Source organism: Amblyomma maculatum, chromosome 3 (assembly GCF_055883805.1).
Source record: "Amblyomma maculatum isolate TAMU_Amacu chromosome 3, ASM5588380v1, whole genome shotgun sequence".
NCBI classification, from domain to species: Eukaryota; Metazoa; Arthropoda; class Arachnida; order Ixodida; family Ixodidae; genus Amblyomma; species Amblyomma maculatum.
Genome location: NC_139346.1, coordinates 36,847,288 through 36,919,376, shown reverse-complemented (window position 1 = coordinate 36,919,376; position 72,089 = coordinate 36,847,288). Strand labels below are relative to the sequence as shown.

The window sequence follows — 72,089 nt, the reverse complement described above, 5'->3', positions numbered from 1 at the left end:
ATGATAGGCTAGTCAGGGGCACATTTACTCAGCATTGGACAGGGCGCGTTTACTCAGCATTGGACAGGATTGGATTGAACTACATTAAAATGGACTGGATTGGATAGGACGCAACTGGACTGGTTTGCACGTACAGCGAGCTCACTAAGCACTTTTATCTAGGCAGACGAGCATTTCCCCTCCCGGATAAGAAATTAACGCTTGCTCCAAACGAACTCATACCCCAACCCCTGGCGCATGAAGCACATCGTCCCAGACTACGACGGACACATGTGTGTGAGCGGTGCAGTGACCGTGTAGACTTAAGCCATATGCTGTGTGGTTGTGCATCGAGCGACGCCTACGCCAAGAACAAGGAACGTTGGGACAAAGTGCTAAAAAGGGCTTCACTACATGATCAGCTTCGGGCTGTCCAGGAGGCCAGCGCGGCGGCAGAGAGCTTCGCGCTCTCTGTGCCGACGTGGGAGCTGCCGTTTACACCTGGCGCCTAGCCGAGTGTCCTCCAGGACCCCTACTGTGGGAAATAAAGTTTTACCAAACCAAACCAAACTGGTTTGAATTGGACAGGATTGGTCGGATTGTATTTCACAGGAATGAACTCTGCTTTAGTGGACTGGAGTCGATTAGACTGGATTGGTTTGGATTGAATTAGATTAGACTGAATTCGATTGGATTACATTGGATGGGATTGAATTAGATTGGAATAGAGAGGAGTGGACAGACCAGCGCCAGGCACACATGCATTCGGTACGTATATCCTGGCCTAGCTGAACTAAGCCATAGCCAATTTTGTTTTTGGTTGCGTGGTGTAAAATATAAAATGCGACAATTATATGGGACAGAAGGTTTTATGGGGTATAACGTCCCAAAACGGATAAGGCTGTGAGTCACCGTAGTGGAGGGCTCCGGAAGTTTCGATCACCTAAGGGTTCATTAAGGTGTACTGACATCGCATAGCACATGGGCGCCTTGCTTGCATGGGTGAAACAAATCCACAAAGCGCGAAGCATTCTGGCAAGCATAAAGGCACACATTTTAAGGTCCTTAAGCACACGTTATTAAAGGTTCTTATAATAGATACCAGCGCAATTATACTTTCCTCAACCATAAAACACAATCCTCGGGGCTAATTTTTACTATCAACCAACTCGCCCAACAAAGTATGTCGGTAAGTCCTCCGGGTGGAGAGCATGCAATTTTGAGAATGCTAGATACACATTAGAGATTGTTACAGCAAACTCTAAAATGTTCGAACAGGCTGGACTAATACTGGAAAGTAGCATGCATGCAGTTTGCGAAAAAAAAAAAGGAGGATCGGCAGCTGCGTTCACTGTGTACTGACGTAACTGTGAAACTCTGACTTCAGCTGCTTCATGGTGCACGAGTCCCGCACTGAACCTGCACTCGCATGGGTTTTGAAAAACAACCCTTCAATTGGCCGCATGGTCTCAATTGATGTTGAAGACTTATTGTATTCTATCCCCCATCAAGGAACGCTTCCCTTGGTTCTTCAATGTATAGAACAGAACAATGTTATTTCTTTTCAAAATGCAGCTGGCATAACTTCATGTCTCTCATATAATTTTCTCGGGGTGCCACCGTTGTTTGTTTTGAGGACAGTTTATTTGCGCAAAAGAGTGTTACATGCATTGGGGCTTGTGTGGAGCCGGTTTTGTGCAAGATTTTCCTGTCTTCTATTGACTGAGTTTTAGACGAAGCTTCAAAAAAAAAGAACACAGAAATGAAATGTTTACGTACGTTGATGATTTTAGTCCTGAATAGTTTCAGAACAGCTGAGAAGGGGCTAAACTTCACACATGAAGTTCCGAAAAATTACACCCTGCAGTTTTTAGAGCTTCAAATTTCAATTTTAGAGCGGCGTGTTGCTGGTGTTATAAGCTGCGCGCAAACAAAAGTAGCGCTGTATGATTCGGCACAGTCCGAGACGGTTAAAAGGGTTGTTGCAACCATGCGCATGAGAGAAGCCATCAGTAGGTCTTGTTATCATGCTGTTCAGCGGAATTTTGATTTCCCCCTTTCGCTTCCTTCAATAGTTACAGAAACTTTGGTGTAAAATCAAGCGCAACAGTTCTGTAAATCAGGCAGCAAGAAACGAGAAAAAGAAATAGAATTCAACAAATGGCGACAGGTTATTCCATACTCGCAACGTGTGGTCACAATATGAAGAAAATAGCGAACAGGTAAAAGGTTCCTGTTATTTTTTTTGGCAGCATGCAAGTTGAAAAGCTTTTTTACAAAGGTAAATGATGAAAAAAGAACAAACCGTTGCGTAACCAAACATATGGACAGATATATTGAGTGCAATGCAGGCATTGGAGTATCAGATACCACTCTCTTATGGGAGGGTCTATATTCGGCAATCCGGGCGCTGCCTGAATAAGCGGCTTCACGAACACGGAAACGGCGTTGAGAATGGGAGCGGCACGAACCTTGGTGCTCACTGCAAATCTTGCAATAAGCCGGAGAAGTGATCGGCATACCTAAGAATGAAAACGGTTTTAGGAAGGAGCAGCAACGTGCTACCACGATAAATTATTTAAGCTTTTTACATTCGCTAGAAAGGGGCGGAATGCGTTATTAGCACTTCAGTCACGCTCTCCTCCACTGAATACAGTTATTTAGATAGACGTATCTAATGGAAGTGTTTTGCTTTTTTAATGTCATTTGCACGAGTATCCGCTTTTGGGATTTAGCACATGAGGAGAATTATATATATGTGTGTATTTCTTCGGTGAAGAATACCACTTGAGAGTAGCGCTTGTCCCATTTTGCCTATTCCTTGTGTTTCTTTGTCGCGCTGTAAATATGTTTAATAAACCTGCAGATCGGTTCCTATTGACTGAATTTATCCTGCAGTTTCTTAGCAGATGTCCTGCAACTATTTGCAACAATAATGTGGAAATGTTGTATGGGAACTTGCTCGTTTTGTTCGAAAAGAAGCCTTGGGAAGAACCTGACTTACAGGTGTCCAAAAATGGTGAACTGCTAGATTGATGAGGATCGGTGGCCGGTGTGGCAAAGCCTCGAGTGTCTGCACCCTTGGACTGGTGTCTTGAGTGCCTGCTGGCCTATTTCTTTACTGCAAGGCCAAGGAAATACCAAGCTTTAGTGCAGAATGGGGTCTTTGTCTACCATGAATATGCAAAAAATGGACGTTTTGCTGCTTTACCCGATTCCTGAAGTTTTCGTTAAAACCGGAACGTATACGGTATAATTAGGGTAATACCATGCGCTGTTCTCATTTCCCGTAGCCTAGGATCCAGTGGAGCATTACTTGAATCAAGGAATAAAAAAGAAGAACCGAACAAGGGTAAATAGGGTACGCCTCAGGTCGCAGATGAGCCAACGTTTCGACAAGTGGACTTGTCTTCGTCTGGGCATAGCGATCATCACTGGCAGGGGTTTAAGTACGCTTTTGCTTCCGAAGAAGAAAAGCTGGGGAGGGGAGAAAGTGGGTGCGAAAGAGTGGGGAGGAGAGGATGGGTGAGAAGAATGTGGGTCATGAAGTAGAAAAAAAAAAATCTTGAGTATGTAGTACTTATCAGCCATGGAACCAGGGATTCTGTAGCCTGCAAAAGAAGTAACAGCGGCAGTACCAGGAAAAAAAAAAAAAAGACTACTATGCTGGTTAGGTGATTAGTCTCCACTAAAGACGGTTTGGTGAAGATATACCTTACAAAGGGAGGCTATGCAAAGGGCCCTGATAAGGCATATATCTAGGGGGACAATTCTTAAAAGGAGGGGGTAGGGCGGGGAGTACATGGTCCCAGGAATAATCGCATAGTAAAAAATAATAATAACCTTAAGTGTTTAGCTCAACCTAGAACCAGAGATCCCGTGGCCTACAAAAGAAGTAAAAGCGGCAGTACCAGGAAAAAAAAAATCATAGTACAGGATAGATGATTAGTCACCACTTAGGAGGGTTTGGTGCAGATACACCTTACAAAGGGAGGGTTTGAAAAGGGCCCTGATAAGGCATATATCTAAGGATGACAATTCTTAAAACTTTCTGCAAAGGGGGGGGGGATACAGTCACAGGATAATAAGCGCACAGGGAACCAACACTGACATGAAAAAAAAGAGAAAAATTATAATGATAATAATAAAAAAAAGGAAAAAAAGAAAAAAATATGTGAGGACAAATTCAAGCAACAAGTGATAAGGAGGAAATGTGTTTAGAGGAACGTGTAGGGTTATGCTATTGCGGAAGGGAATAGGGTGTACGTGCGTTGTGAATAAACTGTACAATTAAGGCTATGTGAGATCGTTTTTCCGAATAGTTATAATGGAGAGGGAATATACCTAAGGGATTCTAACGTTCCCTTAGATATATTTATTCCTGCAGGAATAAATATATCTAAGGTTATACACTAAACTAAACACTAAGCTAAACACTTAAGGTTATTATTATTTGTTACTATGCGATTATTCATGGGACCATGTACTCCCCGCCCTACCCCCTCCTTTTAAGAATTGTCCCCCTAGATATATGCCTTATCAGGGCCCGTTGCATAGCCTCCCTTTGTAAGGTATATCTTCAACAAACCGTCTTTAGTGGAGACTAATCACCTAACCAGCATAGTAGTCCTTTTTTTTCTTTTTTTTTTCCTGGTACTGCCGCTGTTACTTCTTTTCCAGGCTACAGAATCCCTGGTTCCATGGCTGATAAGTACTACATACTCAAGATTTTTTTTTTCTACTTCATGACCCACTTTCTTCCCACCCATCTTCTCCTCCCCACTCTTTTGCACCCACTTTCCCCCCTCCCCAGCTTTTCTTCTTCGGAAGCAAAAGCGTATTTAAACCCCTGCCAGTGATGATCGCTATGCCCAGACGAAGACAAGTCCACTTGTCGAAACGTTGGCTCATCTGCGACCTGAGGCGTACCCTATTTACCCTTGTTCGGTTCTTCTTTTTTTATACCGTGCAAACCATCTTCTTCCTTTCGTTCTACTTGAATCAAGGAAGTAAAACAACTTCTCACGGATGAGCAGAAGACTAAATATTCATTCCAAATATCTCAACTTCTTGCATAACAAAGCCTCTTACGTTCAGGTATTGAATATGGTCAATCATTCGGTACAGAGAACATCTTTTTTTCAATCGACTTCGACATGTCTGCTACAAAGGAGCTTCGCTTCACCCATATGCAATCAACGAACCCGGTCGACTATTTTATGTTGGTCCCACAAAACTACTTTATTTTTATCCTGAAATATTGACTAACAGCAATACTGAATTCCAATGAGAACAGCACCTTGACCACATCCTCTCAATCTGGTACAGTAGAATAAGGAATGGGTGTTATAATTATTCTTAAACATAAATGGCTCGTGTCTGGGGTTCCGGCTCGGTTCTGATTAAGGAGCATTGTTATGTACGCCATCTTTCCTCTCAAATATATACAGCTCAGTAATATCGATGAGGGGTTCCCTTTCTATAGCAACATTCAAATAATGCTTTCACAATATGCAGAAAATTGAAGTTTAGAAGCCGTTTTGTTTATTTTTATATGCCCCTTGTTCTTGCCGCACTAATATTATTGTGTTTTTGATCTAGTGTCAAGATGAAAGGTTTTATAAGATGAAGGCAGCTATGGGTTACACGGGTTATAGGTCACCTCCATTCATAGATATCTGTCACACAAGCAGCCTAAAAGATGGGTTGAGAAATGATGGCAGGTACTTGGGTATATTCGCATGGAGAGGTATATGGGTATATGGGATTCTAGCCTTCCGAAGTGATATCAGCTATGAGGCACAGCGCAGGAAAGGCCTCCGGGAGTTTCGGACACCTGGGGTTGTTTAACCTGCAAACATACCGCACAGTGCATGTGTTCCTCGCTCTTCGCATCAAACGAAGTAAAACCGCCGAAGCAAGAATTCAACACGGTCCTTCAGCTCAGCAGTCAAGAACCGTTCCCCCTAAGCAAGGGTAGCTGGTGGCGAAGAGAAATTAGGGGGCTGCATAAGATGCAAATATCACTGAGGGAAAACATCAGTCGCCGAAGGCAATGAATTCAAGAAAACGTCTAACGGGTGGTGACCCGCAGTGATGAATTAGCAGTGTAATAACCTTATAAATGAAAAATAACTGATTAGAAAAAAATAACAAAATTCTTGACACCAACAGGATTCAAGCCCAGAATCTCCGCACCTATCTACAATGAAGTGCGCGCGCTGTACAGAGGCAAGAGTTGTTCGTGTGAGCAAGCTCATAGAGCAAAGCAATGGGTTCGAAAAGATAACTCAAGATATCAGACTTTATACTTGACATAATTAGGCTATACGAAACACAGCAGCCCTATCACACCAATGGTCCTTACGCGCAGCCTTGGATGCCACTATGGTAAAATATTACTCAAACAGCGGACAGTCGGCACGCCATATCTGATACAGCGGACCCTGCTCACAAAGCAGGATGGCCACCTCGATCTCTCAAATGAACATTTTATTGCGAAAGCAATACTACTTTCACTTTCAGCTCCTAGCGTGACATGGCGGTGCATACCATTTGACCTTTAGCTTGACCATTGTGTGACGTCATCACAGCTGCCGCAAAAACCAGGCGCCCAACTCTTGCGGTCGCCTTGCATGGCGGTGCGCCAACCGGGCCTAGTTCCTGCTCCTGCCGCGCGTGGTGCGCCTAGCGGTATGACGTCACAGCAGCAAGAGTGGGCGCCCAACTCATGCCATCGCCTTGCATGGCGGTGCGCTCCAACCCATGGCCTCCGAGATCACCTCCGCACGCACGTTTCTTTCCGGCCGTTCCAATCGGCCGGAGAGAGCGTAAGTTGGAAAAGGGGGCGTGGCAGCATCTTTTGCCGCACCGCGGCGCTCGCCACCTATGCATCAGACAGAGTTGACAGTTTACAGCCGTGGGGGGCGGACGCGTGTTCCATCGCTCCTCCGATTGCACATGGCTACCGGAAACGAACGGACTGGCGACAGCGGGAGTTTCCGAAGCGTCAAATAGATAAGGTCTTTCTTTTATTAACTTTATTTCGTTTTCAGCTAGTTAGGTTAGGCACAGCCTAAAGAATAGATTTTAGCTCTTGGTCCTAGCGGCCAGGTTTTTCGCGCCGGCAGCTAGGTTTTCTTGGCGTTCATTCCTTATCTAACTTGTTGAGATAAATACCTTTTTTTGTAGGCTATTGGAATTCGCAGAATTGGTTTTTAACGCGTGTTTGCTAGTAGTTTCTTGTGTCTTCTTTTGGCAATTTGTATATTCTGAGAATTCGTAATAGACATAGTTCAGTCGATGAGCGCTTAAGATATGCAATTAAAAGAAGGTAAAGTGTACTCAGTGTGAGGCGCAGGTTAATCTCAAGGAAACGAGTTTTGACTCTGTAGGTGAAGCGGAAGGCAGCGACTTTTTGTGTCGGTGTTGCGCACTGAGTGCGCGTCTAGATAGATTTGATCAAGAAAGGGGCAGTTTAGTGTCTCGTGTGGATGATTTAGAAAATGAAGTACGTTTATTGAGAGCGGAAAATCAGAAACTGCTTGGACAGCTTCCTCCAATTGAAAAAAAAAGGGGCCGACTTTGTCCTTGGAACCAACGAGGACGAACATTCCAGTGCGGGCCACGTGGCTGTGGCCAGCACTGGCATGGAAGGCATAAGCAAAGTAGGTCAGGCGGATCCGAACCGTCAGAGTTATTTGGAAGCAGCTAAGAAGCCGAAAAAAAAGGAAGAATGAAAATCCCGGAGATAAGGACACAGATAACTGAAAGAAGAGTCAACAGTTGAGAGAGGGAGAGAGAAGGCCCAGGTACTTATCGCCGGAGATTCTAACATGAACAGGTGCAAGCGAGATATCTTGGAATGTGTAAAGGGTGATAAGAAAGTGTTAGTTGGAGCCTTCCCAGGGAGAACAATGAGGGCAGTGCTGAAAGAGAGTAAAAATGGACTGTTGAAGAATTCCGCAGAGCGCAGTACGGTAAAGTAGCCGCGGTGCTAAACGATGTCCTAAATTTTGACGCTGCAGGAGTGGTGGAAAGTTTAGTTAAGGGAGTTGACGAGATCAGGGAGATAGCACAGCAAACGCAGAAAGTTGTATGCACAGTACTAGAGGTGCTAGGATTGAACGGAAAGCTGGAAACGGACGTGGGGACAGTTAATCAAGACATAAGAAAGTTAAGCCTGGAGAACCGTTTCGAAGTAGTTGAGGTAAACAGGGAGGTACATAAAACAGGTTTTGGTAGGGCTTTTCAGCGAGATGGCATTCATTTTAACAGAAGGGTGGGAGCAGAGATCGGCTGGCGCCTGGCAGGCAGGGCTGTAGCTTTTTTAGGGGGTCCGCGAGGACTCCGTGCACAGAAGTAGTTAGACGCAAAGCAGAAGAAAGTGTAGTAATGGAGGCTTAGCCTCCAAAAATGGCACAGAATAGGTCCAGAAAGAAAAGTACAAAAAAGAAATTTAACACTAGGATCTGCTACATAAACATGCAAGCAGGTACAAAAAGAGCGAGATGGCTAGAGATAGAACAGCAGTTGAAGGATGACAAAATAGGTGTGTACGCTCTTTGCGAGACTCATCTCAGGGATCTAGAAGATCCGCCGTTTATAGAAGGCTACGTCTGGGAAGGGTGGAGGGGTAGGTATGTTGATACACCAGGGAACAAAATGGCAAAGAATCAAATCATCTTGTAAAGAACATATCTGGGTTTCAGGAACAATTACCGGCATAAGGACATGGCTAGGGGTAGTTTATTTAGGAACAGGACATCAATGCAGGCAAGAAAACAAGGATCTTGTTGAATGTCTCAGTGACGATAGAAGCCAATTTCGAAACAGGGCCAATATTATTCTACTGGGGGACATGAACGGCCACATCGACGATCTGGATGGATTCACGGATTGTAACGGGAAGCTAATACCAGATTTCTGTGAACGACGCGATTTATTATAGTAAATAGAGAAACAAAATGTTAAGTCCAAATCACGTGGGAATTCCGCAACAGGGAGACGACCATTGACTATTGTCTAATGTCGCAGGAAATTTACAGCAAGGTCAGAAAAATGGAAATAGACGAAGAAGGGAAGTGTAGTCTGGGAAGTGATCATAAACGTATTATTCTGCAGATGGGGCCCTTGATGAAAAGAGAAGTGGAACTTAGAGAAAACGTAAACGCAAAATTAAACGACGATCAAATAGCGCAGATAGCAGCAGACATAGAGGAAGCAATAGAGAAAAGCCCCTAGGAAGACTGGGATTATGAACAGGTAGAACAACTCATAAGGAGGAAAATTCAGGAGGTTAAAGTAGCAAACCGCTGGAATGGAAAGAGGAATCCACGGAGCTGGTGGAATAAGGAAATCAGGGAAGCTATTGAACAACGACGGGCTGCTTCAAGGGAACACCGAATGGCAAAGAAAGAACAGGTATCTCAGGAGGAAATCGACCAAAAATGGGAATCATATCGACAAAAGAAACTTCAGGTGCAGGCCCTCGTCCAAAGTGAAATAAGGCAATCCACCGATCGCTGGATGGCTGACATACACGATGCCTCTAGAGGTGGAGCAAGAAAATTCTGGAACCATATAGGCTGGCTAGGGAAGAAGAATCAATGAAGGCAGGATCGGATTCAAGATAGCGAGGGAAATTGTATAAAGGGAGACAACGCAGTGAACTACATTACATCAGTTATAGCCGAGTCATTTAAGAGGGACGATAGAGTAATCTCCGCCAATCAGGAAGCAACACAAGGTACCAGAATACAAAGCAGCTTAGAACTGACCAATCTAAACTGGAAAAAGGCAGAAAAATATTCCTAAAAACACATCTACAGGAATAGATGGAATTCCAATCAAGCTGATTAAAGAACTCGGCACAAAAAGTAAGGAAACGTTGTTAAAAGCTCTGGAAACAGTCATAACGAATAAGCAAATTCCGGACAGCCGGCGGCAGAGTAAAATGAATTTAATTTATAAAGGGAAAGGAGACAGGATGCACATAAAATTCTACAGTCCGATTACCATAACATCTGGTATGTACAGGTTAGCCATGCAGGCGGTGAAATTAAAGGTGCAAGCATGGGTAGAAAGTAACAAGGTACTCGGAGAACTTCAGAACGGCTTTAGAAATGGTAGGCGCTTCGATGACAGCCTGTTCCTGCTTACCCAATGCATCGAAATATCTAGAATGGAAAATAGACCTTAGTATTTGGCCTTCCTGGAAATAAACGGGGCGTACGACAACGTAAGCAGGGAACTCCTGTGGAACATATTAAAAGAAGAAGGTATCGGTTATGAGATAATAGTGTTCCTACAGGAAATATACCGGGATAACAAAGTAGAAATTACGTGGGAAGGGATAAGAAGTACGGTAGATGTCAAAGTATGCAAAGGATTAAGACAAGGCTGTCTTCTATCACCGGTGCTGTTCATGCTTTATATGATAAACCTGGAACGGAGGATACAAGAGAGTAACCTATGTTTTAACCTGTCATATAGATTAGATGGAAAGGCGGTAGAGCAGCGCCTCCCCGGTTTGATATATGCAGACGATATTGTGCTGCTAGCTGAGAGTCTGGAAGATTCTAGTTAAGTATTGCGGAGACGAAGGGGACGCTCTAGGCTTCAGTTTCAGCGCAGTTAAGTCGGGTCTGATTATTTTCAACTGCTAAACTGATCAGGGTCTTAAAAAACAAGGCCATGAAATACCTAGAGTAGCAGAATATGAATATCTCAGGGTATGGGTAAACAAAGGATTGGCATACATTGGAAAGCATGAGCAATGACTTAAGGCCAAAGAGCGATGGAATGCCGGGATAATGAAGCATAAGGCATTGTGGGGATACAGTAGGTATGAGGTTTTGAGGGGTATTTGGAAAGGAAATATGGTGCCCGGACTTACTTTCGGAAATGCGGTTTTGTGCTTAAAATCAGAGGTACAGTCGACATTAGAAATAAATCAGAGATCCGTTGGACGATTAGCACTAGGTGCCCACGGCAAAAGTACAAATGAGGCGGTACAGGGAGATATAGGCTGGGCATCTTTCGAGGTACGGCAAGCTCAGAGTAAAATATTACATGAGGAACGCCTGAGGAAATTGCACAGTAACAGATGGGCAGCTAAAGTATTTAAATACCTGTATTTAAAAAGTTAAAAAGCGTTCACTCTAATGGAGGAAAAGAACTAGGAAACTAACTAGTAAGCATGCTAGTCACAAGGACGGAGAAATAAAGAGCATTAAGCAACAGGTGAAAGACTCAGAAGGTAAAAATTGGATAAATTCGATGGAAAAGAAACAGAGTGGGGAATTATACCGAAAGTGGGAAATACAGATCAGGAGGGAAGATTTCTTTAATAACTCAAGAGGCAGTGCCCTACTTTTTGAAGCTAGATCAGGGTGCCTTAGGACACGCAGCTACAAAACAAACTTTAACAATGGAGATGACGCATGTGCTGTATGTGGTAACTCCAGTGAAACAATTGATCATATTATACTCGAATGTAATGGTATTCATCCGGAAGTTGATGCAGGCGCAATCGCTGTTCCTGAAGCTTTGGGGTTTAGAGATACCAGTGGCCGGGTGAATAAACCGGCGGTGGAAACTAGCAAAAAACGACTGGAAGATTGGTGGCTTAAATGCAGAGAAGTGACATAATGTTAGTAGTGTAGAAACAAAAAAATTAAGAAATAGAATGATGGTTTAATTAGCCAAACTAAATCAATAATTGGGACGAAGGGGGAAAAATGAGCCTGATAGCTAATGCTACCAACCCGTTTCAAAGGGGACGCTGCTATATTCCATCCATCCATCCATCCATCCATCCATCCATCCATCCATCCATCCATCCATCCATCCATCCATCATAATGCATCAAGTGTTTCTCTCCGGCCGTTCCAATCGGCCGGAGAGAAACGTGCGCGGAGGTGATCTCGGAGGACATGGCCAACCGGGCCTAGTTCCTGCTCCTGCGGCGCGCCTAGCGGTATGGCGTCATGCCATCTGCGTAAAGCGGGCGCGCGGCGCGCCTTAGCCACACGTTTCAATGCCGCCTACCGTGAAGGCCGCTCGCCGAAATAAGCGGATGAAGCAACGGCGAGCTTCGGAGACCCATGAAGAGCGTGAAGACTGGCTAAGGTTCAGTATGCGGCTCGGTGACAACGTGCAGCCTCTACTGCCAAAGCTACTGAAGAAACTATAGACGTACGGCCTGACTTGATGACTATGCTTAACGTTATGGATAGTGATGCTGAAATGAGTAGTGTATCTGTGTCTAGTTCTGAAAGTTGGAATGCGACTAAACGTAATGTGTCTTTCGTTTGTAAAATGAGTGTAACCAAGCACCACCTCCACTCACACCACCAGCTGAACCAGGGCGTAGCCACATGGTATTGCTTTCGCAACTAACAGGCGTAACCAAGCTAATCCCCAGCTAATGTTTTAACGGATGAAGCGAGCTCTGGAGGATTGGGTTAAGAACGTCGACGGTGCCATGCCGCCTTGCTGAATTTTGGCGGACTGGTGTCTTGGTACCGCGACGAGGTCACGGGGGCAGCAAAAGCAGTTGACGTTGGCGTTGGCACAAAGCCCGGATTGCGAACCCAAGGGAGGACCTCAACTGCTCGGAAAGCCTCAAGATCGAACACCGGCTGTGTCCGACAGCCGCTAACCGGTGTGTATACATAGAAAGTCTCTCGTTGGTCCGCGTCGGCCTTCGTGATGTTACTGTTTGTGTGCCCTGCGTCCATATGTAAGCGCCAAAATTACATATTATACTGCGTGACACACACCTATATATATATATATATATATATATATATATATATATATATATATATATATATATATATATATATATATATATATATATATTGTTACGACGGGGGTTTGACGTTTGACAGGTCGAGGAGGCAGAGAACTCAGCTGGTGAAGGGCTGCGAGTCCGGCATGGGCATGAGAGTCTCCTCGTCTTTCTCGACGTTCGTTTCCCTTTCTTCTTCTGTGTGTTTTTCTCATCTTCAAGATTGCTGCATTTCCCCTCGGGACAGCCGAAGCCCCCCTGGCGAGGGAGTTATTCGTTCCCAAGTGATTAGCACGGCTTCATGCTGGCGACATGATCGAGTTTCGTTGTAGCTAAGCGACGAGCAGTTGCGGTGAGGCATGCTATTTCATAATTAAGGTCACTGATGCGGTCGAGGACAACGTAAGGGCCAGCGTAATGCCCCAAAATATTCTGGGCTAACCACGCTTCCGGAGAGGTCGCCACACTACGTCTCCAGGTGCGTAAGACACATGACGATGCTCATTGTCATACCGAGCTTTGGAACGCTCTTGCGAAGACAGAATCCGCAAAAGGGCGAGACGGTGAGCTTCTTCGGCCCGACAAAGGGTTTCGGCGATGCGAGGCTCATTGTGGACAAAATAGGGAAGAAATGTGTCGAGAGAATACGGAGGATCACGGTCATAGAGAAGAAAAAAACGGGCTGTAGCCGGTCGTCTCATGTGTTTCAGTGTTGAAGACAAACGTTGTATACGGCAGTATTTTATCTAAGAACTTGTGGTCTGATGCAATATATATAGAGAGCATGTTGACGAGTGTGCGGTTGGTGCGCTCCGTCAAACCGTTGGTTTGAATGTGGTATGGTGGGGAGTGTAGAGAATGTGACGAGCACAAACGGGGAAGCTCTTCCACAACATCAACCGTAAACTGCCGACCTCGATCACTGATGATCACTCATGGACGTTCATGGCGCAAGGTGACAGAACGGAGCATGAACATGGACATGTGGTGAGCGGTGGCTGAAGGAAAAACAGCCGTTTCGCAAAAGCGGGTGGGATAGTCGGCACAAACCACGATCCAGCGCTTTGCATCGGAAGATTTCGGGAAGTGACCCATAAGGCCGATTCAAACTTTCTTAAATGCGCCATGTGGTGGAGTCACAGAATACAGCAGGCCCTGTGGCGTGGACGTAGGCCGTTTGTGCCGTTGGCACTCAGTGCAGCTCGCCACATATCGCTCAGTCGTCTGGCGCATCTTCGGCCGATGAAACCGATCGCGGGCACAGTGGAGAGTTCGTGCAGAGCCCAGGTGACCGGTAGTGGGGTCGGCATGCATGGCACGCAGGATGCACGAGCGGTAACTCTCTGGAACCACAAGTACAAAATTCGTGCCTGTGCTGGAATAAGCCTTTTTGTACAAAAGGCCATTACGGAGTCCAAATGGGTTGGAAGCATTGGAATCCCGCGCCTCCGCAAGCAGTGGCTCGAGGCTTATGTCGGTCTCTTGCGCAGTCCGCAGAGCCGAGGCATCAGGAAACTCGGGAACAACAGAGGAGACGTAGTGATCGAAGTCAGCAGAGTCACATTCGCTCGTGGGAAGGGGGAGACATGACAGGCTGCCTGCATCGTCATGTTTGCGGCCACAATTGTGCGAGACAGTGAAGTAGTATTCCTGCTGACGAAGGGCCCAGCTTGCCAGACGACTAGATGGATCACGACGGTTGACGAGCCAACATAGGGCATGATGGTCCATCAAAACCGTGAAATGGCGTCTCATAGGTAGCACCGAAACCGCTGAACAGCGAAAACTACAGCGAGGCACTCTTGATCTCTAACAGTGTAGTTACGCTCAGATTTGCTGAGGGAACGGCTTGCATACGCAATTGCATGCTCGTCGGTTATCGAACGTTGCACAAGCAAAGCCCCAACACCAATCCCACTTGCGTCAGTGTGCACTTCCGTCGGAGCAGAGGAGTGTAAGTGCCGTAGTATGGCATGTGACGTAAGCAGAGACTTTAGCTGGTGGAAAGACGTATCACAATCTGAGGTCCAGTCAAAAGGGACGTCAGAGGGTAAGCGACGTCGGCAAACCTCGGGATGAATCGTCGAGAGCAGGAGCACAGCCCCAGAAACCTGCGGAGGTCCTTTTGATTCAAGGCTCTTTCAAATGCTATACCTGCTGCAGTCTTCTGTGGATATGGCCGAACTCCATCGCGGTCGATGAGATGTCCGAGTACCAGCGCCTGACGCTCGCCAAAACAGCACTTTTTATATTTCAGGACAAGGCCAGCCTTCTGCAGGCAATCTAAAACAATAGTGAGTCGCGTGTTATATTCAGTAAAAGTCCTGCCAAAAACAACAAAGTCGTCTAAATAGCACATGCAGATTTCCCACTTGAGGCCAGGCAGTACTGTATCTATAAAGCTCTCAAAAGTGGCTGGCGCATTACATAGGCCGAAGGGCATCACATTGAATTCAAAGAGGCCGTCCGGCGTAACAAATCAGTTTTTTTGTCAGCGGGGTCCATCGGAATCTGCCAGTACCCCGATCGCAAATCAATCGAAGAGAAATAAGATGCGGAGAAAACGCAATCTAAGGCATCGTCGATGCGCGGGAGAGGATACACATCTTTTTTAGTGATGGAGTTGAAGCGACGGTAGTCGATGCAGAATCTACATGTTCCGTCCTTCTTTTTTATCAATATTACAGGAGCATCCCAAGGAATGGAGGACTCCTGAATTATGCCCTTGTTCAGCATGTCTTTAACTTGTTCGGTGATCACATTGCGCCCTGACGGCGACGCGCGGTACGGCTTTTGGCGGATCGGATGGGCAGATCCAGTGTTAATCCTGAGGCGTGTGTGCGACAACGGAAAACGTTGAGAGCCGTCGGGTTGCGCGAAATCAAAGACGGACATGGGCTGGGACAAGAGGTTTTTCAACATCTGTCGGTGGGAGGTGTTCAACGATGCGCTGATCATCGGAAGAAGCTTCTCGTCAGCAGGTGAGTTAGCAGCGGGGTTATCAAGGGAAGAAGTAAGGATAGTCACATAATTCAGGAGAGCTGCGCTACATGAAGCTAATTCAGAGCCCGCTGGAAAAACTACCGGTTCCGACGAGCAATTTATAGTCCAAAGTCCAATACGGCCCTCTTTCACGCAAGCCAAACAATGTGGCATTAATACATTTTTCTTTACACACTGTATATTAGGAGCCGCCCCAGTAGCCCCAAAAGAGTCATTAATAGGACGGGAGCAGAATTTGGCGGTATGACGACTTCATCACACTCACACAAAACGTCTTCATAATTTGACGTCTCTTCCAAAAGTTCACGAGGAAGAGAACCACTAACACCTAGCTTTCCCGTTCGGCAATCAACTGTAGCGCCGCACATACGCAGGAAGTACATTCCCAAGATTACATCTGTGTTGATCGGGGCAGTACTGCAAACTCCGCCGAAAATACTGTGCCCCCCAAAGAAATTTTAACGCTGCATACCCCAACCGGACACAATAACTCTACTTACGCCGTAACAATTAGCAGCTTTGACTCAAACGAAAATAACTTTGTTCTTCAAAAGGTTCTTAAAATCTAAACTTATTACTAAGACAGTAGCACTAGTGTATACCAACGCCATCGTAGGTAAACCATCAACAAGCACATTAAACTTGTTCTTTAACACGCGCACAGACGGAGGAATAATAGGTAGCAGCGCACATGGTCCAGCAACCTCACTTTCATAGGCGGCGCTGGCTGGTTTTCCTGCGTTTGTTGTGGAGATCGGCGCACACGAAATGACGGAGGTGGTGTCACACTACCGTCAGACGCTGGAGAACGGCTGCGGAGCCCTTCGTTTTGAAAACGGCCCCTGCGGGATGGATGTTCTGGCCGATAGCAGTCGAGGTAGGGCCGGACGGCTCGTCGATTCGATGCCGTCGGAGAATTCCTGAACTGTGCGTGCCGATTGCAGTAGCTGAAAATGTAACCCGCGACACTACACCGGTAGTACACGGGAATAGGCCGATCAAACAGCTGCGCTTTAGTGGACTCTTGTGAGGTATAGCCGTGACAAATATTGAAAAGTAGGTCCCGAGTCGACGTAGCTTTCCCGCGGTACGCGCGGTGTACGGTTTGAATAGGACCAAGGGTCCCTGCGCTGATAATAGAATTGTAGGTAAATCTGGTTGCGCTCTGGTCGCGGCGTGTCCAGGTCTTTCCAGAAGGCGAAGTCGGTGTCATTGACATATGTATAGCTAAAAGCATTAATCCGCGAAGCCAGAGGGCGGCCGGGCAAGCAACTCACGTCGTGAAACTTCATCCCTAACGATTTCACGAATACCGCACATGAGAATTGGGGATGGATATTCTTCGACTCTGGCCACGGTATTGACATTTGCCAGTGGCCCAAACTTCGGTGTAATGCGGCGTGTCGTGAGGGCCCCGAAAGCCCGGCAGTGTCGAATAACGTCGGTGACCGAACTCAAGTTGTCTTCGGCAATGAGGGAGTGTTAGACGTTTCGACGTCTTCCCCAATTCCCTTGATCAGATGGCCCACCTTGTCTTCCTTGGTCATCCGACTGTCGACGGCCTAGAATAATTTCAGTACTGCCTCGGTGTATTTTGTGCAAGTCTCATCTGCAGTCTAAGCTCTCTGAACAAGTGTTTGCTCAGTCTGCCTCCTCTTTGCAGTCAGATCTCCAAAACATTTTTGATAGCTTCCATGGTCTTCGTGGTGCTCGTACCACATGAAGGCGGTCTGCGTCAAGAAGAATACCACATTCGCTAGTGTCGCCACCGAATACCAGCTGTTGAAGCGACTCACACGTTCAAAATGAGTGAGCCACTCATCAAGATATTTCCCTGCTTTCCCGGCAAAAAACGAGGCTCTCGAGGTGGTAGTGTTGAGTTGAGGCAGTCGGTAACACATCACCAGACGGGGATAGAATGCTTCGCCTTGATGTTCGAGACTGCTCAGTTGTTTGCTGCATTCTCAGAGGAATGCGGGGAAGACCAGCGAGGTGACGGCTCCGGTGAGGCTCCTGCGGTTGACATGCGTCGTGAGGATGTTCGCACCCAGCACCTCCACCAAAATGTTACGATGGGGGTTTGACGTAGGAGCGCTGCACAGGTCGAGGAGGCAGATAACTCAGCTGGTGAATGGCTGCGAGTCCGGCACAGGCACTAGAGTCTCCTCTTCTTTCTCAACGTCCATTTCCCTTTCTTTGTTTTCCTCTTCAGGAATGCTACAATATATACACATCTTCATGCACCTGTCGTCGACGATCCGGTAAATAGTTCGCGAGGAACTGCAGCCGTTCGAGCCTCCTGCAGGATGTCCACCATCCTTGCCCTCTGGCGTTGTCGTCTCTCTAGGGGCTCCTCCTTGCTCCCCTCGATGCCCGTTCTGATTTCTATCGATGCGGCACACGCCTACGCTTGTTCCAACAACCCGACACCAAGGTTGGATGGCCCTAGTCATCCGGTTCGGTACCACTCACGCCCGGCTAACTTCTCGTCGCATTACGAGTCGCACTATGAGTACCGTTCTCAACAACCACTGGCTCGTTATTTCCGGCGTCGAGCCCGAAGGCCTGAAGATTAGTTCCGCTACCCAATGCGTCCTGCCTCCTTGGAACCCTCCAGGGAACAAGGATTTCGTCGCACAACCCCCGTGTGCCACCATTGCGGCCTTGAGGGGCACATGGCTCGATACTGCCGCAGCCGCCAACTCACCCGTTACGATCGGCCCGTCCAACATGCTCCGCCACATAACCGTTCCTACGACTCTTCTTAACAATGGCTCCCATCTTCGTATGAATATCCCCAAACCGATAGACCGCGCAGCCACTCTTCTGTTTCCGAGCGACGTTTTTCACCACCACTTGCCTCTTCTGCGCGCCGCTCTTCGTCACCACGGCCACGGCGGCGGTCTCCATCGCCTTTGCCAGAAACCTAGTCCGCGCGGCCGCTGGAGGCCAGGCCGCTGGAGACTGTGCGCTGCCTGTAGAAATTCCTCCATCTGTTGTTATGAACAGAGTCTATGTACTTGTGGATGGTGTGGCAACGATGGCTTTAATGGATACCGGGGCAACCATTTTAATAATAAGTTTATCGTTCAAGAAGCGGTTAGGACATAAAGTTATGTTTGTTTGGACAGAAATGTGAATTTTCATGGCGAGGGTGGTAAGGTGTTGGGTATTGTGTCCCCTAGGAATATGTAGTGCTTCGGTGTCCCTAGTTGGAACGGTATTCGTAGCGGAGTTTGCAGTGCTTCCGCGATACACGCATGACATAATTCTAAGTATTGAGGTTTTGAGAATGTGTGGCGCTATGGTGGACTGCCGCTCTGGGGAACTCTGCGTTGATGGTTCTTATCCTTCTGCACTTTTAGAGGAGCCACCGTGCGTGAGGATGTGTTCTTCGTAACAGAGAATACCAATGTGCCAGCCCTGACGATGGTGTGCATCCCAGTTTTGTGCCCCAGCTGTGCCTCCGATTCCTTCGACGCTACGGTGACACCGCTTCATTCTAACTGTGCAAAGAAATACATTCTGCTTAGTCATTGCCTACTGTCGGTGGTCAAGTGCTGCTCACGGCTGTGGGCCATGAATTGTTCTTTGCAACCTGTAGACGACGCTCCGTCGGTGGCTTTGATTACTGATGCACCTGGCGAAGTTGCTTCCGCTTGAGCCCCTGAATCACATCTGCATCGGATGATCAGCCTCTCTGAAAACGCTCAAAATTGTGATGCTTTGGAGGCCTTACTGGTCAAGTATTCATTCATCTTTGATTCTTCGGAGCCCAGTGGTTCACGGTGCATTCCCGCGACACGTACCCATCATCGCATTGACACAGGCTACTCACACCCAATTCTACAGAAGCCGTACAGAGTGTCGCCACAAGAACGCTAGGTCATCAGTGAGCACGCTCGGGATATGCTGGAAAAATGTGTTATTCAAGAGTCATGCAGTGCTTGGACTCCCTCCCCCCCCCCCCCCCCCCGTAATTCTGGTCAAAACTAAAGATGATACATGACGCTTTTGCATCGATTATCGGCAACTGAATGGGACAACAAAAAAAGAGGCGTATCCGTTTCCCTGGATCGATGACGCCATAGATTGTCTGTTCTGCGCACCATGCTTTTCATCCGTCGATCTGCAATCGGGGTATTGACAGATCCCTATCCACCCTGACGACAAGGAGAAAATGGCTTTTATCGCACCCGATGGCCCGTTTGCATTATATAATGCCTTTCGAGCTCTGCAATGCTCCTGAAACTTTCGAGAGATTTATGAACGCGATCCTACGTGTGCTAAAATGGCAAATATGTATGCGCTACATCGATGATGTCGTCATTTTTGGCCGGACATTCAATGAGCACAATGAATGCCTCGCTCTCGTGCTGGACTGCTTGAAAAATGCCGTTCAAGTACTTAATTCGAAAAAGTGTCGCTTCGGGGAGCATCAGATTTTGGTACTAGGACACCAAGTCAATCGTGAAGGCATCTGACCTGGCCCTCAAAAGACCGCGGCCGTTGCATAGTTTCCAGCACCTCAGAACGTGAAGGAACTTCGAAGTTTCCTAGCATTGTGCTCATATTTTTGCCGCTTTATTCCCCGTTTTGCTGACCCGCTCACGCGCCTTCGCCACAAAAACGCTCCCATCGAGTGGACATCAAAGTGTTACTCTTCTTTTCGTCTCCGGCATTTCAACCCTTCTGCTGCAACGGAACTTCACACGGAGGCCAGTGGTGTTGGCATTGGTGCTGTGCTGATTCACCTTTACCGCGACAGGGAACATGTTAATACTTGCGCCAGTCGTTCTTTAAGCAAACCTGAAGGCAATTACACAATCACTGAGCAGGAATGCTTCGCTGTAGTTTTAGCCATTCAGTGGTTTCGCTGTTACCTATACAGTCGACCCTTCAGAGTGGCTGCTGATCATCAGTCCCTGTGCTGACTGATAAACCTCCGTGACCGATCTGGCCGTCTTGCACGGTGGGCAAACCATTTACATCAATCCAAGACAATCCGAGTTCAATTCCACAGTTGCGTACAAGAGTGGACGCCGGCACGCTGACAGAACTGTCACGTTTACCGCTTCCCACTACGGAATATGACGCCGATAATTTTGATCATTACATCGCCGCGGCTTTTCCTCCATTCCCCGATACCCGTACTTTCTGCACTGAGCAAAGGAAGGACGAGAATCTCCAACCATTTTTTACCCCTGCAGGTGACCCTACAGCTTCGGTCCCTATTGTATACCGGCTGGTCTTTTGTACAAAAAGGAATATTCCGCCATTGGTCTCCGCTACCTTCTGGTGGTGCCCGTCAGCCTACGCTCCTCTGTTTTGCGAGTTACGCATGACGAACCCACTTCAGGACACTGGGGATCTGCACGGATACTCTATCGCATCCAAGAATGTTTCTACTGGCCACGGATACGCGAGACCACTGAGAACTATGTGGCTAGCTGTGCTCAGTGTGCGAGTCACAAATGCCCCACCGGCACTTTTTCTGGTCTCCTTCATTCTGTAACGTCTCCAAGATCCCCTTATGAGAAGGTCGGGGCAGACCTCTTAGGACCCTTTCCCAAGTTTTATTCTTGCAACCGCTGGATCGTCATATGGACTGATTACCACATTCGTTACTGTGAGAAGGCAGCTTTTCCATCGGCTTCTGCACACCAAGTCTCCCGCTTCCTGCTGCACTCTGTTATACTGCGCCAGGGGCCTCCCCGTGTGTTGATTAGAAACCGAGGTCGTCAGTTCAGCGCGGATATTGTCAAAAAACACCTTTGTTTGTGCCAATTTCCGGCATTGTACCCCTTATCATCCGCAAACAAATGGGCTGACCGAGCAAACCAACCGGACACTCACCAACATGCTTTCAATGTACATCGCCGCTGACCACAAGGACTGGGACTGTGTACTACCATTTATAACGTACGTATACAATACTGCCCAACAGGAAGCAAGTTAGAGATCATTCTTTCTCTTCTATGCCCGGTCTCCTCGACACACTCTCAACAGCATTCTCCCGTACTCCCCAGACGACGATCCTGGGATTGCTGAGATCCTCTACCGGGCTGCATAAGCCCGCCGGATAGCCCGCCTGAGAACTCTCGCCTCACAAAAGCGCTAGAAATCTCGCTACGACGATCACCATCGTCACGTCACCTACCTCCTTGGCGAGATGGTCTGGCTTTGGCGTCCACTGCGGAAAAGTGGCTTAAGCCAGAAAGTGCTCACGCACTTATCGGCCCCTATGTTATCCCAGAGAAAATTAGTGACCTCACCTATCGAATTGCGCACCAAAAGCGGCCAATGTTTTTCACAAACTGAGCTTGCTCACGCGGCGCGTCTGGAACCCTGTCATCCTCGTGCTGACAATTGACTCGCCCGGTAATGGTGGTGGTGAAAACGTTTATTGTATATTTAGAGGTTTGACACGGAACATTAAGGGCTTCGGCCTTACAATACTGGGTGGAGACCCTAGTTAGGGACCCCATTGGCGGTCGCCGCCGCCCGCGCACGACGCGTTAAGGCCATTAGGGCCGTCGCTGTAGCTGAGCGGGCTTCGCCTGCGGCGGGGGAAGTGTTAAGGACTTGGTCTCAAGCAGAGCATGGAGGGATAAAAAAGAGGAAGAAGAAGTGTGCGCGCCCGTTCGACTTTTGCCTTGTGGCACCTGTGTTGCCACAAGTTGCCACTTTCCAGTTGTGATGTATGGATGCGAGAGTTGGGCTGTGAAAAAGGCTGACCACCAAAGAATCGACGCGTTTGAATTGTGGTGCTCGCGAAGACTCTTGAGAGTTCCTTGGACTGCAAGAAGATCAAATCAGTCGATATTGTCGACCATAAACCCTGACTGCTGATTGGAGGGTCAAATTCTAAAGTTAAAGCTCAGCTACTTTGGTCATCTCATCAGAAGAGAGGAGTCGCTGGAGAAAGATTTGATGTTGGGAAAGGTTGAGGGTCGCCAGAGAAGGAGTAGGCAACAAACTTGATGGTTAGATGGCATCCTCGAGGCACTGCAGATGAACTTATGTGATGTTAGGAAGATAGTGAGAGACCGGAAAGCGTGGCGTGACATGGTCCATAGGGTCACGAAGAGTCGGACACGACTGAACGACTGAACTGAACTGAACCTGTGTTGCTTCCGCTGGCCGCGTGTACCTGGCATACTGATATATATATATATATATATATATATATATATATATATATATATATATATATATATATATATATATTGTTACGCCCCTAGCGTCGCGACCGAGAGGTACACACGGCAGACGTCGTACGGGCACGCACACATATATCCCTGTTATCGCCGACAATGTATATATATATATACCAGCGAGCTCTGTCTTCGTAATATATTCGCATAGTTCATTACTATCATATATATTGTAAGGTGTTTATAGGAGCACCGAGACCGCAAGCAACGTCCGCAAACCAAAGCGACGGGGGTAGCGTTCTAATCAACAGGGCAGTGCCAACAAGGCTCCGGCTCCACTTACCTCTTCGGGTTGGCGCGCGAGTTGATGGCGATCGGGATTACTACAATATATATATATATATATATATATATATATATATATATATATATATATATATATATATATATATATATATATATAATAGTAGTGAACTATGCGAATATTTTACGAAGACAGAGCTCGCTGGTGGAGGCCTAGACTGGCTGTGATCTTGTGTGGTTCGCCGCACAACTTCGAGAGGGCAATTACCCCTGTTAAAACACAGTAAAAACCCCCTTTCACTTGGTGGAGGTGAGCATTTCCTGCCGCCCTGGAGCTCCGCAGCCGCACACTCCCGACCTCAGCAATGACCGACGCTACCACCCCTAGTTCCACCAGCACCTCATCCCGCGTATCCTGCCCTGGAGCTTTGCGCCAGCGTGATCCTCTTATCTTCAGTGGAACCGGCGGCCATGACGTCGAAGACTGGCTGGCCTCATATGAGCGGGTCAGTATTCACAACCACTGGGACGACAACCAAAAGTTCAATAACGTCATATTCTACTTTACGGACTTTGAAAGCTAATGGTTTCGCTACCACGAGGCCGATATCACATCGTGGTCTACTTTCAAGAGAAGTTTTGCCGATATCTTCGGCCGGCCTGCAGTGCGCAAGCTGCGCACTCAGCAACGCCTGCGCGGCCGTGCACAGCTTCCTAGCGAGAACTTTACCAGCTATATGGAAGATGTCGCAGACCTGTGCAAGCGCGTTGACACTTCAATGTCAGAGAGCACGAAAATTGATCACATTATGGAAGGAATTGACGATGACGCGTTCCAGATGCTGCTGGCTAGAAATCCAGCCACCGTCGTCGACGTTATAAACGCATGCCACAACTTTGACGAATTACGCAAGCGCCGTATAATCACCCGTTCTTCGCTCTCAGACCCGGCGCCGCTTGCAGTTTTAACACCTGACGCTGACCAGTCGACTTTGATGCCTCAAATAAAGCATTTCGTTCGAGAAGTTGGCCGTTAACTATCGCTCGTTCGCCAACGTCCTGACTCTCCCACTCCTTTAGTGCCAAAGTTGCAGCACGTCATCTGCGAACAAGTTGCGGAAGCACTCCCCCCGCTTCCTGAAGCTCCTTCTGTTGCTCCTTTGACATACGTAGGAGCACCAGTGCAGTATAGTCAACCTGCTGTTCCAGCCCCATTGACCTACGCGGCTGTGGCTGCGCGGCCGCCGCCTGAGCCTTCACCACCCATGCAGCCTGTCCTACGCCCTGCACGACTTCCTCAAATGACTCCGCTTCATCCTCCCACTCCGCTCTATTACAACCCTTGGCGTACTTCGGACAATCGCCCTATTTGCTACTACTGCGGTTTCTCTGGACATGTGGCCCGTCGATGTCGTCGTCGCATGGCCGCGCCTCCCGTGCCTGCGTCTTCTGACTACTTCGCACCGCTGCTTCATGCTGCCCACTCTCTGCCTGCGTATGGCACAGAACAGCGTTCTTGTACAACCCATCGTTCCCCTTCACCGCGTCGTCGGTCACTGTCACCAATACGCAGGCGACCACCACCTGCTGACGAGGGAAAATAAGTTCCGCGGTTCCCGAGGCAAGAACTGCCTGCTCTGCAAAAAGCTCAAGACCTCATATTTTGCCCACGAACGATATAATGATCTCTATCGATGGTCTGTCCATATATGCATTGGTCGATACGGGCGCTGCAGTGTCAGTCATTCATGAGCGATTGTGCCGATGATTACGAAAAAGTTACGACGTCATTTAACGGTTTGTCGCTCCGTACTGCCAGTGAAGAGAGGATTGCACCTTTAGCAGCATGTACATAGAGTGTCGTCATTGAAGGTTTTTTGTACAGTGTCGAGTTTGTAGTTTTGTTGCCTTGTTTCCACAACGTGATCCTCGGATGGGACTTCTTGTCGAAAAATAACGCCGTGATCGATTGCGCCCTGGCTGAAGGAGAATTTTCTGCACTGTGCGACGCACTACCCGACGACAACCGTTCAATGTGTCCTCAAAAACTCACCATCGCTGAAGATGTCGACGTAGCACCAGAGGCTTGTGCCCTTGTGCCTCTTTCGTGCCCTGCCGTGTCAGCCATTAGTGTTTTATTTACGCCGTCTGCATCCTTCATCGACCGCAAGCACCTGCCGCTGCCGTCTGCTGTTCTCGATGTTCACGATGGCTTCACGAAGCTACTTATCTACAATCCGTCTCCGCGCCCAATTACTCTGCTACGTGGGGAATCTCCCGGTTCTATTGAACTAGCCCACCTTCTCTCTGACCTGGACGCCTCCGAGACCTACTATAGTAACTACATCGATGCTCTGCAGTCCGATCCGACGCCTTATTTGTTGCCAGACGACTTCTTCCGAACCGCCATCGATGACGCTCTTCCTTCCACCTACCGTACACAGCTTGTGGCTCTTTACAGACGTTCCCCTTCGCCTTCGATGCCGCCCACAAACCTCTCGGCTGTACTTCCACATTCGCGCGACCGGCTCTAACTCGCCTTTTCGACAGTGCCCCTGTCGTGTGTCAGCGGCAGAGCATCACGTGACCAATGAGCAACTTGAGGACATGCTACAAAGTAGTGTAATCCGTCCATCTCAAAGCCCCTGGTCGTCACCAGTGGTGCTAGTAAAGAAGAAAGATGGTTCGTTTCGCTTTTATGTCGATTACCGGCGCCTCAGCAAAGTTACCCACAAGGACAATTACCCCATTCCGCGTGTAGACGACGCTCTTGATTGCCTCCAAGGTGTCGAGTACTTTTCGTCTCTTGATTTACGTTCCGGTTACTAGTAAGTGCCAATGGCCGCCTATGACAGAGAGAATACTGCATTTATGACGCCGGATGGCCTCTATGAATTTAACGTGATGCCCTTGGGTCTGTGCAATGCGCCCGCCACATTCGAGAGGATGATAGATAACATCTCGCGGAAGTTCAAGTGGTACATCTGCCTCTGCTACTTGGACGACATTATCGTTATTTTCACCGACTTCTCTAGGCACCTAGAGCGCTTGCGGCAAATTTTGGTTTGCCTTACTGACGCCAGCCTGCAACTGAATCTCAAGAAGTGTCACGTCGGTGCCAGGGAGTTGCCCATTTTGGGGCACATCTTATCTAAGGAAGGTGTTCGCCCTTATCCGGCCAAGCTTCGCGCAGTGGCGGAGTTTCCTAAGCCGGTCTCGCTGAAGCAACCTCGAAGCTTCATAGGTGTATGTTCATATTTTCGGCGCTTAGGGCAAAATTTTGCTTCTAATTGCACCCCTGACGAAACTACTCGGAGGAAACAGTGACCTAACTGCGTGGTCGGTCGAGTGCGACGAAGCGTTCACCGCATTGCGCCATCTTTTGACTTCGCCACCAATCCTTCGCCACTACGACACGGCAGCACCCACCGAGGTCCATACTGATGCGAGTGGCGTTGGCCTCGGAGCTGTCTTGGCACAACGGAAAAAAGGCTTTCACGAATACGTCGTCACGTACGCGAGTCGTGTCCTTTCCAAAGCTGAATGCAATTACTCAGTTACGGAAAAAGAGTTTTTGGCAATTGTGTGGGCACTAGCAAAGTTCCGACCCTACCTGTACGGTCGCCAGTTCGACGTCGTCACGGACCATCAAGCGTTATGTTGGCTGTCCTTTCTTAAGGACCCGTCCCGCTCTCCGCCTTCAGGAATTCGACATCCGCGTTATATATCGCTCTGGCCGCAAACACATGGGCGCCGATAATCTGTCTCGTTCTCCCCTCTCCAACGAACCTGCTTGCTCCACGGCGGCTGATCCCGTCCTCTCCTCTCTAACCATCGCTGAAATGCCTGCGGAGCAGCGCAAAGACCCGTAGCTCACATCTCTTATTGACATCGTGTCCACTTCTCCTGACACTGCTGCGCCTTCTCGGACTTTACGCCGTCATCCACCACTAGGGCAAACTACGAGATGGTCTTCTCTACCGCCGCAATTATATGCCTGATGCATGTATGTGGGTGCATGTATGTGTGTGTTTTTCAGTGTGACTCTCTGCACATGCTAATTTTAGTCAGTAACGACGAAAAAGCATCTGGGGCCAGGCTGCTGACATCTCGGTTGTACTGACGGGCCCGTGTTTGGAGCGTCGTTTTCATTTCGTTGCCTCCGCGAGGAATTCAGCAACGGAAAGCGGTGGGCTGCGTACGAGGTCCGCAAACAACTCCTGCTTAACTCTACGCAGGAGGTGGCGAAGCTTCTTCTCTGCCATACTTGAGTCTGCTCGCTGGAAAAGTCGGGTCATGGCTTCACAGTACATATGCACACTTTCATTTGGCCGCTAGTTTCTGGACTGAAGTTTAGCTTCAGCTTTCTCGTGGCGATCGGCGATCGACAATGGGGAAGGTGGTCAGAAGTTCACGGCAAAATGCTGGCCAGGCGGTAAGGGCGCCCTCGTGGTTTTCGAATCATGTGCGGGCAGACTCTTCAAGGGCAAAACAAACATTAATGAGCTTACGCTCGTCACTCCAGCCCTTGTAACGAGCCACTCGCACGAAGGTGCCAGTCAATCAATCCTCAGCGTTTTAAAAGATGTCGCGGTAAAAAGTTGGTGGTGTTCTCGGCGCCTGGCAGAGGATCAGAGCAGAGAGCATAGAATCAGTCGCCATGTCGGGGTGGCTCGAGAGGGGCAGCTGCGTCATCCTTGTGGGGTAGAAAGAAGCCTAACTCAGGTGACTGCCCGCGGAGGCGGCGACTGAGTCGCTTGAGGATCGGAGTCAGATCCGTCGTGAAGCGTGTAAACGTGGGCAAGCTGACCCAGCACCTCCGCCAGACAGTAACAGGTATTATGCCAAAAGTCCAGGGCATAATGTCCGCCCTGAGCCAAAACGTCTGCTGAAGTCCGAGAGTGAACTGAGCGCGATTGCAGGCAACTAACCGTGTTGTACGCCAACCAGCAACCAACTTCATCATCTACGCCAACTAGCCACTGACTGTCTCCGCTTCGTCGTCGACTATAGTTCGTATCACTATATATATATATATATATATGTGTGTGTGTGTGTGTGTGTGTGTGTGTGTGTGTGTGTGTGTGTGTGTGTGTGTGTGTGTGTGTGTGTGTGTGTGTGTGTGTGTGTGTGTGTGTGTGTGTGTGTGTGTGTGTGTGTGTGTGTGTGTGTGTGTGTGTGTGTGTGTGTGTGTGTGTGTGTGTGTGCGTGTGTGTGGGTGTGCGCATCACTGATACAAGCGATTGGAGCGAGCAGTTGGAGAGTATATAGGTGGCGTAGCGTAGGCATTTTTAATTTTTATTGGCTTTTATCTTCAATTAGAGTTGTAATCATTTTAGGAATAAAGACAAAAAAATATTTCGTCTTCATTTTTTTGCTGTAATAAAATCAATGTTCATGTTTGTCATCACTACATGAAGCAAGTCTAATATCACAGTAGAAACTTCGGCGGTCTTGCAGACGTTGTGAAGTCAGAGTGTAGACGAGTCCATGTGAAAGTACTGAAGGAATCTATAGTGGCTGCAGAGCAACTTTAATTCAGCCTAAGGGAAGTAAAAAAATTGACAGTGGCTTAGCTATGGTTCAGCCTGGTAAACTGCGTTGGCAATGGGCGCATGGCTACGCTTGTGTGGTTCGATAGTTTGGCTATAGAGTAACGGTTACGACTGTTTTTGCGGCGATTCTTCAGCGCGCTGGCTTCACTTGGTGGCATTGCGACGTTCCTGAGCATCCATGTTGATCAGTAACCGAGGAGGTGGAAGCACTCGGAGAGCTAGAACGTAGTCACGGAGCTTCATCTTGTGCACGACGTTTAGCACGACGTTCTTCACGCTCTTCAATTGTCTCTTGATCACGTTGTTGCTTCCTTGCCGCAGCTTGTCACCGACACCTCTCTTTAGTAGCCTGCATAGCAAAGCAATCACGGCGAGGCTGAAGAGACGGCGCGACGGTGAACCATCTGTTCGGCGCGGCAGCGGCGCCGCTGCAGCGCGTGGCGCGCCGGCGGTGCCGCCATCTGGCGGATCTCGGCTAAAGCGGTTACTGTTCAAGGTCAAGCGTGGTGTCCGTCGGGGATACGCGACGGCTGGAAACGTGGCGCAGGATTGCTATTATAATAAAAATTCCCATAAATAAGGGCGTTAGGCGAGGAGACACGACCCCCCAAGTACTATTAACAGCTTGCTTAGAGAAATTATTCAGAGACTCGAAATGGGAGTAGTTAGGGTAAGCGTAAATCAGAATACCCCAGTAAACTGCTATTTGCTGATGAAATCACCTTGCTAAGTAAATCAAGGAATGAACTGCAAAAAACGACTAATGACCTAGAGAGGAAAATCAGAAAGGTAGGCTTGAAGATCAATATGCAGAACAGCCTCGAGAAGTAAAAGTAGTTTACAATGGGAGGCAAAGCACCGGAAGTGGTAGGCGAATATGTCTACTCAGGACAGGTAGTAACCGCTGATCCGAAAAACGAAAAGGAAATAGCTAGGGAATAAGATTGGGATGGAGCACGTTTTGGAAGTCTTGCAGATTATGACTAGCAGCTTACCGGTTCGTTCAAGAGGAAAGTTTACAACAATAGCATCTTACCTGTACTCGCCTACGGGACTGAAACGTGGAGGCTCATAGAGAAACATACTTACGTAAAGAATGAACATTCGAGCCGTTTCGTGGCCGAGCTAGTAAGGATCTGACCACCCGCGAGTCGGCGTAGCGACGTTGGCTTCCACTTGTGATCAAAGGTGGATTGCTCATCATGCATACACCGCATTGCATGTACGCTTTCCCTTTCCATACCCATTCCATATAAGCGTTGATGCTGCGCCGGTCATGTGCCGCCGGGTAAGCCTACCTCACCGCGCTTTTCAATGCGTCGCCTCGTTTTACCGGTAACTTGTTTCCTCGTGCCTGTATAATTATTTTGGTGCTTCTTGATCAAAGAATTCTTTAAGTAAATCGGTTGTTGCGCTGCGTGGGCGTATTTTCTACACGTAACATAGAATATAAGCCATGACGCCCTTTTAATGCGTAGTGTGCAGTTGCTGTTTGTTTTTTTTATCGTGTTTGTCTGAAAAGCATGTGCTTCCTCCCATTGCATGATTTTCCAAAGTAACCCATAACACCTACGGTTTAAAACACTGAATTTATTGGTGCCTCATATGTATTATAACACAAACATTTATTTGGCACTACAAGAACACCGCATTGCGAATTTCAGATCGTCTTGTGAATGATGTTTACTTCGCTGTATTTGCACAATTCATGCGCTTTTGACGTTTCGTAAGCACCACTTTTACATGCCTAGTTCAAAGCATTGTTGTGGTCTAAAACGCACTGCTGCCTGTTCGTGGCCTTCATTATTGAGGACATCTACTGCTATTAGCCGCGTACAATGGGCTCCCTGTAATGCCTTTCTCACACTGGCAGAGGGTAGTTTTGACCACGATCACGAGCATAAACATACTACTGTGATACTGTTATGTATTCAGTCTGTTGTGTTTAAATGTTTGAACAGCTTTAATTGCTCAAGGTGGAAGTATAGAAATTCCGCGTGGGCTAGCTGTACCTGCATTTTTTCCTCCGTTTGTGTTGCTCTCACGGGTGATGTTTTGGAGGAAAAACACGCAGGAGGTATGCGCAATTATTTATTTTATTCGTGACATGCCTTCTTTCTTATTACTTTTTGTGATTTTTTTACGGTTTTTAAAATGTATGACCCGGTATCGGTTTTGTACAATTCAAAATAGAAACAACAGAATAAAAGTTTTTGCGTGGAACCCAAGCCTCCTATGTGTTCAACGGAGAAAACTGGCTAAATCACATCAAAAAGTACAATAAGAACGGCCTCTATCGTATTGTACCAACCTGCATGAATAAAGTAAGCTATAGCTTAGGTTCTTTGAGATTCTTGTTGGTATTTCCAGTAAAAAGGCTATGATCCGCGACTTATTTACGTCTGTATGCATGACACCATTAAAAACCATACGCCCCACTATAGACGTTGTAGCTGAATATTTTAACAGCCAAAAGTAAACCAGAATCGAAAGTACTGCTATCGAAACCAAAACCGAAACAGAGCAAAAGCACGCGCCTAAAATCTCGGAGGACGTAATTAGCAGTCTGACCAGCCGCTTGAAACGCTGACGGCAGTGCAATCATAGGTGCAGTAGCTCTGCGGCAGGGCCCTATGGAAGTTTCCGCTCTTTACGTAAGTATGTTTCTTTATGGGAGGCAAGAGAAAAGGGCTGTATACCTGAGTTGAGGGCTATGGTATGAACGCTGAGGGCTATGGTGTGAAAAATGGTAGGTATGATATTAAGACATATGAAGCGCACAGGGTGGGCCAGAGAAATGACTCGAGTTAATGACCTTCTAGGGGAAATACCGCAGGGTGGGGGTATTTTGAACAAAGACGTTCTTACATCTTAAAGCTTTTGTTTATGTTTCTTGGTAGGGGGATCCTTCTTCATGCCATCGTTGACCGTATTGCGCAGCCTGCTAGCTTCATCGGTGTTGCAAAAACTACAGAGATGCCGTTTTCCCACCCAATTTTTTGAGGCAGTGAGACACGCCGTGCATGTACAGAGCGGCTACTCGCCGGCTCTTTGGCTTGCTGTTTTCAGGGGCCTTAGGGCAAACCGCCTTACAGAGCTCTTTTATAAGGCCTCCGTCTATGGACGCTGCGATTTCCAGCGGTTAGGCGATTTATTCGCAGTGCCACCTGCTTACTGACTCTGTCAAGAGTGACGTGAGCACAAGACATGTAGAGAGCAGCACGAATACAGTTCAGCACAATTCTTCTTTCTAACAACTATGAACGGGCCGAGTTATAGGGTTAAATTTCCATTGTTACAAATGGGCCGGTACATCCAGCACAGCCCTGACTTACCAAGAATAAGATACTTATCAAGGAACTACAGGAAGGTATTTGCAGGAAGCTCATTCATGAGCTTCAGCCCCTCCGCACCTTTACTAAACACATCAGTTGCACATCGCACTGCTTCCGTTCCAACTTACAGCTGGGTCGAGCTCTACAACACAAGGAAATCATCAACATACCGAAACACCTTCATGAAGTTGAACCCTTTTTTTTAATACGTTGCAATGAGCTTATCACATGAGAGAAAAATATTTCAATCAGAAGAGGAGCTATACAAAAACCTATCTGCACACACCGTCATTCGCACGTACCCAGCATCATTAAAAGTTGCATAGGTAGTCTCGAGGTCACACACTAACAGTGCCACAAAGATTTCAACAGAAACCCCACAAGCATTCTGAAATTTCAATGGATCTAACTCCTCTATTCTTTCAGAGCACACAACACACAACAGCTGTTGTTGAGGAAGGGAGTAAAACAAGTTTTGTATGTCAATAGAAAATGCGGAAACATATTCGTCAGGACAGCTACGACGACGCACCAGGCGCTACTCTCGGGCGTGGATGGCCAAGGAAGTACGCAACCGGCGAAGGAGGCTAGAGAAGCTCGATATGCCGTTCATTATAGCCGCCGTCGGGAGCAAGCGGCTGTGGATGAAGCTGCGGAAGTGGTCCGACGACAGCTACATGTGGTCCTGTAATTATAAGGCTATAATGCGACTCGTACACTCTTGGAACGCAGTATATTTGAAGACGGTGCTGCTGAAGGTTCAAAATGAGCCACCTTGGGATATAACGGTAACGGCGGAGGCGAACAGGAGGGTCCTGGTGATGGCGAGCGAGAGGAACGAGCTTCGGAGAGCACTCTCCAGGTGACAGGTCAAGTAAATAGCAATGTATAGTCTCACAGTAAGCCTAGCAGAAAACCAGTTCGACCGAATGATTGTTCATTAAAACTCTCCCTTCAGATCAGCACGGCGGAAATATTGAGTTTAACAGCCTATCATCAGAAAGATCCTCACAAAATTAAACAGTAGGTCAGCAATAACATTAACAGAATGTTAAATAGAAGATCAGCAGTAATTACCACGAAAATGTGAGCGGCACTTCTACAGAGCATTAAAAAAGGCTTTCGTGTTCACCCTATCAGGATGTTTTAGGAATCTCCCATAATTTTTCGCATTCAAGTTGCTAAACTCAGGGTAGCAGGATTGCATAACAGCTGTGGAAGACGCTTTTCGTAAGATGTTATGTTTAAATACAGCAACTCAAATGATGCCTAAAGTGACTAGTGGAATGGTCCCTGTCGCCTGAAGGCCAATTTTTTAAAATGCTGTTCGAGGTTAGTTCATATGCGAAATAATAGACATTTTGAAGAAATTTTAATTTCGGATTTTTCTGCCATGTCTACAAATCCTGCCTAGAGTACTGTTTAGCGACAAGTTAATTATGAACACAATTTTATTATCACAAACGCAACTCCTTGGTTTTCTTTGCCAGCGTTAACTACCCAGCTGGGCTAGGTCTCAAGAAAATCTAGTAGCTATTATATCAAAGGGTTACGCCCCATAATAGGCGCCTCAGCGTGACCTTTAAGAAAAATTAGAATGCCACTGAACTATAATACAAGCATATGCACAGACCCATATAAACATGTCATAAATTTTTGAAGTTAAGTTCAACTAGACATTTTTCCATGGATAACGTGACCGACGCGCAACACAGTGTTTAATTAGGCTTTAAGCATCATTAGGAAATCTACAGCAAGGATGCAAGCGCGGAAACGGCTACTAGTGCCTATCCCAATCCGGATTGACTGCATGCATGGCCCTACCTCCACGAGGGACTCGAGGATGACAATAACGGCGTCGTTATGGGCCGATAAGGAATAAGCTAGCAAACAAACCAAGGCTATTTCGACTGGATAAGAATGGAGATTCAAGTGTTGTGCCTAGCTCAGAAGTGCGCCATATTATGCATGAAGAGCAGTTGGACAAGTAACGTCAGAAAGTGGCTAGGAGAACGCCTCATTCCTGCCGGTGGCGAACGCAGCTCTTGTAAGTACTCGGAATTTGAAATTTTATCGTTTAGGACCTAGCAAACCTGCTAATGACATGCCCGTACTGTCCATATTCATGATCTGCAAAAGATGGCAATGAAAGTACAGTGGGGTGAATTGTTGGTTGCTGTAATCTCGATTCAGGCGATCAAGTTTGGATGAATAGAAGGCAGAATGCGGGGAAGCAATGCTTTTTAAACCGTCTTTTCGAGCTGACGGCTGACAGCATATTTTTTTCCGGAATGTGGCCGTGGGTTTCTTGCTGTGAGTTTCGAAGAAATTGTCTAGCCGCGATTTTACATTGGCGCTCGAGGATGCGGAATCGGATATCAGCCACTTAACCTCTTTTCGTTAGAGCCGAAAAACAAGACGGCCGTGTGCTATGCGATGTAAGTTTTCTTTGAGGAAATCCAGACGGTTGATATTTCCGCAGCCCTCCAGTATGGCGTCTCACATAGCCTGTGTTGATTTGAAATGTTAAACCCCTTGAACCAATCCACACCAAACTAAAGTCTGAAGAAGGTGCTCTTCTTGGCTGCTGAATGGTGAAATTACACCTGTAAACGAAAACAAAACAAAAAGGTGATATATGGGTGGTGCTATATATGCTTCTACACCAACCCAACTATAGTCTAAGAAGCTGCTCATAGTGTTTCTTCCAAATTATAAAATTTTGAAAAGTAATCTGAGCAAAAAAAAAAAGAAAATTGACGAGCCCGTAAAAGTAGCATACAAAAACACTTTTTCGAGCAAGTAGCTTTGCTCACAGAATGCTCTATAAATATACAGAAAAAACCAATGTGGCATTGAAATTGACCACCAAAGTCGCATTTTGTGAAATAAAAGATGCTTAATAAAGCTTCCCATAAAGGAGCATTGGGCACGTGAACTGATACATTCATATTTTTGGTATCGCGGCCCCGAACTACAACCTTATATTGTGTGTGTTCCCGACCTTGGCTGTCAATACTTTTGCACAAGGCACTACGTAATTATTATTAAGGAGGATCTCAGCTTTCCGCATTTTCCAGAGCAACACCCAAAAATTGGTTAAAATGCATAAATTATCGCTGAATAAAAATGACACTTTCAAATGACAACAACTTCAACTGGAAAGATATGTCCTATTTTTGGAGCAAAAGTTTTTCACTACTCCCGGCAGTCGAATACGAAAAGTTTGAAGCCGCCTTTCAATGCGTTGTAACTATTATTGACCCTTTTTTTCGTTGTCTGAGAAAAGTCTTGATTGAATAACTTAGCGAATGAATGAATGAGCTCAGATCAGTCAATCGTTTTAACTGCAAATTTCCACACCAAGTTAGACATAGCTGTTGCGCTAGGCGCAAAGCTGCGTTTTGATCGAGGTGAAATTAAAAGCGTCCTGTTTGCTTTGTGATGCAAGTGCGCGTTACTGAGTCCCAGGTTGCGAAAATTTGCTGATGTCGTTCGCTCTGAACCCTCGTTCTCTCTTCATTATATATTACCCTCTCTGCTCTTTATTATTTGCATCCTTTTCTTTCTGCTGGGTGAAATAAGTTTCGAACGAATGAATTAATGAACGAACTAAGAACAACCAATCATTTTAATTGCGAATTTCCACACCCAGCGACTCTGAACGGTTGCACAGGGACACTTAACTTGAATGTATTTGTGAAAGGCATACTATAGTGCATATATGGCAGTACATGTCATTTTCGGTGTAGTATAAAAAAACTGCATTCGTTATTTTGACACAACCAGAAGGCGCTTAACGCCCCACCTTTTTCTTTGTTCAGGCGATTGGTTATCACTCAATAGCTAATACAGCTCTGTCAGACGAAAAGTCGCCGCTGCCGTAGACGTCTGTTGGAAAGAATGTTTTGGGCATCTAAATTTTGGTGGAGGGTCAAACGTTTGCTCTGAGTGCGATAATTAATTGCGGCAGTTTCCTGTTCCCTTGCGGTTTCGTGCTCGCATGTAAACATGCAATTTCATTTAAATTTTGCTGACAATAAACCGTCAGTATTAATGTGTGGAAATATAGTCTACTATTATGGGGCCTAAATGTCTGAAAAACTTAACAAAACACTAATCCTTAAATCAGCGCTCTTTTTCTAACGTTTCCTGTAGCAACTGCGCAGCTTCATAGCTGCGTTGTGAAGTGTATTTTGTCGCATGAGGTAGAGCTCAACAATTTACTCTCTTTCCCACCTGCAGTCGGAATCATTGGCGGCGCTAACCGCACAGCTGCGTTTCGGTCGACGTGAAATTACAAATGTGTTGTTTGCTGTGCGATGCAAGTGCGCGTTAGAGAATTCCAGGTTACGAAAATTTGTTACCGCCATCCACTGTGAACCCTCTTTATACCTTCCTTCGTGATTATTTTCGCCGCTCTTTCTTTATGGTCTGCTAGAAGGGTGCAACACAAGGTGAGACCCTTTACTGCGCCTTTCCTGTATTTTCCTTCAAGAAAATTGCTTTTGCGTCCATGGCCACTTCTGGCGGAGGAATACATATAGGCATAGAATAAATACAATGCAACCACCTTAAATACTTTTTTTTCTGTGTTTCTTGACTAAATATAATATATATGCGAAACGCTAGATGATGCTATATTAATCAAATATGGGCATATTTCTTACCGTTGTTTTCCTTCATGTGTAAAAAATCATTGAGATTTATTTAGGCAATTTTCTTCTTCAGCCTTCATCCCATCTAAATTATCACACATGTACCCAGCACAATACAATCCAAATTGTAAACACTGCGGCGAAATAGCAGGATACGATCATATGTTATGGAGCTGCAAAAAAGCGCCGTCACCGGCGGACCTGCTACCAGTCCTTTCTCTAGAGAGGTGGGAGGCTATACTGGCGAGCTAAGACCCTTTAACGCAAGTTCGGACTACTGAGTGGGCTCAAAAGGTCGCCGAGAGTAACGGACTTGAGGCCATCTAAGTATAGCGCCCACAAATCGCTCATTGCTGACAATAAATGTTTTCCAATCTAATCTCCCATTAAGACATCCCACCGAGGCTTGAGCTTTCTTGCCTCCCTCAGCTTCTGGCTTCACTTCAATCAGTTAATCAAGCGTTATCGGCCCGTGGAGGTTTCTGCGGGGATGTGCTTAAGTCTGCTTGAGTGCAGGAAGTGGCGAGAGCGATTTTACAGGACTATTTACAATAGCGGCATCATCATTGTTATTCCTATTATCGCTAGAATTCATCACCATCACCATCACTATGGCTACTATTATGATTAAGAAATAAATTAGCCGTCATAGCCATCACTATTACCATCATCATTGTCAATGACGGCATCTTCGTTGTCATCACATCTATTTTACTCACTCTAGACAAGGAGTAATCCTCTACAATATCTCACTGCACTACCATTTGTTGATACGCCTTTAGACATATTCTGTCTTATTGGGCTACAATGCCTCTGGAAAATGCGCATAATGGACAGAAATTGTGAATCGGTTGTTTCTACAAAATATCACTTCTGCAAGATAATTGTCCATTTAAGGGAACTGTATGCACAGGCTGACTTTGAAACGGAGGGGCACTCACTCTGTTTGCCCTTGTGCTTTTAATGATGTCGTGCATGCCCTTTTGGTCGATGCCGAAAAGATATTCACTGCTTTGAGCCTACGAGTGTGCTGCAGGCATTTATATATAATTATGTTCTTCGTTTACAGGCCAAATCACATCCGATGAGCCATGGAACCTCGGAAGCCATTTCATCGAGTTATCGATGGCGTGCCGCGATGCGCCTGGATAGTGGACCCAGACACCTACCGGGAAAGCCAGAAGTTTCGAGCCGAAAAAAATGACTTGATACAGAGTACGTATCCGAAGAGTGGAACGTATTGGGTACAGTACATAACGCAGTTGATTCTCAAGGGAGGTGAGCCGGTAGTGACGTACGATGAATTCACTAGTCACACGCACGGCTTGGAATACGTGAAGCACGACGACTGGAAGCCCCAGCTACCGATGAGGCTGTTCTTCACTCATCTGCCACCTCGCAAGGAGACAATGAGTGCAAAGGCAAAGTATGTCTATGTTGCTCGGAATCCATGGGATGTGTGCGTTTCTTTCTACAACATGATGACCGACGTGAGCATCTGGAATTTTCAGGATGGTACTTTCGACGAGTTTTTATACGCCTTCCTTGAGACTGACCTAGGTTATGGGAGCTATTTCGACCACGTTGCTTCTGGCTATGCCCTCAAGGAGGAAACAAATATGTTCTTTGTGACCTACGAAGAGATGAAACGGGACACCAGAGGAACAGTCCTTCGACTGGCTCATTTCCTGGGTGAAAACTACGGCAATGCTCTGGAAAAAAACGAAAGGCTTCTGCAAAACATTCTACACTGGTCTTCGCCATCGTACACAAGAAATGTATTAGTTATAGACTTCCAAAAAAACAAGAATGCTTTGTGGCAAGATATGTTTCACCACAACAAAATTTCGTGTAAAAGAGGGCACGAAGGCAATAAGACCAAGTTCCCCATGGTTCGAACCGCTAAGATAGGTGGTTGGAAAGAATATTTCAGTCGAGAGCAGCTTGCTCGTTTAGAAATGAAAATACAGGAGGAAGGCGGCAAAGCTTCTTTCATTGATCTGTGGAAAGATATTCGGGAAGAGGCGAACTGCCTCATGCGAGGGTCGCCTTTGCTTCTGTGAAAGTTGTGGTCAAGGAAAAGGAAGTATTATCGCTCTGTGTAGACCAAATGAGAACACTATTTACTAGTTTGAAATTGTATTAGTAGAGCTGTATTTGATCTTTAAGTCATATGTTTATGCACTCGAATTTTGGGGCTATAGCTGTTTAGCAAAACATTTCCACGAAGGCTTCAGTAATCCTGTTCGTGTTATAGTTGTGTTTGTTTCTTGCCTAGAACCACACAATGTAGCAATAAAAATGTGCATGGTGATTACACTTTCGTTATTTTGCGAATGAAGAGACCTCCCTTCTTCCCATTTATGCTTCTTAATTGTTAGCAGTGCCTAGACGCATACTTTCCTAGGAATCAGAAACATATTTTATACCTGTTTCTCTGGTGCCCTCCGTCTTGCAGATAAAATATTAGGCGTACTGACATATTTCATAGGAAGCTTCAGCATGGTAAGGTCGTACATGAGGGCCAGCACCTTGTGTTCTGCACATGCCGTTTGTTCAGCTTCAACCATCAGCTTTTAAAAACAGAGGCCCTCTGACATGAGCCCCTAGAGAAATGCGCCAGTCCTTAATCTGTCTGCTCTTTATTTAACCAAATAACAAAGTGGCATTAGGGGAGGGGGGGTGGAGTATACACATAAGAAAAATGTCATTAGTTGTGTCAGCCACGCAAACAATAAACATGACACCAGAGTGCAAGAGAAGACCCCCCTCCAAAAAAAAAAACATGAAAAGAAAACTTTCACAGCACCACGAAACTGATATGGTCAATATAACAGAAAACATCGTCAGACATAATACAAGCATTGTGTCAGCATGCAATTTGTTCCAGTTGCTTATTGGTTTGGAAAAACTAAGACAAACGAAATACATAAATGTTTTAGGAACCTCCTGTGCTTTGTAGCGGTGATCTATGCGGACAAATATATAAGCAGGTGCCAGTATAAACTTTCCTCTCTGAATATCAACACAACAATGATAAGTCACGTGAAAGAACTCGAGTCGCAAGTTACATCGACAGATTTTCAAGTTCTCTTATTCCAGTCTTAAATTCTAAGTCTTAACAGGAATATCTTTTCCGTAAATCTTCGGCACAAACCGAACGATTAAATTCTGGACCCTTTCTAATTTAGTTTTGTCCCGCAGCAAAGTGTCCACACTTTGAAACCCTCCAATATTCAAGGACTGACCTAAAATATGTCGTGTATAATAATTCTCCCGTAGGACTGGCATTTCGACGCAGAAGACCGAAAGATTTCGCAACTCTTGATGCAACATAGCCCACCCGCCTGTTCAATCTTATTATTGCGAAAGCAATAGTACTCGCACTTTCAAGCCTTCGCATGACCCAGCCGCAGTTACGTGTTACCCACCTGACGCTGTGATGTCCAACCCCATGTGAAAAACGCGCTGCCAGGAGCTGCCAACTTGGGTCTCTCGTTTCACATGGGATGATTATGTCATAAAAAGCGTGCTAGGTCCGTGGCATTGGCGTTACCCGCAGGCCACTAAGGCACGTTCATATGGGTTGGTTAAAGCGGGGCTTTATATGTGGCTGAGGAAGAACAAAAACAGAAGAGGAAGAAGAACGCTCGGTCACCCGCAGCTTATGCTGTCACTCAACATTTGGTTCAGCAGCGCTGAACCCTTCTAATTTTTATTTCATGTGAAGTAAACAGCTGAGAATATATATATAGATATTTTATTTCATACCAGTTAGATTAAACCCCGCCGGGATGGCGCAGTGGTTACGGTGCTCAACTACTGTTCCTAGGAACGCGGGATCGAATCCAGGCCTCGGCGGCCGCTTTTCGTAGGTAGCGGAAAGCAAGGCGCCCCTGTGATGTGCAATATCAGTGCACATTAAAGAACCCAGGTTGTTGAAATTTCCGGAGTCCTCCACTACGACGCCTCTAATAGCCTGAGTTGCTTTGGGGAGTTAAACTCCACAAACCAAACCTGACCAAATCATTTAGATGTTCACGTGCAGATTTTTCTTTGAGGTAAATTTGATACATACAGGTCTATTTAAAGCTATGTTCATATGCCATTTTAAACGCTAGATCTTCTTGGAAAGCATGCACACCATTCCCATTTTACTTTATTTTTAACATAACGCCATCATCAAAGAATGAGCGCATTTGAGATTGTATGGCATCAATTACGTCATTATGGTTGAGTAATAATAACATTAACCCTGACACCGAACGCGGAGGTGAAACCATAACATTGCTTACTCGAAATTGAGACTGAATAATAATTACGTATAACTTAACAAACGCTGAGTAGCTGCACGTTCATAAAATGCCCTCAGAAATGATGTTATAGGCTGCTTGTTTACAATCAGTAAAACATGTGGCACAGTGTCAAGTGCTTTCTTGAAATCTCGAAAAGCACAGTGTGCAAAATTCAGACCAGCTTTACCTGTGTCATGGGTAACTTTAGTTGTGAAATAGATGAAGGACATTTATGAAAACAATGCCGAGCTGGATTAAGCATACAATGGTATTAGTATGTGCTACTACAGTAGTATACAAAATATGCTCCAAACGTTGACAGGCAACACAATCAAAGACAATGGTAAATAATTCGAAACGCCCCACGGGAACCTGACATGCAAATTGGCCTCTTCACACCTGAGAAAATTTCCTACTGCGTAGTCCGCCCATGTTTTCGCATAAAGTTTTCACGCGCTAGTATTTATTTAAAGCCTGTTAGATCGAAATGCCACTGCCGGCGTTGTGATCCAGAGTGATTAAATAGAGTCGGAAAATATGCACATCTCATTCTATACTAAAACTGCAGTAGTAGCAAGGCTTTTTATTCACTAATCACAAGAAGAAGTAAAATGATTTTGCCGCCACGGCACCTGCTATCTCAATTCCTGAAGCACAATAACAGTATCGACGGAAATATAGAAATAGCGAGGAGAATGGGACAAGAAATGAAAGAGGAGACCGACAGAGAGACTAGGTAGAATAAATTATTATCTAAAAAATAACAACACAGAGGCGAAACGAAGAGGTGTCCGTGTGCTGTGCGATGTCAGGGCAAGTTAAATCCCGCAGGGGTCAAGCAGAGACGTGCTGATCTGAGCTCTGTTCATTCTTACTTCGTCTCTTTTTTGCTGCCTTACGAAGGCTGTGAATTGTCTTCCGTGCAAACGGAATTGAATAACACCCCTCCGGAGAGGTTTCCAGCAGAGTGGTTGAATTGTCCAGAAGAAAACCAAGCCGAAAATCCAGACACAAATTACGCTAAGCTCAATGCTGCCGAGCCAGGCCCTGCTACGCGTCTGTGGCATGGATTCGGCTTCATCGGCAGTAGCCACGCGACCCTCGACGTTGATGCAAGCTTCAGCGTCTACTGACTCTACCCCGACAGCATCTCCTGACTGACATGGATTGCTCTAACGCCTAAGTGCCTCTCACACTGCTTCAAGGAACGCTACCCGTGAGCATCAGTACCGTCTTCACTTCCGACATCAACAGTGCCGCCTGTGGCCTTGACGTTTCATGAAATACCTCAAGGAACTGCCTCCCCTTCCAAGGACACCCATGCCGAATGCGTCTCTACCGCCTCAACAGACGCGCCCTGTCAGTACTCCATCAAGTGCGCTCCTACCCACCCCAAAACGAGTTCCGTGTCACCATCAAGCCTACATTGCACTTTAACATAACTGCCCTCTTTCCGCATTATGTCCAAGGTACAATGGACTGCGTACTGGGCTCTTCGAACTAATGTGGATTTTCGTTATTCTCCATTCCAACACCCTCACGGGTAACTTACCTTCTCTGGCGGCCGTTAAAAAGTGCGCACGGTTTTGCAAATATCCCTGTACAGATACGTTTTGCATCTATACTTGACTCCCTGCGATGCATCGTCGACCATGTAGGCAGCACTAGCGCTCCTAAAGAAGAGAGAGCAAATATTAGTTGCTCAACCCACCCAATGCACCAAGCCCGGCCTATGGGACGTTGAGGCACTTACCTCTTACCCTTCAAGGTCCTTCAAATCTACCAGATCACCTCACCTATTATGTTGAGGAATAGCCCTCTCGTCCACGCCGTATTTTCTGTTATCATTGCCCCAAAGGAGGGCATATGCAAAACACCTGCCACAATCCCGCAGCAGCGGTCGATATGGATGAGTCAGCACACCTTTGTGCCCTTTGCAAATCGACAGGTCAGGATATTCGTTCTCGCGCTTGCCCCAAGAAAAAGGCAAGGAAGTTGACAAAGGCATCTCGGAACACTGATGTCACCACAAACAATCACTTCGATGCTCTCGCTTTTGATGAAAATGACTTCCCTGAACTTCCTACCCTTGACTCTCAAACTCATAACGTGTATTCTCAATAAAATGCATACGCAAAGCAACTGACAGCCGACCAAGAAGGGCCACAACAACACGTAAAGCCGCAGAATACACAGATGACGACACCGTTCTTTATAATGCCATCGCAGAGGCTTGTAGCCATTTAGAACTCACTAAGCGCTGAGAACAACGCCGCTCACAGCCAACTTGAAGTGCTATAACGGCGCAACCCCCTAACGAAGCACTGCCGCAAATCTATGAGCCACATTTTCGCACCAAAGCCCCACTCAATGCGCATACCCCAACAATGAATAAAATATTGGTGGTCATGAAGCGGTTGACCACCCTGATATTTGAAGCACTTCGTTCTCGTCATGGATAGTGCATCATCTCTGCTGGTGCAATGGAACTTCCGAGGTGTTGCTAATATAGTAGAGGGCCTCTAGAATTACCCTGCCCTCCCTTGACCTCATCGTCCCCGTTGCTGCTGTTTCTTCTGTTTTGGGTGTATAGGCTGACTGGCGGGAGCATTTTATGCAATACTCGGTGGGCCGTCTATCACAACGGCCGAAATCTTTGGCTTGTGCTCCTGTAATCTGTAGTTAAGTAAACGGCCTGGTTGTCCGAGATCGCTTTTACCGCTGGGTGGGGGTATTGTGACCAAAGACGTTCTTACATTTTACGGCTTCTGTTTATGTTTTTGCTAGAGGCATTCTTCTTCATGCCGTCGCTCACGGTATTTCGTAGCCTGCCAGCTTCATCGGTGTGGCAAAAACTACCGAGATGCCGTTTCCCCCCCCCCCCCCCCCCCAATCTTTCGAGGCAGTGAGACACGCCGTGCATGTACAGAATGGCTACTCGCCGGCTCTTTGGCTTGCTGTTTTCAGGGGCCTTCGGGCAAACCTCCTAAAACACCTCTTTTATAAGGTCTCCGTCTATGGACGCTACGAGTCCCAGCGGTTAGGCGATTTATTCGGCCGTGCCACCTGCTTACTGATCCTGTCAAGAGTGACGTGAGCACGAGACATATAGAGAACAGCACGAATAGAGTTCAGAGTAATTCTTCTTTCTACCAACTTTCAATGGGCCGGTTTATAGGGTTAAATTTCTATTGTTACAATCGGGCCGGTACATCCAGCACAGCCCTGACACCAAGAATAACACACATATCCAAGAACTTCAGGAACTTATTGCAGGAAGCTCATTCGTGAGTTTCCAGCCCCTCCGCACCTTTACTGAACACATTAGTTACACACTCCACTGCTTCCGTTCCAGCTTGCACCTGGGTCGAGCTGTACAACACAAGGAAATCATCAACGTACCGAAACACCTTGATGAAGGTGAAACCCTTTTTTTTAATACGGTGCAAAGAGCTTATCGCATAAGGTAGAAATATTTCAATCAGAAGAGGACGAAGGAAAGAAGCCAATAGGCCGCGAGGCCAAGGAAAGCATTGGGGATAGTACTTTATCTTTGTTATTTTTTATTTTTTTATACTTCAGTAATCACATAAATTAGTAATGTAATCTGTTTAGAGGGGAGCGATAAACACAGAGTAGCAGAAAAAACAACGTGCAGATGGTGGGAATCGATCCCACGATCTCCAATTATCGCGTCCGGTGCTCTTGCAACTAAGATACATCGGCCGCGGTCCCCCCTGCTACTTTCTTGAGTATTAATGTTGTCTGTATACGAAAGTTGAGAGTGTTCACCAGCGCCACCCTCAACCATAGCGGTGGACGTGGAACGTCCTGTGTTACCGCCAGCGTCACTTATTACGTGATCAAAAGCGAGGGCGAAAGCTGTGCTAGAACCCTCTTACGCTACCTATGGCTTCAAGACTGCCAGAACCGAGACCCCCGTAAGCTACAAGTTTCGCATACAGACAACATTATTACCGCACAATGTAGCAGAGGGGACAGCGGCCGATGTAGCTCAGTTGTAAGAGCACCGGACGCGATATTCGGAGGTCGTTGGTTCGGTTCCCACCATCGGCACGATGTTTTCTCTTCCACTTTGTGTTTACCTCTCCCCAAAACAGATTACATTACTAATTTATGTGATTACCGAGGTAAAACTTAAAACAAAATAAAAATAAAAAAAGAGAAAGTACAATCTCCAATGCTTTCCTTGGCCTCACCGACTGTTGGCTTCTTTCCTTCATGCATTATAACGAGCCCCCTCATTTCCCCTTCATTTATCTGCTTCTAGCGTACGGGGGTCTCGCTTCTGGCAGTCTTGAAGCCATAGGTAGCGTAAGAGGTTTCTAGCACAGCTTTCGCCCTCGCTCATAATCACGTTCTGCGTGACGCTGGCGGTAACACAGGACGTTCCACGTCCACCGCTATAGTTGAGGGGGGCGCTGGTGAACACTCTAGAGTTTAGTATACAGAAAGCATTAATACCCAAGAAAGCAGGGAGGCGGGGGGGGGGGGGGGGGGGGGGGGAAGCGGCCGATATAGCTCAGTTGGAAGAGCACCGGACGCGATATTTGGAAGTCGTGGGTTCGGTTCCCAACATCGGCACGTTGTTTTTTCTTCTACTTCAGTGTTTATCGCACCCCTAAACAGATTACTTTACCAATTTATGTGATAGCCGAAGTAAAAAAAAATAAAAAATAAAAAGAAGACAAAGTACAATCCCCAATGTTTTCCTTGGCCTTTCTGACTGTTGTCTTCTTTCCTTGATGTAATATAACGAGCACCCTCATTTCCCCTTTATTGATCTGAATCAAAAGAGGAGCTATATAAGAACCTGCCTGCACACACCGTCATTTCACACGTACCTACCATCATTAAAAGTTGCATAGGTAGACTCACATTAACAGCGCCACAATGTTTTCAACGCAAACCCCACAAGTATTCGAAATTAAAATGGATCTAACTCCTCTATTCTCGCAGAGCACACAACACACAACAGCTGTTGTTGAGCAAGGTAGTAAAACAAGTCCTGTATGTCAATAGAAAAATGCGGAAATGTATTCGTCAGGACAGCTGCGCTATTCCCGGGCGCGGAAGGCCAAGGAAGAACGCAACCGGAGAAGGAGGCTAGAGAAGCTCGAAATGCCGCTCCTTATAGCCGCCGTCGGGAGCAAGCGGCTATGGATGAAGCTGGGGAAGGGGTCCGATGACAGCTGCATGTGGTGCTGTAATTATAAGGCTATAATGCGACTCCTACGCTCTTGGAACGCAGTATATTTGAAGACGGCGCTGCTGAAGGTTCAAAATGAGCCACCTTGGGATATAACGGTAACGGCGGAGGCGGACAGGAGGGCCCTGGTGATGGCGAGCGAGCGGGACGAGCTTCGAAGAGCACTCTCGTCAATAGCAATGTATAGTCTCACAGTAAGCCTGCCAGAAAACCAGATCGACCGAATGATTGTTCCTTAAAACTGTCCCTTCAGATCAGCACGGCTTAAATATTGAGTTTAACAGACTATCATCAGAAAGATCCTCACAAAATTAAACAGTAGGTCAGCAATAACATTACCAGAATGTTAAATAGAAGATCAGCAGTAATTACCACGAAAATGTGAGCGGCAGTTCAACAGAACATTAAAAAGGCTTTCGTGTTCACTCTAACAGGATGTTTTAGGAATCTCCCATAATTTTCCGCATTCAAGTTGCTAAACTCAGGGTAGCAGGATTGCATAACAGCTGTGGAAGACGTTTTCGTAAGATGTTGTTATGTTTAAATACAGCAACTCAAATGATGCCTAAAGTGACTAGTGGAATGGTCCCTGTCGCCTGAAGGCCACTTTCTTAAAATGCTGTTCGAGGTTAGTTCGTACGCGAAGGGATAGGCATTTTAAAGAAATTTCAATTTCGTTAAATTGTCCAGTGTCTACAAATCTTGGCTAAGAGTACAGTTTAGCGACAAGTTGATTATGAACGCAATATTATTATCACAAACGCAACTACCTGGTTTTGTTTGCCAGCGTTAACAACCCAGCTGGGCTTGGCCTCAAAGAAAAAATAGTAATTATTATATCAAAGGGTTACGCCCCATAATAAGCACCCCAGCGTGACCTTTAAGAAAAATTAGAATGCCACTGAACTAAAATACAAGTAGATGCACAGATCGATATAAACATGTCAGCAACTTTTAAAATTAATTTCAACCACACATGTTTAGATGGATAAAGTGACCGCCGCGCAACACAGTGTTTAATTAGGTTTCAAGCATCATTAGGAAATCTACAGCAAGAATGCAAGCGCGGAAACAGCTACCAGTGCCTATCAGAATCCCGATTGACTGAATGCATGGCCCTACCTCCACGAGGGACTCGAGGATGACAATAGCGGCGTCGTTATGGGCCGATAAGGAATAAGCTAGCAAACAAACCAAGGCTATTTCGATTGGATAAGAATGGTGCTTCAAGTATTGTGCCTAGCTCAGAAGTGCTCCCTATTGCGCATGAAGAGCAGTTGGACTAGGAACGTCAGAAAGTCGCTAGGAAAACGCCTCGGTCCTGCCGGGGGCGAACGCAGCTCTTGTAAGTACTCCAAATTTGAAATTTTATCGTTTAGGACCTAGCGAATGTGCCAGTGACATGCCCGAATTATTAGTTGCTGTAATCTCGATTCAGGCGATCGAGCTTGGATGAATAGAAGGCAGAATTCGGGGAAGCAATGCTTTTTAAACCGTCTTTTAGAGCTGACGGCTGAGAGCATATGTTTTTCCGGAATGTGGCCGTGCGTTTCTTGCTGTGAATCCGAAGAAATTGTCTAGCCGCGATTTTACATTGTCGCCCCGGGTTGCGGAATCGCATATCAGCCACTTCACCGCTTTTCGTTAGAGCCGAAAAGCAAGACGGCCGTGTGCTATGCGATGTCAGTGTTCGTTGAGGAACTCCAGACGGTTGATATTTCCGCAACCCTCGAGTAAGGCGTCTCTCATACTCTCATAGCCTGTGTAGATTTGGGATGTTAAACCCCTTGAATCAATCCACACCGAACTAAACTCAGATGAAGGTGCTCTTCATGGCTGCTGAATTGTGAAATTACAGCCAAAAACAAAAACATAAAATAAAGGGTGATATATGGGTGGTGCTCTGTATGCTTCTACACCGACCTAAATCTAGTCTAAGAAGCTGGTCCTAGTGGTTCCTCCAAATTATAAAATTTTTAAAAGTAATCTAAGCAAAAAAAAAATAAGAAAGAAAATTGACGACCGCAGAAGTAGCATACAAAAACACTTTTCTAGCAAGTAGCCTTTCTCACAAAATGCTCTATATATATACAGAAAAAAACCAACGTGGCATTGAAATTGACCACCAAAGTCGCAATTTGTGAAATAAAAGATGCTTAATAAAGCGTCCCATAAAGGAACACTGGGACCGTGAACTGATACATTCATATTCGCGGTGTTGAGGCCCAGAACTATACCTTTATATTATGTGTGTTCCCGATCTTGGCTGTCAATACTTTTGCACAAGGCACTACGTAATAATTATTAAGGAGGATGTCAGTTTTCCGCATTTTCCAGAGCAATACCCAAATATGGGTTAATATGCATAAATTATCGTTAGAATAAAAATGACACTTTCAAATCAAACGTTTTTAACTACTTCCGGCAGTGGAATACGAAAAGTTTGAAGCCACCTTTCAATGCGTTGTAACTATTATTTTGCCCTTTTTTCGTTATTTCAGATGAGTATCGATCGAATAAGTTAACGATTGAATGAATAAATCAATGAATGAATGAATGAATGAGCTCAGATCAGTCAATCGTTTTAACTGCAAATTTCCACACCGAGTTAGACAAAGCCGTTACACTAGCCGAAAAGTTGTGTTTTGATCGAGGTGAAATTAAAAGCGTCGTGTTTGCTGTGTGATGCAAGTGCACGTTAGTGAGTCCCAGGTAGCGAAATTTTGTTACCGCGATCCAATGTGAACCATCTTTATTTCTTTCTTATCGATTATTTTCGCCGCTCTTTCTTTATGGTCTGCTAGACAGGTGCAACAGAAAGGTGAGACCCTTTACTGCGTCTTTCCTGTATTTTCCTTCAAAAAAATTGCTTTTGCGCCCATGCTCGTTCTTGCGGAGGAATACATATAGGAATAGAATGCAACCACCTCAAATAAGTTTTCTTTCTGAGTTTCTTCACTAACTATAAGATATATGCGAAACTCTAAATGATACATCATTAATCAAATAGGGGCATATTTCTTAGCGTTGCTTTCCTTCATTTGTTTACAAATCATCTCGGCACTTTTTTCCCCTTACGACTTCACACCGAGGCTTGAGCTTTCTTGCTTCTCTCAGCTTCTGGCTTCACTTCTATCTGTTCCTCAAGCATTATCGGCCCGTGGAGGTTTCTGCGGGGATGTGCTTAACTCTGCTTGAGGGCAGGAAGTGACGAAAGCCAATTTAAAGGACTGTTTACACTGACTGTTATTCGTTTTTTTTTTTTTTGTTTGTTTTGAGGGGTTTAACGTCCCAAAGCGTCTAAGGCTATGAGAGACGCCGTACTGGAGGATAGCGGAAATATCGACCACCTGGTGTTCTTTAACGTACACTGACATCGCACAGCACACAGACGCCACTCCCTTTCGCCCCCATCGAAACGCAGCCACTGGGGCAGGGTTCGAACCCTGGTACTCTGGCTCAGTAGTCGGGCGTCTTATCACTGCACCACCCCGGCGGGGCTCATTGTTATTCCTGCTATCCCTTGAATTCATGATCATCACCATCACTATGACTGCTATCATCATTATTAACTAAATTTACGGTCATAGCCATCACTATTGTCATCATCATTGTAAATGACTGCATGTGTCGTTGTCATCTCATCTATTGTACTGACTCTAGACAAGGAGTAATCCTCTGCAATATCTCACTGCACTACAATTTGTTTATACGCCTTTAGACATGTTCTGTCTAATTGGGCTATAATGCCTCTGGAAAATACTCATAATGGAGAGAAATTGTGAATCGGTTGTTTCTACAAAATATAACTTCTGCAAGATAATTGTCCATTTAAGGGAACTGTATGCATAGGCTGACTTTGAACCGGAGGGGCACTCACTCTTAGTGACGTGCTATACATTGCCTTTTGGTTGGAGTTTTGCTGGCTGGTGTATCGTATTACGTATCGTGGTGATTTGATGCGATTTTTTAATCAATATATAGTTCATGTACATAGGACCCTGTTTTAGTGTAGTAGATACAATATATAAAAAAATAAAAAATCCCGGCTGTGCCTAGTTGCTTGCGGGCGGCTGGGGAGCGGTGGAAAAGTGGTTCGACTCCCGGTAAAAACAGTCTTCTTTTCTTAACTCTAACTTCGTGCGAACATTTCAGCAGCCCATGATCGTAGAAAGGGTGTCACCCTTAAAGTACCGCATTGTCATCCGTCTTTCACACAATGGGAGGGAGAACAGTTCATATCCTTCTCGTGTATCCTCGCCATGGTGTAAACCGATTAGAGCTTTTAATGGTTGCTTATAATGTGGGCTACCATCCCTCTTTCTGATAATGCAAATCATTGCGCCCGCAGTTATGAGATAGATGGTTTTTTTTTTTCGTTGGTCTTTGTCCTAATCGTCAGCGCTGGAAGCCAGCGCTTCATATATATTTTCAAAAGAAAATGTGCCTTCCTTCTACTCCTTCTTGACAAGCCCTGGAGCACTATGAGTTTATTTTGTCCTGCACAGAGGACATCATCTCTTATTTAATGTTCTTACTCTGTTTGCCCCTGCGATTGTAATGACGTCGTTCATGCCCTTTTGGTCGACGCCGAAAGGATATGCACTGCCTTGAGCCTACAAGTATGCTGTAGGCATTTAGATATAATTATGTTCTTCGTTTACAGGCCAAATCCCATACGAAAGCTTTGCGCCATGGTACCTCGGAAGCCATTTCATCGAGTTATCGATGGAGTGCCGCGATGCGCCTGGATAGTGGACCCAGACACCTATCGGGAAAGCCAGAAGTTTCGAGCCGAAAAAAATGACTTGATACAGAGTACGTATCCGAAGAGTGGAACTTATTGGGTACAGTACATAACGCAGTTGATTCTCAAGGGAGGTGAGCCGGTAGTGACGTACGATGAATTCACTAGTCACACGCACGGCTTGGAATACATGAAGCACGACGACTGGAAGCCCCAGCTACCGATGAGGCTGTTCTTCACTCATCTGCCACTTCGCAAGGAGACAATGAGTGCAAAGGCAAAGTATGTCTATGTTGCTCGGAATCCATGGGATGTGTGCGTTTCTTTCTACCACATGATGACCGACGTGAGCGTCTGGAATTTTCAAGATGGCACTTTCGACGAGTTTTTATACGCCTTCCTTGAGACCGACCTAGGTTACGGGAGCTATTTCGACCACGTTGCTTCTGGCTACGCCCTCAAGGAAGAAACAAATATGTTCTTTGTGACCTACGAAGAGATGAAACGGGGCACCAGAGCAACAGTCCTTCGACTGGCTCATTTCCTGGGTGAACACTACGGCAACGCTCTGGAGAAAAACGAAAGGCTTCTGCAAAACATTCTACACTGGTCTTCGCCATCGTACACAAGAAATGTATTAGTTATAGATTTCCATGAGAACAAGAATACTGTGTGGAAAACTATGTTTCACCAAAACAAAATGTCGTGTAAACGAGGGCACGAAGGCAATAAGAACATGTTCCCCATGGTTCGAACCGCTAAGATAGGTGGTTGGAAAGAATATTTCAGTCGAGAGCAGCTTGCTCGCTTAGAAATGAAAATACAGGAGGAAGGCGGCAAAGCTTCTTTTATTGACCTGTGGAAGGATATTCGAGAAGAGGCGAACTGCCTTATACGAGGGTCGCCTTTCTTCTGTGAAAGTTGTGGTCAAGAATAAGGAAGTATTATCGCTCTGTGAAACTGGGTGAGAATGTTATTTACTAGTTTGAAATTGTATGAGTAGAGGTGTTTTGGTCTTTAAGTCATATGTTTATGCACTCAGATTTTGGGGGTAGGGCTGTTTAGCAAAGCCTTTTAACGGATGCTTCAGTAATCCTGCTCGTGTTATAATTTTGTTTGTTTCTTGCCTAGAACCACACAGTGTAGCAATAAAATAAGAGCATGGTGATTACACCTTTATTTTGCGAATGATGAAACTTCCCTTCTTCCCATTTGTACGTCTCTTGTTATCAGTGCCTTGTCGCTTAGTTTGCTAGGAATCAGAAACATATTTTATACCTGTTTCTCAGGTGTCGTCCGTCCAGCAAATGAGAAATTTAGCGTGCTGACATATTTCTAGGGAGGCTTCAGCATGGTAAGGTCGTACACGAGGGCCAGCACCTTGCGGTCTGGGGGTAGTTTGGGGGTAGGGCTGTTTAGCAAAGCCTTTTAACGGATGCTTCAGTAATCCTGCTCGTGTTACAATTTTGTTTGTTTCTTGCCTAGAACCACACAGTGTAGCAATAAAATAAGAGCATGGTGATTACACCTTTATTTTGCGAATGATGAGACTTCCCTTCTTCCCATTTGTCCGTCTCTTGTTATCAGTGCCTTGTCGCTTAGTTTCCTAGGAATCAGAAACATATTTTATACCAGTTTCTCAGGTGTCGTCCGTCCAGCAATTGAGAAATTAAGCGTACTGACATATTTCTAGGGAGGCTTCAGCATGGTAAGGTCGTACACGAGGGCCAGCACCTTGCGGTCTGGGGGTAGTTTGGGGGTAGGGCTGTTTAGCAAAGCCTTTTAACGGATGCTTCAGTAATCCTGCTCGTGTTACAATTTTGTTTGTTTCTTGCCTAGAACCACACAGTGTAGCAATAAAATAAGAGCATGGTGATTACACCTTTATTTTGCGAATGATGAGACTTCCCTACTTCCCATTTGTACTTCACTTGTTATTAGTGCCTAGTCGCTTAGTTCCCTAGGAATCAGAAACATATTTTATACCTGTTTCTCAGATGTCCTCCGTCCAGCAAATAAAAAATTAAGCGTACTGACATATTTCGAGGGAGGCTTCAGCATGGTAAGGTCGTACACGAGGGCCAGTACCTTGCGGTCTGCACATGCCGTACGTTCAGTTTCAACCATCACCTTTTAAAAACAAAGACCCTCTGACAAGAGCCCCTAGGGAAATGCGGCAGCTCTTAATGTGCCTGCTCCTTATCTCTTTAACCAAATAACAAAGGGCAGTACAGGGAGGGGAGAGGAGTATACACAGAAGGTAAAATGGCATAAGTTGTGTCAGCCACGCAAACAATAAACATGGCACCAGAATGCAAGAGAAGACCCCCCAAAACATGAAAAGAAAAATTTCACAGCACCACAAAACTGATACGGTCAATATAAACGAAAACATCGTCAGACATAAAACAGGAATTCTCTCAGCATGCAATTTGTTCCAGTAGCTTATTGGTTTAGAAAAACTAAGACAAACAAAATACACAAATTTTTAGAAACCTCCTGTACTTTGAAGCGGTGATCTACGCGTACAAATATATAATCAGGTTCCAGTATAAATGTTCCCCTCTGAATATCAACAGAACAATGATAAGTCACGTGAAAGAACTCGAGTCGCAAGTTACATCGACAGATTTTCAAGTTCTCTTATTCCAGTCTTCATTGCTAAGTCCTCCCTTAATAGGAATAACTTTTCCGTAAATCTCCGACACAAACCGAACAGTTAAATTATAGACCCTTTTTAATTTAGTTTATTCCCGCAGCAAAGTGTCCACACTTTGAAACCCTCCAATATTCAAGGACTCACCTAAAATATGTCTTGTATAATAATTCTCCCGTAGGACTGGCATTTCGACGCAGAATGCCGAAAGATTTCGCAGCTCTTGATGCAACATAGCCAACCTGCTTGTTCAATCTTATTATTGCGAAAGCAATAATACTCGCACTTCCAAGCCTACGCGTGACCCGGCCGAAGTTACGTGTTACCCACGTGACGCTGTGATGTCCAACCCCATGTGACACACGGGCTACCTGGAGCTGCCAACTTGGGTCTCTCGTTTCACATGGGATAATTGTCAGAATCAGGCCACTAAGGCACGTTCATATGGTTTGGTTAAAGCGGGGCTTTATATGTGGGATTCTTCAATTTACTATGATAGCGACCCCGTTCCTTTTCCTGGATTCGTGCCCACAATAAATGACATAATTGTTGCCGGAATTAAATTCTGCCATTCCTGTCCGGTCTGCAGCGGTGGCGTAGCGGTAGAACATCCGCCTCGCATGCAAGAGGACAGGGGTTCAAATCCCGGTGCCGCGCAATTCTCCACCGGTTGAAAGAAAGAAAAATCCGCGTGTTGATGGAATTGCATAAACAGGATTGGGGTGCGACCTGGTGAACACCTCCGGCAACGCACTCCCTCACCAGAACAGGAGTTGGCCACCCTGATGCAGTAATTGGCCGCAGCCTCCTATGATAAGCTCCATAAAACCCCGGCCCTCAGTCACCAGCGGCTGCGGAACAACTGACCACGGCGGCGTTGTTGTTGTTGTTACGAACTTTATTTTTCCACCGATGTAGGAGGCCCCCTACTCCCCGCCCCCGGCACGCAGGCCTATGGGACGGAGGCCGGGGCCTCCGCGACTAAAGACAGGCGAAGTGACAGTGTTTCTTCGCGGCTTCAGCCGCCAGGCGGACAGCTTGCTGCTGGTTGGCGGGGGACTCGCTCCGCAGTAGCAGTTCCCAGGCTTCTCTACTGTTTATGTTTTCCTTGGCGCCAGGGGAATCAAGGCATTGCCAGATTATGTGATCAAGAGTACCCCTTTCTCCGCAGGTTTCGCATCTATCGTCCGCCTTTTCCTCCACTTGCGTGTGGAAAAGCCAGACGGGACTTGGGAAATTCCCAGCTTGCAGGCGCCGCCAAGCGACGGCCTCCTTGTTAGTTAGCGTTCGGTCCGGTGGTGGCAGGGACCTTCTGCTAAGTCTGTAGTGTTCTAAAATTTCCTTATAAGTTTGCAGCCTCTCGTCCATCCCATCGCAATCAGGCGGCTCTACGGCTGCCCGGAAGTAGAGAGCTCGGGCTAGCTCGTGCGCCGCCTCGTTGCCGGGGACGGACTCGTGCGCGGGGGTCCAAATAATTCGAATCTTTCTTTCAAGTTTTCTTTTCTCTAAAATTTTGGCTGCCTCCGTCGAGACCCTCCCTTTTCCAAAGTTCCAGACAGCTGTTTTGCTGTCACTAATAACTATGCTGGCTTCCGTTCCAACGCAAGCGAGCGCTATTGCAACTTCTTCAGCCGTGTCTACATTTCGGCTTCTAACGGACGCGGCGGCGGCGGGCACGCCGCGGCCGTTGACGACCACAGCCACCGCCGCCCCCGACTTCCCGCTAGCCGCGTCCACGTAGGCGACCTCCCCCGGCTTCATTTTCCCCGCTTTCTTTGCGAGCGTCTCGGCCCTCTTTTGTCTCCTCTCCTTGTTGTACGTAGGGTGCATGTTTTTAGGTAGGGGGGGCACTATTATATATTCGCGACACTCTCGTGGAATGTCTACTTTGTGGCTTGTTCCTCTATCTGACTGCAGTCCCACCCAGCCGAGGATGGTTCTGCCCGTGGTGGTTCTGCTTAATCTTTCTAGTTGCGCCATGCGCACAGCCTCCGCTAGTTCCGTCCAGTTGTTGTGCACCCCCATTTCGAGGAGGCGTTCAGTCGAGGTCGAGATGGGTAGTCCCAGAGCCCTCTTCGCGCATCGTCTGATGAGTGCGTCTATTCTCTGCCTTTCGTCTGATCTAATGTTTAGGAATGGTGTGGCGTAACATATGCGGCTAGTGATGTAAGCCTGCATTAGTTTCAGGAGGCTTCGTTCCTTAAGGCCCCGACCCTTTAGTGCGATTCTCCTGAACAGACACGTGACTTGCGTGGCGTACGCGTTCAGTTTCTTTACCGTTGTATCGTTGTACCCATCTGCTTGTAGAAACAGCCCCAAGATCCTAATTTGTTCGACTTTTGGCACTATTTGGCCGTCTACTGTTACGCTGATGTTTATCTGGCGTTTACACCTGAGCGCCTTCGGGTTGTATATAAACAGTTCCGATTTTTGTGGAGAGCACGAGAGGCCCCTTTCGGCCGCGTAGGACACGACGGTGTCCGCCGCCGCTTGCAAGCGCTCCTCGATGCTCGCGTCACTCCCCTGGGTAGCCCACAGGTTGACGTCGTCCGCGTACATACTGAATTTCAAGTTTTCCACTTTCCTCAGTTCTGCCGGGAGGTTTCGCATGGCAACATTAAAGAGGAACGGGGACAGCACCGAACCCTGTGGCGTACCCCTGCTTCCTAGTTTGACGGTGGAGGATTCAATGTCCTGAAACTTTATCTTTATCGTTCTACCCGACAGGAAGTCTTTTACGTAGTCGTACGTTTTCTTTCCGACCCCCAATTCTTGGAGACCAGAAAGAATTGCCGCGTGTTTTACGTTATCGAACGCCTTTGTCAGGTCTAGACCTAGTAGTACCCTCGCGTCCCTGGTTTCGCTTTCTATGATATCGTGTCTCAAGCGGAGCATTACGTCCTGTGTGCACAGGCCGGGCCGGAACCCAACCATTTCGTGTGGCCACAGGTCGTTAAGCTCCATGAAACGCGTTAGTCGCGTTTGGACTACCCGCTCCATCAATTTCCCTATACAGGATGTTAGAGAGATTGGTCGTAAGTTCTCTAGTTTAAGGGGTTTGCCTGGCTTCGGTATCAAAATTACGTTTGCCGTCTTCCACTGTTGTGGGAGGCGGCCTCTGTCCCATACGATTCTCATGTACTTGGTGAGCGCGCGGATGGAATTATCGTCCAAATTTCGGAGAACCTTGTTTGTGATTCCGTCTGGGCCGGGAGCCGATTTTGTTTTTAGGCCTAATATTTCGGCGCGAACCTCCGCCTCCGTGATCGGCGCGTCTAGGGCCTCGTTTAAGGGTCCTTCGTAATCCGGCAGGGGTAAGGTTTGCGTGTCGCCTACGTACATGTTAATTAGTTTCGCCATGAGTTCCCCGTCCGTGCCCTCGAACGCGTGTCTGGCTTTCGTCAGTCTTATGCCCGATTGAGTTTTCGAATTGTCAGGATCAAGTAGGTGTCTGAGTAGGCTCCACGTATTAGCAAGGCTCATGTTCCCTTCCATCTCGTCACACCTACTACACCAGTTTTGTTCGCAAAGTTTTACTGCGTAATCTTCAATCTCTTTGTTATATCTTGCTATCCTTCGCCTAAGGTTCCTGTTCCATCTTTGCGACCGGAGACGCCTCTCCATGCCGCATTTTGCTTCCCACATATGAAGGAGTTTGCTGTCAACCGTCACCGGCGCATCGTCCTCCCGTAGGGTCGTGGTTGCTTTCTCTACTTGTTTCTTAAGCGTCTCTGCCCATTGCTCTATGTTTTGGATTTCATCTCCCGATTCGCAGTTTTCTCTGATTTGCCTAAACCTGTCCCAATCGGTGATTTTGGGTTTTTTGAGGCGACGCGTTTTGACGCCCTTGCTGAGGGTGAGAGCCAGAACAAAGTGGTCGCTGCCAAAATTTTGAGCTGTGTTTTTCCAGACTGCGTCTCCCGTGTTTTTTCCTAAGGTAAGGTCCGGGGTGGTGTCTGCACAGACGCTGTTTCCCATCCTGGACGGACAGCTAGGGTCCGTCAGCAGGGTGAGGCCGAGCTCATGTATGTCCTCCCACAGTTGCCTACCCTTGGGGTCGTGTCTATTGTAGCCCCATTCTTGGTGGGCGGCATTGAAGTCTCCTAGAATTATAAGAGTATTGCTTCCTGCTGTTTTGATCGCTTTGCGGAAGAGGGCGCGGAAACGTACCTTTCTCTGCTGGGGGGTGCTGTACAGATTTAAGATGAAGAGACTAGCCTCTTCCTTGCGACCAGTGATAATTTCTATTAATACAGCTTCGATGTCTCGTGAGTTGACCTCATGCTCGACTACCGCTATGTGTCTTTTAACTAGCGTGGAGACGCGGGATTTTTCTCCCCGATTACCGTGGAACGCCTGATATCCCGATAATTTTGGTAGACCTTTTACTGTTTCCTGAAGGGCTATAGCTAAAGGTTTTTCTGCGCTCTGCTCTAAGTGCTGTTGCAAGAGCGCTCGCTTTCGTTGGAAGCCGCGGCAGTTCCACTGCCACACCAGAGAGTCTTCATTTTTACTGCGCCTGTCCATTTTGTTGAATTGGGGTCACAGTCTTTTCTAATGTAGTTAGCCTCTCGGTGAAGGCGTTCTGCATCGCGGTGAATTGCGTCTGCATTTGATTTACCGCACCCATTAATTGGGTGAGGAGGGTCTCGATTCTTTCAAATCTTGCTTCGTATTTAGCGTCCAGTCTCCTTTCTAATGCCACCAGCGGATCCGTCTCGTTCCCTTTACGTTTTTGCGGGGGTGGCCTGATTGTTTCAGCAATCATTTTCTCCTCTTCATTATCCCTCTGCTCAGGGCGCGCGACTACGACCTTTGTAGGCGGGGAAGAGGGCATCTGTTTCTGCACCGGTTTTTGGGGTACCAGTTGGTTCCTCGGTGGAGGAGGGGGGTACTCGTTTCCATTCTTAAATTTTGAATCTCTGTAGTGAGCATGCTGAGCATGCTCTTGAGCTCTCGATTCTCTTTTTCTAGTTTTTTAGTTCTCTCGTCTGCCTCCCTATTTACCTGGGAACTGCTAACCGTGAAGCTTACCGTTTTTCGATCTTCGCTCGGACTGCGTCTGCGTGCAGGTGGTCCCCACGACGTCTTGGGGTCCCGTGTAAAGCACCCGGAGCTGCTGGCAGTGGATGAGTCGGCCAAGGTCCTCGAACTGGAGCGGCTTCGTCCAGAGCTGGAACGGTCCCTGGTACCGGAGCTCGAGCGGCGTCGCGTAGAGTTGGCGGTGGCTCCTTCCTCCAGCCTTGGGAAGTCCCCCTCTTTGGCTGTGAAGTGGTGGCAGTCCTTGCTGTTTGATCTCGATCTCCTTCTTAGTAGCCGGGGGTCCTCTTCACCATTTCTGGTTCTTGAGCGTCCCGCTCGCTCGCAGTTTTGCGTTGCATCAGCCAGTTGTTCCTGCTGACCCAGTTTTTTCTCCCAACGTCTTTTTTTGGTGATGTATGGGGTTCTATATATCTCCCGGCATCGCTTATCGCCGAGGAGGTGATTCTTTCCGCATAGCTGGCACCTGGGTTCGCACAGATGACCTTCTTTCGGGTTTTCCATGCCGCATCCGCGGCACTTTTTATTCATCGGATCCGGACAGACGTCGTCTCGGTGTCCCATGCGCCCGCACGCGTGGCAAACTTCATATTTCTTCTTGTACAAGACGCATCTTTGCGCGAAAGGAGATAGGTACACCCAGCGCGGAACCTTCTGATCTTCGAAGAGGATTAGTATTGTTTTGGAGGTTGCTCCCAGTCTGCGAACACCGAGCACTGAAGGGTTCTCCTTTCTCCTGCGTATTCGCTCCAATAGCTCTTCGTTGGAATAGCGTAGGGGGACGTCGTGCACGACTCCCTTGCCACAATCTTCAGGCATAGCGGGATAGGCCTTTACTTCTATATTCTCGCTGCCGCAAAGAACTGCGCGCAAAGCCGCGTACCTTCTTCCACGGCGGCGGTCAGACCTGTGACGCAGCAGGGGGTGCTAAGAAAGCCTGGCTCCGCTGAACAGGCCGCCATTGGAAACTGACCCTGGCAACGTTTAATGCTAGAACCCTAGCTAGTGAAGCTAGCTTAGCAGTGCTGTTAGAGGAACTAGAGGGCATGAAATGGGATGTCATAGGGCTTAGTGAGGTTAGGAGGCCGAATGAGGCATATACTGTACTGAAAGATGGGCATGTACTGTGTTATCGAGGCTTACCAGAGAGGCGACAACTAGGAGAAGGTTTCCTTGTCAATAAGTATATAGCGGGTAATATAGATGAATTCTATAGTATTAATGAGAGGGTTGCAGGCATCGTAATTAGGCTTAATAAGCGGTATAAACTGAAGGTTGTACAGGCCTATGCACCTACATGTAGTTATGATGACCAGGCAGTTGAAAGCTTCTATGAAGATGTAGAATCGGCAATGCGAAAAGTAAAGACGCAGTATACTGTACTAATGGGCGATTTCAATGCCAAGGTAGGGAAAAAACAGGCAGGAGACAAGGCAGTAGGTGACTACGGCATTGGTTCTAGGAATAGCAGGGGGGAGTTACTAGTTGAGTTTGCAGAGCGCAATAACTTACGAATCATGAATACCTTCTTCAGCAAACGGAACAACCGGAAATGGACATGTAAAAGTCCTAACGGAGAGACTAAAAATGAAATCGACTTCATAATATGTTCAACCCCCGCCATTATGCAAGATGTAGAGGTAATTGGGAAAGTGCGATGCAGTGACCACAGGATGGTGAGGTCCCGAATTAGCCTAAATCTGAAGAAGGAACGCAACAGATTAGTAAGAAAGAAACCCATCAACAAATTAGCGGTGAGGGGGAGGGCAGAAGAGTTCAGGATCTCGCTAAAGAATAGGTTTTCAGCTCTGAGGATGGCGACATTACCCTAGAGGCAAGGAACAATAATTTCAGAGATATCATTACTGAGTGCGCGGTAGAAGTAGGCGGCAGGATAGTTAGAGAGGATACCGGTAAGCTGTCTAAGGAGACGAAAGGTTTGGTTAAGAAACGCCAGAGTATGAAAGCTTCCAATCCAACAGATCAGATCGAATTGGCCGAGATATCAAAGCTAATCAATAAGCGCAAGGTGGCCGATATTAGGAAGTATAACATGGAGAAAATTGAGCATGCTGTAAAGAACGGGGGAAGCCTTAAAGCGGTAAAGAAGAAATTGGGCATAGGCAAAAACCAGATTTATGCGATAAGGGACAAGGCGGGCAACGTCATCACTAATATGGAAAAGATAGTCTAAGTAGCCGAGGAGTTCTATACAGATCTCTACAGTAGCCAAAGTAGGCAGGACCGTAATGAGATTGGCGGTAGGGAAAAACTGTCAGACATTCCACCAGTTACGAAGGACGAGGTCAAGAAAGCACTAGAAACTATGAAAAGGGGGAAATCAGTTTGAGAGGATCAGATAACTACAGGTTTGCTGAAGGAGGGGGGAATATCCTGCTGGAAAAACTGGCCACCCTGTACACGCAGTGCCTGGTGTCATCGACGGTACCGGAACCATGAAAAAATGCAAACATTATCCTCATTCACAAGAAATGTGACTCTAAGGACCTTAAAAATTACATACCAATCAGCCTACTGTCTGTTACGTATAAGTTGTTTACTAAGGTAATCGCTAATAGAATCAGGACAACCTTAGACTGCAATCAAGCAAAGGATCAAGCAGGGTTTCGGAAACGGCACTGTACTATCGATCATATCCATACCATCAATCAGGTGATAGAAAAATGCTCGGAATATATCCAGCCCTTATACATAGCATTCATTGAGTACGAAAAAGCATTTGACTCAGTTGAAACCTCGGCGGTTATGCATGGCATTGCGAAATCAGGGGGTAGACGAGCCATACGTGAAAGTGCTGGAAGATATATATAGCGGCTGCACAGCAACCATAGTTCTGCATAAAAAAAAGTAACAAAATTCCCATAAAGAAAGGTGTTAGGCAAGGAGACACAATCTCCCCAGTACTATTCACAGCTTGTTTAGAGGAAGTATTAAGAGACTTGGAATGGGAGCAGTTAGGGATAAGGGTAGATGGAGAATACCTCAGTAATCTGCGATTTGCTGATGACATTGCCTTGCTAAGCAACTCGGGGGATGAACTTCAAATAATGATTGATGACCTAGACAGGAAAAGTCGAAAGGTAGGCTTGAAAATCAATATGCAGAAGACTAAGGTAATGTTCAACAGCCTCGGCAAGGAACAGCAGTTTACATTAGGTAGCGAAATACTGGAAGTAGTAGGCGACTATGTCTACTTAGTACAGGTAGTAACCGCATATCCGGACCACGAAAAGGAAATAACAGCACTCGCAGATTATGACTAGCAGCTTACCGGTATCGCTCAAGAGGAAAGTATACAACAGTTGCATCTTGCCTGTACTCACCTATGGGGCTGAAACTTGGAGGCTAACCAAGCGAGTTCTACTTAAGTTGAGGACAACCCAGAGGGCTATGGAACGAAAAATGGTAGGGGTAACATTAAGAGATAGAAAGCGTGCAGAATGGGTCAGAGAAATAACTCAAGTTACTGATATTCTAGTAGAAATTAGGATGAAGAAATGGACATGGGCAGGACATCTAGTGCGAAGAGAGGATAACCGATGGTCGCTGAGGGTAACAAACTGGATTCCAAGGGAAGAAAAGCGTTGCAGGGGGCGGCAGAAAGTTAGGTGGGCGGATGAGATTAAGAAGTTCGCAGGGGTCAAGTGCATGCAGCTAGCACAGAACCGGGTTAAGTGGAGAAATATGGGAGAGGCCTTCGCCCTGCAGTGGGTATAATCAGGCTGATGATGATGATGATTCCTGTCCACTTGAGCTCGCTGATACCCAATACCATGTCGTGGCGGAGGGGCTTGCGAAACTCGATGAAGTCGTGAGCTCTGCTGTGTAGGGCCACCCAAGATAGACAGGTTACGGCAGAGAGTTCTGAGAAAATGTGATTCACTGGAGAAGGTAATGGCAACCCACTCCAGTATTTCCTGCAAGAAAACCCTATGACAAGTCACATTAGCATTATTGATATGGCGCCGGTAGATGAGCCCCCCAGGTTGGAAGGCGTCCCACATGTTACTGGGGATGAACAAAGGGCGATTCCTAGTAGCTCCAGGACGAATAAAGCGGCTGGGCGAAAGCCAAAAGGACGCTCAATTGTGGATGTGTCGGAAAGCGACCGGAAAGTCCGATGTTTCAAGGAGATATATCACATAGCAACATGGAATGTAAGATCTATGACACAAGGTAAACTGGTCGTCGTCAAGCGAGAAATGAACAGATTGAACATTGATATCTTGGGTATCAGTGAGCTCAAGTGGACCGGAATGGGAGAATTTAATTCCGGCAACCATTATGTCTTATTGTGGGCACGAATCCAGGAGAAGGAACGGGGTTGCTCTCATAGTAAACAGAAGAATGGGCAAAGCAGTGCTAGGGTACAACCCCAAAACCGACAGATTTGGTTTCATTTCGGATCCAATGTCACCCTTTCAACATAACAGTTATCCAAGTCTATGCACCAACCTCTACTGCTGAAAAAGCTGACGTTGAAAGATTTTATGCTGACCTGCAATGCCTTTTAGACCGCACTCTATCATCAGACGTCCTTTTTCACATAGGATACGGGAATGCTAAGGTGGGGAATGAAGAAATTTTCGGATTTACAGGAAAGTTCGGTCTTGGTGAGCTGGACAGAGGCTAGTAGAGGTTTGTCAAGAAAACAACATAAGCATAGCGAATACTCATTTTCAACCGCACAACAGGCGCCTGTACACATGGACTTCCCCGGGTGGTCTGTACAGGAATAAGATTGATTATATTCTTTGCCGGCAGAGGTGGAGAAGCGCTATACAAGCAGTAAAAACAAGGCCTGGGGCCGATTGTGGCACCGATCACCAGCTTCTTGTTGCCAAATTCAAGCTTCGTTTGAGGGAAGCGCCGCAAACGAGAAGGCCTGTCATGTGTGATCTGGATCAAATTCCATCAGAATATGCTATGGAAGTGAGGAATCGATTTCAAGAATTAGATCTAGACGATAGAGAGGCTGAAGAGATGTGGACTAATGTTCGTGTTATAATACAAGAGGTAGCTACTAATGTAGTTCATTAGCAAAAGAAATGCAAGAAAGCCAACTAGTTATCTGAAGAGGCTTTGCAAATAGATGAGGCAAGGAGGATGACAAAAGTTATGGGGGAAACAGAAATATACAAGGTTCTCAATGCGGATGTTCAGAAAATAGCAAGAAGAGATAAGAATGCCTTCCTGAACATACAGTGCCAAACAGTTGAGGACAACAGCCAATTGAGGAACACAAGATCTCTGTATAAGACAATCAAAGATACAAAGGAAGCTTCTGTGCTAAGATGGACATGATTAAGGACAAACGAGGCAGGGACCTCGCTGAAGCCACAGAGATAGAGAAGATGCGGCAGGAATACACTGAAGGAACTGTAGAAGAAGGACCCGGATGTGCAAACCCAGCATACGATGGTGGTGATTACTGTTCTCAAGCCGGGCATCCCGAAGAGTGACGTTGAATGGGCCTTAGCCAGCCTTGCTAAGAACAGAGCTAGCGGAATTGATGGCATTCCAGCTGAGTTGCTTCAAAATCTCAATCATGACGACGCTGTTAACGTTATGTATACATTATGTCAGCCAATTTGGACAGCCATGCAGTGGCCACAGGATTGGAGGAGGTCAGTTTACATCCCCATCCCAAACAAAGGCAGTGCCAAAGATTGTTCCAACTACCACATGATCGCGCTCATTTCGCATGCTAGCAAGGTGATGTTGAAAATCCTCCAAGGTAGGTTGCAGCAGTATATGGATCGGGAGATTCCGGAAGTGCAAGCTGGGTTTCGCAAGGACAGAGGAACTAGAGACCAGATTGCCAACCTTCGCTGGATCATAGAAAAAACAAGAGAGTTCCAGAAACCCATCTACTTCTGCTTTATTGATTATGCGAAATCGTTTGAATGCTTAGATTGCAGCATATTGTGGCAAGCTCTGCAAGAGATGGCAGTTCCAATTCAGCTCATCTGTCTCCTCAGGAACCTGTATGAAGGGCAAGAGGCCACAGTCAGAACTGGGCATGGCCTTACTGATTGGTTTCCGATTGAGAAAGGAGTGAGACAAGGCTACATACTGTCACCTTGCCTATTTAACCTATATGCGGAGTGCAACATGATGAATGCCGGTCTGGACGAGTATTCAGTTGGAGTGAACATTGCTGGAAGACGTATCAACAACCTTAGATATGCGGACGATACCACTTTAATGGCAGAAAATGAAGTTGAACTAAAGAGACTTCTGATGCGTGTACAAGATGGAGTGAGAAGCTTGGGCTTAAACTGAACATTAAAAAGACAAAGATCATGGCGTCTTGCCCTGTCAAGTCCTGGAGCATCAAGGGACAAGAAGAGGAAGCTGTGACAGATTTTCTCTTCTTGGGCTCCAAGATTGCCCCGGAAGGAGACGGCAGCCATGAAATTAGGAGACGCCTGCTTCTGGAAAAGAGAGCCCTGGCTAGCTTTGACCGCCGAGTAAAGAGCAGAGACATTAGACGGCCAACCAAGACCCGTATAACTCGTGCTATGGTCTTTCCAGTTGTGCTGTATGGATGCGAGAGTTGGACTGTGAAGAAGGCTGACCGCCGAAGAATTGACGCGTTTGAATTGTGGTGCTGGCGGAAACTCTTGAAAGTTCCTTGGACTGCTAGAAGATCAAATCAGTCGATATTATCGACCATGAATCCTGACTGCTCATTGGAGGGTGAAATTCTAAAGTTAAAGCTCAGCTACTTGGTCATCTGATGAGAAGCGAGGAGTCGCTGGAGAAAGGTTTGTTGTTCGGAAAGGTTGACGGTCGCCGGAGAAGGGGTAGGCAGCGAACGCGATGGTTAGATGGCATTCTCGGGGCGCTGCATATTAGGTTATGTAATGTTAGGTAGATAGTGAGAGGCCGGAAAGCGTGGCGTGATATGGCCCATAGGGTCACGAAGAGTAACACAACTGAAAGACTGAACTGAACTGAGGAAGAAGAAAAAGAGAAGATGAAGAAGAACGCTCGGTCACCCGCAGCTAACGCTTTCGCTCAACATTTGGTTCAGCAGCCCTCAACCCTTGTAATTGTTTTGACATGTGAAGTAAACATCTGAGTATATATATATTGTCACGTACACGGTGACTAAAGATACCAATGATAGCAGGGGGTAGCCCAGACACAAGAACACAGCAGCACAGACGCAAACGTGCAAGCGACACTTTGTCGTCCTCTTCCACTTCGTCCTCCTTTCACACCTCAGTCATGCGCCACCTGGCAACGCTAGGTGGCATTACCCCCTCCCCCCGAAAAAATGAGAAGGGCCGGTAAAAATGGTGTGAAAAGCAAGAGAGTGGTCACAGCGGGTGGCCATACGCTACCGGTGGTAGTACGGCTTCAGTCGCACAATGTGCACAATGTCCGAGCTGTGCTTTCGACGTTTTGGTTCTGTGGCACCGTCTGGGATAACTTACTGAGGTCACTCACACGGCGCAACACTTTGTACGGCCCGAAGTAGCGGGAAAGGAGTTTCTCTGACAAGCCTGGACGGCGAACTGGTGTCCATACCCAGACTTGGTCTCCAGGCTTGTAGTCAACCTGGCGGTGCCGGAGGTTGTAACGATGCGCGTCAGTGGTCTGCTGCTGCCCAATGTGCACACGGGCGAGCTGGCGGTCTTCCTCAGCGCGGATGGCATATTGCTGGGCATCTGAGGATAGCTGGTCATCATCTGGGCACGGGAGCATGGAATCGAGCATGCTCTGAACTTCGCGTCCGTAAACAAGTCGAAATGGTGTGAAGCGCGTTGTCTCTCGTAAGGCTGTATTATACGCAAATGTAACATACGGCAGCACCTCGTCCCAGGTCTTGTGCTGCACATCGACGTACATTGCCAACATGTCCGCAATCGTCTTATTCAATCTTTCTGTAAGGCCATTGCTTTGTGGATGGTACGCTGTGGTTTTGCGATGGGTCGTGCAACTCAGCTCAAATATCCGGTCGATCAGCTGTAAGTGAAAGCTGTCCCTCTGTCGGTAATGACGTAGGAAGGGGCGCCATGCCGCAAGACTATGTTGTGCATGAAAAACTCTGCTACTTAGGAAGCTGTGGCATGAGGGATTGCCTTTGTCTCAGCGTATCGAGTCAGGTAGTCAGTAGCGACTGCTATCCATTTGTTTCCGGCCTGCGACAAAGGGAAAGGGCCAAGGAGATCCATTCCAATTTGATCGAACGGAATGCGGGGTACTTTAACGGGCTCGAGAAATCCGGCAGGCTTCTGGGGCGGTGTTTTACGGCACTGGCATTCGCGACAGCTTCGTACATAGCGTTTCACTGCTGCGGAAAGTCCTGGCCAGTAATACATGTTGCGCACTCGAGCAAGAGTCCGTGAGCAACCCAAATGACCAGACGTTGGTTCATCATGGCAAGCAAGGAGAATATCCTCACGGAGCTCGCATGGCACTACCAGAAGGTAAGTTCTGTCTTGGCTCTGGGAGTTTCTTTTATACAAGACGCCTTGCCGTATGCAGAAGGAACCAAGATGCCGAGATAGGTGTCGAGGCAGAATCGTATCACGCCCTTCCAGATAATCGATGAGTGGAAGGATGTCTGGATCAGCTCTTTGTCGATCCCTGAGCTCAGATGCGCTGAGGGCTCCTAGAAAACCGCTATCGTCATCGACTGTAGTATCGCCAGTGTCAATGGGTGCTCGTGACAGCGTGTCGGCGTCTTCGTGTTTGCGGCCGGACTTGTAAACAATGGTTATGTCAAACTCCTGAAGCCGTAAACTCCAGCGTGCAAGTCATCCAGATGGGTCTCGCAGATTTGCCAGCCAGCACTAACAATGATGGTCGGTGACGACTTTAAATGGCCGGCCGTAAAGATAGGGACGAAACTTCATAGTAGCCCATACGACCGCCAGGCATTCCTTTTCTGAGGTGGAATAGTTCATTTCGGCACGAGAGAGAGTGCGGCTAGCATAGGCTATTACTCGCTCAAACCCGTCTTGATGCTGAACAAGGACCGCGCCAAGATCGATACTGCTGGCTTCAGTGTGTACCTCAGTGTCAGCCGCTTCATCTTAGTGCGCCAGAACAGGGGATGTTCGAAGGCGCTCCCGAAGCAAAGAGAAGGCCATCTGCTGCTCAGAGTTCCACACAAAGGAGGTGTCCTTCCTTGTAAGGCGCGTCAGAGGTTCTGCGATCTGAGAAAAGTCCGCAATGAAACGCCGATAATATGTGCACAGGCCGAGGAAACGCTGAACAGCCTTCTTATTAGCTGGAACGGGAAATCGTGCGACGGCAGCAGTCTTATCGGGATCCGGGCGCACCCCATCAGCGCTTACAACATGGCCGAGGAACTTGAGTTCTGTATGCCCCAAGTGGCATTTCTAGGGCTTCAGCGTGAGATCAGCAGAACGGAGGGCTTCCAGGACAGCTCGAAGGCGTTCGAGGTGTTGATCAAATGTTTCGGAAAAAACAACTACATCGTCCAAGTACACAAGACAGATCTGCCACTTGAGGCCAGTGAGGACGGTGTCCATCATCCTTTGGAATGTAGCTGGGGCAGAGCACAATCCAAATGGGAGTACTTTGAATTCATATAGGCCATCTGGAGTGAAAAATGCGGTTTTTTCTTGGTCTCTTTCGTCTACTTCAATTTGCCAATAGCCGCTTTTTAAATCAATAGATGAAAAATACTTCGCACGTCGCAATCTGTCCAGTGAGTCATCGATGCGCGGCAACGGGTATACATCTTTCTTTGTCACATTATTCAATTTCCGATAGTCGACGCAAAATCAAAGAGTGCCGTCTTTCTTTTTGACAAGGACTACTGGTGAAGACCACGGACTTTGTGAAGGCTGCACAACACCATCATCCAGCATCTCCTGAACTTGCGTCTGGATCAATTCTCGTTCTTTGGCAGACACACGATAAGGCTGCTGTCGTATTGGGCGAGCGTCGTCATAAGTAATGATGCTATGTTGTGTGATGGGCGTTTGACGAACCTTCGAGGAAGAAGCAAAGCAGTGCTTGAAGTCTAGCAGCAGTTGCTCTAAAGCCCGCCGTTTCTCCTTCGACAAGTGGCAGTTAATGTCGATGTTGTCAAGAGATGGCTCGTTAGTTTTACTGCCGTGGATGCAAAACAGACCGGATCGTGCGCAACATGGTCAGCAAAAGCGATAGCAGTCCCCGGGAACAAGTGTCGGTACTCATTAGAAAAATTTGTGACAAGGAGTGCAGCCCGGCCATTGTGAAACGACAATAAACTTCGGGGAGCGCAAATGCCATGAGCAAGCAGGAGTGTATGGTTCACCTCCGCTACAGCATCACCGGTACGGAAATCGTCACAGGTAACTTCCACAAGAGCACTGCTTCGCGGCGGCAGCGAAGACGCTCTCAGCGGAAACACGAAGTGCGGTATTGCAAGGACTGCTACTATCTTGTTCGGTAGATTGTCCCATCGAAAACGTGACGAGTCTATTTCGCAGGTCGATAACTGCTCCGTACTCCCGCAGAAAGTCAATGCCGAGGATAAGGTCACGGGAGCATCACTTAAAACAACGCAACTAACGACGAACGTACGTCCGTTAATCTGAATGCGAGCCGTGCACATCCCCTTTGGAGTAACTATATGACCGCCGGAGGTTCGAAGGTACACACCTGGCCAAGCAGTGAGCACCTTCCTCAAAACAGTCGCCATGCGACCACTCAAAATTGAATAATCGGCACCGGTGTCCACTAATGCATTGACCGTAGTGTGACCGTCTAAAATAACCGGAATGTCCAGAGAAACGCTTTTTGCTTCCCTAGGTGACGGTTCCAGCAGCTCGCGGTCGGATCGAAGCGACGACGACGGGAGGTTTTCAACGCAGCGACTACCAGCGGCCTCGCCCCGAAGGTCGCTGTTTTCAGTTTTCCCGACCAGGGCTAGACGTGCAGCCTTGGTCCTCTCGCGAGGAACCGTGAGTGAACGAGGAGGAGCGCCTTGGCGAAGGGGAGCGGGGCTGACGCTGCGAACGAGATGAAGAACGCTGCTCCGCCAGGTACTCCTCAATAACTCGGGGTCGTTGACCAAACCGGGGAGGAGGCGAGTCGATGCGGAAGCCGTGGAGACCGAGGCGTCGATACGGACAATCCCGGTAGAGATGTCCTGGTTCACCGCAGTGGAAGCAAAGCGGACGGCGGTCAGGCGTGCGCCAATGTCGGCTTTGCGTCGGGGCAGCGGACGATTGTCGAAGTTCTGCACTGGCTGCACCGAGGGCAGCGGAACTGTAGGTGACGCAAGAATGGGCGGTGGTGAAGGGGGAGCCTGACTCTGCAGAACTTCCGCATATGTGGGACGATTGTCGGTCCCCGACAGCAATGGCGTGCTCGGAACTACAGGCGAAAGAGGGCTCTTGAGTGCCTGCCGCACCTCCTCCCGCACTATAGCAGAAACGGAAGATGGCGATTGCTGCAGAGGGCTCCAGAACTTGCTTAGTTCTTCGCGCACGACGCTGCGAATCAGTTCGCGCAATGCATCGGGATGCCGCTCTGAAGATGCAAATGATTCCGCGATTGTGCTTGTATGAAAAGGTCGGTCATAAGCCACGGCACGTTGGTGTAGCACCTTTTCCATTGTGGTGGCCTCCGCAAGGAATCCGTTTACAGTCGACGGTGGGTTTCGCACAAGGCCTGCGAACAACTGCTCTTTCAAACCCTGCATCAAGTGCCTGACCTTTTTGTCCTTGGACATGAAGGGATCGGCTCGCCTGAAGAGGCGCGTCATGTCCTCGACGTATGCTTGGACACTCTCATTCGGCCTTTGGATGCGAGAGTGAATGGCACGTTCTGCATGCTCGCGACGATCTGCGCTAGTGTAAGCCTCGAGCAGTTGACGACGGAATTCCCGCCACGAAGTTAATGCTTGCTCTCGGTTCTCGAACCAGATACGGGCGCCGTCCTCAAGGCTGAAGTAGACGTTCCTTAGTTTGGCAGCATCGTCCCACTGGTTGAATGCAGCGACACGTTCAAACTGAAGGAACCAGTCCTCCACATCCTCAAAGAGGTCCCCATGGAAAGTCTTCGGTACCCGAGGGGCCTGCAAGGTGTAGTTACAGGCCGGTGCGACGCCCGTCACCTGCTGCGCAGGAGCACTAGATGTCATGGCGGCGGGTATTGCTGAAACTCCGGAGACAGTCCCTGGAGCCGTCGACTGGAGCGATGCACGGGGGTGTCTAATGGTACAGGGCTGGCGCGACGTCTTGTAGATGGAGATTCTTGCATAGGCGATCGTTTTTACCCAGCAGCTCCACCAGAATGTCACGTACACGGTGACTAAGGATACCAATGATAGCAGGGGGTAGCCCAGACACAAGAACACAGCAGCACAGACGCAAACGTGCAAGCGACACTTTGTCGTCCTCTTCCACTTCGTCCTCCTTTCACACCTTAGTCATGCGCCACCTGGCAATGCTAGGTGGCAATATATTTTTCTTCATACCAGAGAGATTACACCACGCCGGGATGGCGCTGTGATTACGCCACTAAGCTACTGTTCCCGAGGACGCGGGATCGAATCCCGGCCTCGGCGGCCGCTTTTCGTTGGAAGTGGAAAGCAAGGCGCCCTTGTGCTGTGCGATGTCAGTGCAAGTTAAAGAACCCCAGGTGGTCGAAATTTCCGAAGTCTTCCACTACGGCATCTCTCATAGCCCGAGTTGCTTTGAGGCGTTAAACCCCACAAAGCAAACCAAACCAAATGATTTAGATTACAACTGCTCACGTGAAGATTTTTCTTTGAGGTAACTTTCACACATACAGGTCTATTTAAAGTTGTGCTCATATGCCATTTTACACACTATATCTTGGAAAGCAAGCACACCACTCCCATCTTTTATTTATTTTTAACATAACGCCCTCATCACAGAATAAGCGCATTTGAGATTGCATGGCATCAATTACGTCATTATGGTTGAGTAAAAATAACAGTAACCCTGACACCAAACCCGGAGATAAAACCATGACATTGCCTACTCGAGATTGAGACTGAATAATAGTGACGTATTGCTTACCAAACGCTGAGTAGCTGCACATCCAAGAAATGCCCTGAGAAAAAATGTTATAGGCTGCTTGTTTACAATCAGTGAAAGATTTGGCACAGTGCCAAGCGCTTTCTGGAAATCTAGAAAAGCATAGTGACAGATATAAGATGAGCTTTAACTATATCATGGGTAAATTTTGTTAAGTTTGTAATATGTACATGAAAGACGTTTATGAAAACATTGCTCAGCTGCATTAAGCATACAATGGTATTAGTATGTGCTACTACCGTAGTGTACACAATATGCTCCAAGCGTTTACAGG

The 72,089-nt window shown here is 47.0% G+C and overlaps 2 protein-coding genes across 2 annotated transcripts; both read left to right on the top strand.

The window, feature by feature from the left end:
• The first annotated feature begins 37,877 nt into the window (after positions 1–37,877).
• Positions 37,878–38,849, top strand: LOC146194532 (sulfotransferase 2A1-like). Its single transcript, XM_084596584.1, has one exon. The coding sequence runs from the start codon at positions 37,878–37,880 to the stop codon at positions 38,847–38,849; it is 972 nt and encodes a 323-aa protein (XP_084452710.1).
• Positions 38,850–51,005: 12,156 nt separating this feature from the next.
• LOC146194531 (sulfotransferase 1C2-like) lies at positions 51,006–51,995 on the top strand. The gene has a single exon (XM_084596583.1). It carries the CDS (start codon positions 51,006–51,008, stop codon positions 51,993–51,995), a length of 990 nt encoding a protein of 329 aa, XP_084452709.1.
• Positions 51,996–72,089: the final 20,094 nt, after the last annotated feature.

Bases quoted from the DNA above. Each gene is read 5' to 3' on its own strand.
- LOC146194532 (XM_084596584.1), top strand. From the start codon at position 37,878: ATGGAACCTCGGAAGCCATTTCATCGAGTTATCGATGGCGTGCCGCGA.
- LOC146194531 (XM_084596583.1), top strand. From the start codon at position 51,006: ATGGTACCTCGGAAGCCATTTCATCGAGTTATCGATGGAGTGCCGCGA.